Genomic DNA, 72,089 nt, shown 5'->3' on the forward strand with positions numbered 1-72,089 from the left:
TTTAATGTGTATTTATTTTTGAGAGAGAGAGAAAGAGACAGAGTGAGAGTGGGGTAGGGGCAGAGAAAGAGAGGGAGACACAGAATTCGAAATAGGCTCCAGGCTCTGAGCTGTCAGCACAGAGCCCAACACGGGGCTCAAACCCATGGACCATGAGATCATGACATGAGCCAAAGTCAGATGCTTAACCGAATGAGCCACCCAGGTGCCCCATGAGTCTCTTCATCATTAACAACAAGTCTTATCCTTTTAAAGAGTAATAGATGTAGGAGTTAAGATGGCAAAGCAGCTCGGGGACCCTGAATTTGTCTTGTCACTGAAACACAGCTAGATCAGCATCAAACCATTTGGAACACCTAGGAAACTGATCTGAGGATTAATGAAACATTCTGCATAACTTAAGCCACAGAACTTGGCAGGTACATGGTGTGGAGAGGTGAATTGGGGGAGAGAAAAGCCACAGAGCTCTGAGGGTAGGGAGCCCTTTTTGTGGAGGGAGAACAGAGAGAAAGAGAACAGGGCAGGTGGTACATCAAGGTCATGAAAGAAAAGCAGTTCCCCCAAAAGTAGCTAGAAAAAAAGAGAGAAAGAGTGAAAACATTTGCAGGGGACTGGACAAGAAATCTGTTTCCCAAAACCATTGTGGGGGAGAAAGGAGAGGGTTTCAATAGCATCAGTATATAAACAGTAGGGTGCAGAGTCTGAAGGTTCAGAGCTCAGGTGCTTTGGTGAGGAAGTAGGGCGAAACCCCAGCAGCAGGCATCATGGTCTCAGGAGTCCATGTGCGACATTGGAATAAGTGGTTCTCCTGCCTGGAGTGCATTTGGTAGAGGCCATATGGCTTCCCTGGGGGCAAAGGTGTCAGTAGACCCCAGAGAGTAGCCATGTTTGCTGGTATCAGGACAAAGATGCAAGAATCCAGTGAGACCTGGCACCAAGTATGTGTTGTGATTGCCATAAACTCTGAACCTTTGCCACTGCACAATTGTGCAAACATTTCTGGGGCAGGCTGGTACCTGGCCATTGCTCAGCAAGAACCTCCCCCAGGGAATCAGCACAGGACCAAGCTGTGGGGGTCCCAGAAGTGTGGGGTTTTGAAGACACACCTATCTGAGATAAAACTCTGGAGAGAGGTACCATCTGGCAGGTGGACAGCTTGGAATGGACGGAGGCCTGAGACAGAGGAGGGGTGCTTGATCACAGGTCTATGAGAGTGCAAAGTTCCTATGCTAGAGACTAGGGAGCTGGGTGGGGGCATTTTCATCCCTGCACACACCCTGCCTGTACACCCACTTGCACTCAAACACACGGATCCACTCCAGTAAGCTAAGCAGCACCACCAAGTGGAGAACAGAACCATTACACCAAGCCCTGCCCAACTGCAACCTCCAGGCACATCCTCCAGAAGACCAGCACAAATCCTTCCACCTGCTTCATCGATGGACTATACTGTACTTTAAAGATTCAGTTCTAGGGAAAACTGGATATAACCTCATTTGGGTTTCATTGTATTTGCTGGTTCCTTCATTTGTTCATTTTCTTTGTTTATGTTTTTGCTTAAATTGTTTTCTTTGTTTTTTTCTTTCTTTCTTCCTTTCTTTTCCCTTTCTTGGATACAGAATGAGCAAATTCTTTTTTATTTTTTTAATTTTTTAAAAACTTTAATTCGATTTTCTTTATTTTATTCTACTTTACTATTTAATTTTTTTAAACTTCTATTTCTTTCCTTTCTCTTTTTTCTCTATTCTATCAAGCTTCTTTCAACAAGCAGACTGAAACACACCAGGGATATAGCTTCCTTTATTTGATTTTATTTTGTTTTGTTTGTAATTTTTAAATTTTTATTTCTTCTTTTATTAATTTTTTTCTTCCTCCAAAGTGACAAGATGGAAGAATTCACCCTAAAAGAAAGAACAGGAAGAAAATGATGGCCAGGGACTTAATCAACACAGATATATGTAAGATGTCTGAACTAGAATTTAAAACCATGATTATAATAATACTAGCTAGGGTTGAAAAAAGCATGGAAGACAACAGAGAATCCCTTTCTGTGGAGATAAAAGAACGAAAGTCTAGTCAGGCCAAAATTAAAAATGTTATAACTGAGATGCAATATCAAATCAATGCCTTGACAGCAAGGATGGATGAAGCAGAGCAGCAAATCAGCGAGATAGAAGATAAAATTATGGAAAATAATGAAGCAGAAAAAAGATGGAAACAAAGGCAAAAGATCATGATACAAGACTTAGAGAACTCAGTGACTTATTAAAAAGGAATAACATTCGAATCATAGGATGATGAAGAGAGAGAAATGGGGCAGAAGGTTTATGTGAGCAAATTATAGCAGAAAGCTTTTTTTTTTTAATTTTTTTTCAACGTTTATTTATTTTGGGGACAGAGAGAGACAGAGCATGAACGGGGGAGGGGCAGAGAGAGAGGGAGACACAGAATCGGAAACAGGCTCCAGGCTCCGAGCCATCAGCCCAGAGCCTGACGCGGGGCTCGAACTCACGGACCGCGAGATCGTGACCTGGCTGAAGTCAGATGCTTAACCGACTGCACCACCCAGGCGCCCCCAGAAAGCTTTCTTAATCAGGGGTAGCACACAGACATCAAAATCCAAGAAGCATAGAGAAGACCTATTAAATTCAACAAAAACCTACCTCACCAAGACATATCATAGTCAAATTTACAAATTACATTGACAAGGAATGAATTAAGAAAGCAGCAAGGCGGGGGTGGGGGGCGGGGTAGTCCTTAACCTACAAGGGAAGACAGATCAGGTTCGTAGCAGACCTGTCCACAGAAACTCGGCAGGCCAGGAGGGATTGGCAGGATATATTCAACGTGCTGAATTGGCAAAATATGCAGCCAAGAATTCTTTATCCACCAAGGCTGTCATTCAAAATAGGAAGATAAAGACTTTCCCCAACACACAAAAACTGAAGGTGTTTGTTGTGACCACTAAACCAGCCCTGCAAGAAATTCTAAGGGGGACTCTTTGGAGAAAAGATAAAGCAAAAAAGATCAGAAGCAATAAAGACTAGAAAGGACCAGAGACCATCATCAGAAACACCAACTCTACAGATAACACAATGGCACTAAATTCATATCTTTAAATAATCACTCTGAATGTAAATAGAACAAATGCTCCAATCAAAAGACATCAGGTATCAGAATGGATAAGAAAACAAGATCCATCTATATGCTACCTACAAGAGACTCATTTCAGACCTAAAGACACCTGCAGATTGAAAGTAAGGGTATGGAGAACCATCTACCATGCTAATGGACATCAAAAGAAAGCCAGAATACCCATACTTATATCAGACAAACTAGATTTTAACACAAAGACTGTAACAAGAGATGAAGAAAGGCATCATATTATAACTAATGTGTCTATCCACCAAGAACATCTAACTTATAAATATTTATGCTCCCAACTTGAAAGCACCCAAATATATAAATCAATTAATCACAAACATAAGGAAACTCATTGATAGCAATGCCATAATAGTAGGGGACTTCAACACCCCACTTACAACAATGGGGAGATCATCTAAGCAGAAAATCAACAAGGAAACAATGGCTTTAAATGACACACTGGACCAGATAGACTTAAAGATATGTTCAGTACATTTCATCCGAAAACAGCATTCTTCTCAAGTGCACATGGAATATTTACCAGAGTAGATCACATACTGGGTCACAAGTCAGCCCTCAACAAGTACAAAAAGATTGAGATCATACCATGTATATTTTCAGACCATAACACTATGAAACTTTAAATCAACCACAAGAAAAAAACTTGGAAAGACCATGAATACTTGGAAATTAAAGAACATCCTACTAAAGAATGAATGGGTTAACTAAGAAATTAAAGAGGAAATTTAAAAAGTACATGGAAGCAAGTGAAAATGAAAACACAACAGTCCAAAACCTCTGGGATGCAGCAAAGACAGTCATTAGACGGAAGTATATAGCAATCCAGGCCTTCCTAAAGAAGGAAGAAAGGTCTCAAATACACAACCTAACCTTTCACCTAGAGGAACTAGGAATAGAACAGCAAATAAAGCCCAAAACCAGCAGATGAAGGGAAATCATAAAGATTAGAGCAGAAACCAATGATTAAAAAAACAAAAAAAACAGATCTACAAAACCAGGATCTGGTTCTTTGAAAGAATTAACAAAATTGATAAACTTCTAGCCATATTTATCAAAAAGAAAAATGAAAGGACCCAAATAAAATCATGAATGAAAGAGAGGTCACAACCAACACCACAGAAATACAAACGATAATAAAATATTATGAGCAATTAGATATTCTACACACATAGAGTCAGATACATCTCACAAGCACCACTCATATACACACATATATCACACCCACACACCACCATACACAACACAAATACCACAGATATACACCACACCCACACCAATTCATACCACACATACACCACACACACACAACACACCTGCCACACACACACAAATTGCACACTGAAAAACTACAGATACAGCACACACATTCCACACACACAACTCACATATACCACAGAGAAAAACATTGCATGCACAGGCCAAACACACACTACACATACACAGCATATAAACCTCACATAACCTCACATACACACAATACACAATACCACTCACATATTAGAGATATACCTCCCACATCCCACAAATATATGACAAACACTACACATATACCACAAATACACTATATACACACCACACATACAAGATGTATATTACACAAACATACATAACATACACAGAAGAGGTACACAACACAGACACCACACACCACACATACAACATACACAAACACACATACGACACATAGGTCACAAAACATGCACACATATACCACAAACACAACACATATACCACACACATGATATGCAAACCAAACACAACACAAATAGCACACATACACTGCACAGCATACATATCACAATAACCAGACATAAAATACACATATACCACACAATCACCACACATAATGCATAGATATCTCACATACACTATACATATGACAAGCATATATTACTTAGATATACCGCTCTCTCAACACACACAAACACATAAGCTACACACTTATGCCACACATAATATATATACCTCACATACACATCACACACACACACACACACTTCAAACCACGTATACACCACACAAAAAACACTTTCGACAAACACCAACCACACATACCAAACACACACCATACATATCACACACACACCACATATATCCCACAAACACCACAAATAACCATACAAGAACATCACATATATACCACACACCAAAGATACATCATAAACACACGACACAATACCAAACACACAACACACAAAGAACACACTTGTAACAGACTTATACCACACATACAGCTCAGGCATGTCACATGCAACAAATGTACACCACACACACCTATGTATACACCACAATTTCACCACACTCACACACATGTCACACACTGCACATAAATCACACCTACACCACACATGCACAACACTTATACTATACACATCACACACCAGACACACATCACACACATTAGCACACATATGCCACACAAACACAAACCTCACAGGCATCAAAAAAATCTATAGATACAGCACACGTTTTCCCCATATACACCACAAACATACCAAACACAGACACTCTACACTCACACCATAAGCACACCATACATACACAACATATACACCACACATTAACCACACATATACCACACACACACCACTTAAATATCAAACACACATCATACATACCATATATACCACATACACACACCACACATACACTACAAAATGTGCACATATATGCCACACAAACCACACATATACATGAGAAGACACACAAACCAAACATGCTACTCATAGCACACATATGCCACATGCACAATTCATATGACACACACCACACATGTACCACACACAAACTACAGAAACAATGCACATACAACAATAAGCCACACATGCATCATAATTACACCACAAACACACCACACATATATAAAACCATATGCCAAAATATACTACACATCCTACATATACAACACACTTCAACCACAATTAAACACACACACCACACACATCACACATACACCCAGACATATACCTCACACATACACACCACATATGCCACATACACAAACCACACACACGCAAACACCATAAACTAGAGATGCAGCACACATGCCACACACATATACCACACATGCAGCACACATGCCATACACATACACATACAGCACACACATACCACACAGGAAAACACTCTACACATGCCATATACACACTAAATATACACAATACCTACACTACATGAGACATATATGCCACACATACAAAACACACATCACACACACCTCATATACCATATAAGCACACAACACAGAAGCTATAAAACTTACAGCCATATACCACCATCACATTCAGATACATGACACATATACCACACATGCCACACAGACACCACACAGATACCATAGACAGAAACCATAGAACTCCTCACATACATCATACACACTGTACACATACCACAACACATACCACACATACACTGCACACATCACAGACACAACACACATATACACACATATACATATACACAGATAACCCAAATGAACCATACACACAAAACATTTATACCACACAAAAACACACGACCTGTATACCACTCATACCACAAAGATACTACACAACCCACACATACACAACTTAAAGACCATACATATGCTGCAGAAACTCAACACATATATTATACACACATCACAAATAAAACACAGAAACACAACATGCAGATCACACATATACAACACACACCGCACATACACTACACATACACCACATATACACAACATCCATACCACTTGTACAGTGCACTTAAACCACACATGAATGTCACTTATACTACACAGACACCATATACATGCCAAACACACACAACACACACATTATACAAACCAAAAACACACACCACACACACAACACACATGTACCACATGTTCACCACTCAAATACTGCACATATATTACACAAAACCCATACATGTATATCACTAACAGCATACATACATGGCACATACCACAGTCACTTCACACAACACGTACACCATGCATATATTACCTACATACACACCACACAAACAAAACCCATCCACTACATGGTAATCACACACTCACAACACACCACCAGCATACTAGGCACACCACACATGCACAAGCACTAACCACACGTATAACACATATACATCAAACTCCACACTCACACATCACATAACACACATACTTTACATACACCACACAGAAACACACATACACCTCACATACACACTGAACATACAGCACAAACACCAAACATACACAACACACACGTAATAAATATACCACCAAAACATACAACATGGATACCCTGCAGACACCACACATATGACACTTGCACAAACACCACATGTGTACCAAAGGAAAGCAACACACATGCACACATGCACACACACACACACACACACACCATACATAAACCCTATACACACCACACATACCACACACACATACATACAAAACATTCAACACACACTGCACACATACAACACAGAGAAAACCCACAAACCCCACACATGCAGCACACTCAGCACACATTCATCAGATACATCACACACTGACCATATACACACTATACGTAACAAACTATGCCACACAAATGCACACTAACCTCAGATATACCAACACACAATAAGCATATACAACACATAGATATCAAACATACACTGTACACACACCACACATATGCCAAAACACAGCACAGATACAAAACACAAAACTACCATGCACAACATGCAACTACCACACACACACACACACACCACAGATAACACAAACTAACAGAACTATCAAACATGCAGCACATACAACCACACGTACAACATACTCATCACACATTTAACACATGCACCCCATACAAAACTCACATATCACAAACCACAGTTGCCACACAAGTGCCACATACACATTCATACCACACATTCACCATATACATCATACATACATTACACACACACCATATATACAATACTCATTCACCATGTTTATACCACAAACATATCCAACATAGATCATATGTGCACCACACACTCACACTTATACTTCCTCACACAAAATGACCACATACAACACAAGTATACCAAAAAACCAACACATTCATACCACAGACACTCCACAAAGGTACCACAGGCACCAAACGTACACATACAACACATATACACAATACACACACCAACATACTCTACAAACATGCCACACATATACCACACACAAACACATCACATGCACAGCACACACTATACATATATACATGAACATCACACATATACCATACAAAATCACCACACATATACCACACAGGACAGATATGCCACACACACACCACACATCACACAAATACCACACCAACACAACACACACACCACATGCACCACACACACATTTATTATTATGCACACACACATCACTTTTACACCACATACACACCACACATTTATTCCACACACATACAAACAACACACATACAACACGTGTATACTAACCATACACACCACACAATACACATGCACGGAATATATATCACATACACACAATATGTGTACCACACATACACTACATATGCAACGAACACACGCAATGATAATTCACACTTATACCACATACAGACACAACACACGTCACACAAACACCACACATACAACACACAACGCACATGCCACACAAATACCACACAAACACAGTAAACAAGGAGCACATACACACCGTGCACATACCACAAACAACACATACACTATACATACAGCACACATAACAACATATATACAGTACTTATGCCACACAATAATCACACAACACACAATAATTATACCACATACACACCATTTACACCAAACAGACATCACACATATACTTCACACACCAAATACATTACATATATGTCACATAGAAAACATACATATGCTACACACATACACACTCAACACACTCAAAGACCACACATATACCAAATACACATGCTGCTCGTAAACCACACATACATCACACACACAACACACATCATACACTCACCACATGTATCCATGGATATGCCACACACCTCATACATTTGCTGCATACATTTCACACACCTCAAATACAGCACACCTATACACCATACACATATATACTACACAAACACACACACCACATATACACCACACAATAACCACATATTTGTAATATTCATACACACTACACATATAACATACACTCATACACATCACATCTACATCACACACACAAACCAAAAATACACCACAAACATGACAAACCTCCACACACACTCCACAGATATACCACACACTCAACATACATACAATACACACCCCATACACATACCACACACACATACACACATACACCACATATACCACACACATAATATATATATGTATATATGTAATATACATAATATATACATAATACACATATATATCATACATTAGCACTCATTCCAAACACAAGTACACACCCCACATACACATTAAACACAGACCACACATGTTACAAACACTCCAAACATACACCATACTTCACAAACATATACCACAAACACACACCGACACCACACAAGAACCATGCACACAATACATACAACACACAAAATCATACATACCACACATCCAGGAGATAAGTACACCACACACTCCATACATATACCACACACACCTACCACACAAAATATAAGCAGATAACACACACTTCACCCACACAACTCATATACCACCCAAACCAAACATATAACATTCATAGACTACACATATACTACACACACACAGAACATATCTATGACACATACACCACACAACCACCACACATATAATAGCAACCCACAGCACACATCACAACCTACACTCAAGACATACACCACACACACACATAATACACGATCTTAGCCAAAAGGCCGAGAAGCGATCACACACACACATAATAAACACAACACATACACCACACACACCACAGAGAATCCACACACACATAACAAAAATATTACATACAAACACATACCACAGATACAGGAAACATCATCACACATACACCATGCTCATGTGCACAAGCCCTACACACAATATACATACACCAAACATAGATCATAGGTATACCACACACAACACATATATACCACACTCTACACATACACTTCATAATAACCACACATATACACACACACAAACCACACATACACCACACACAAACTACACATATGCTACAAAACAGACTACCATAAAAATAGCCCCTACACACACACACACACACACACACATATTGGGGAATAAGCTTAGGAATTCCCTGAGCTTACACTGATGGGTTAACAAGGCATAAAGAAATAAAAAGCCATAGGATATACACACCCAAGTTTGGATAGACAAGATTAGGTAAATAAGATTGGGTAAACAAGGCAAAAGCTCCCAGAATAGGTAAAGTGGGGCAAAGGTCCCAGTATAAGACAAAGGTATAGGAATCAGGAATCTCAGGATGAAAACATCCAAGATGAGGTAAAGAAGATTAGGTATTCAGGTTGGAAAAACCCCCCCAACTTAGTACAAAGCACAAAGCTGCTTTCACTGGAAGGAGGCACCAAATTAGGTGAACAGGTAAATAGGGATGTAGACTGCTATAGAACGTCCCAGAGCAGAGCTAATTAGCAGAAGAAAGGTGCCTTATTGACCCTGAGGTAGCATGCTCTTTCTTGTCTCCTAGACCAGTTTAGGTAAACGGGTGGTGCCTCACATCTGCTGTACACAACCTTCTGCCCAGTGCCAGGATTTTGTTTTGTATTAACCCAAACCCCTAACCCCGAATATCTTCAAGACCTCCTTTCCCTCATGCCCTGAGTTATGTTCACAATTTCATTGTCTCTTTGTGCATGCCCATCACCACGTTTGTGAGCCTTCTGATCCTAATAAAAATGGAGTAAGGACCCTTACTAGGGGCTCTTGTCTTCTCTGGGAACTTTGCCTCCCTTTCATTTTTAATCCTGTGTCCTGCTTTCTTTCTGAACACGAGAGAACTCCAGACCCAGAGTCTAACACACACACACACACACACACTACCTATTTCACACACACATACACCACAGAAACACCACTCAAACACTACACATATACCACATTCACACAGATGATACAATTACCAAGTACACTACTCATGCACAACACATGCAACACATACACTACATATGTACCACACACATGCCATAAACAAAATACATGTAACATGCACACATAAGCAAAGCATACACCATGCACAAACTATATACAAACTTTCACCACACAGACACCACACTTCACACATAAAAGACATATTTCAGACACACACCACACACACAAAAGACATGAAACACATATACCATATATACCACATACACCACAATGTCACTAAACACACATTACACATATACCACACATATAACTCAAAATTACCAGTCCTTACCATGACACACCACATATAACTTGTACACACCACATGTATACCATACACAGGACATACAAACCACACATAGCACACATATACCACACAAACATGGACACACTTTCACCACACATACATGACATATATATCACATATGTTACTAACATGCACCACATGCAACACACAAAAAATACATAAGCCACGCACTCACCACACACAGCATATACACAAGACACACAAGACTTAAAAAAACACACAAACATCACATGTACATCACACACACAACATATATACCTCACACAAAACACACATATAACTTCCAAAGAGTTAAGCCTATAGCAATTTTCATTTTCTTCTACACACAGGTTTGCAAATACATATAACTTTTTAAAATAGAAATGAAACATTTATTGAGTAGATATTTATTTAGCATCAGCAATGCAGGTTCTCAAGAAAAAGATGAATTGTGCTCTCACAAAACAGAAGAAAACAATTTTCCATCTCCAGGTTTCCAATCACTTGTAACTTAATGAAAACTGATGTCTGTTAAAGGATGCATTATACATAGTGTAGTTTCAAAGATTTAAGCATATGGACTTTCCCATATGCTTCTCAACATTGCTAACACTTACACCTTAATGAAAGAAATGGTACTTGAACAATGGTTTATACACAGTGCAGTGTTAATGAGTGAAGCATATGTTTGCAAACATTTATGACTTAATAAAAGATGTTACTTGAAAGAAGGTATATACACAGTGTAGTTTCAGAGACTTAAGCATAGAGGTATTCCCATATAATTCTACACATACATTTACAAATACTTGTATCTTAATGAAAGGATATATTACTTTAAGGATGGTTACAGAGTCTAGTTTCAATGACTGAAGGATATGACTATTCCCATATGCTTCTATATATAATGTTACAAACATGTAATTTAATAAAAGTAAATAATACTTGAAGGAAGTATTATATACAGTGTAGTTTCAATTAATTAAGCATGCAGCTATTCCCATATACTTGTCCCATATACTTGTATTTGCTGAGCAAATTGTATTTGCTGATGCAAAATTAAGTTTGCATCTTAATGAAAGAAGATGTTATCTGGAAAACTGTTCATATACCATTTAGTTTCAATGAGTTAAGAATGCAGCTTTTGGGGTGCCTGGGTGGCTCAGTCAGTTGAGCATCCGACTTTGGCCAAGGTCATGATCCTGGGCTTTGTGGGTTCAAGCCCCACATTGGGCTTTTGCTGATGGCTCAGAGCCTGGAGCTTACTGCAGATTCTGTGTCTCCCTCTCTCTCTCCCCTCCCCCACTCCATCTCTCTGTTTCCCAGAAATAAATAAACATTTAAAAAAAATTTTTTAAAAGAATGCAGCTTTTGCCATGGGCTGCTACATGTAAGTTTCCAAATACTTGTCTCTTAAGGAAAGATGTTAATTTTAAGAAGGTTAATACACAGTGTATATTCAGTGAGTTAAGCATACAGTTATTTCCATTTGGTTTACACAGAGGTTTACAAACACTTTTATTTATTTTTTATTTTTTTTATAATTTTTTTCAATGTTTTTTATTTATTTTTGGGACAGAGAGAGACAGAGCATGAACAGGGGAGGGGCAGAGAGAGAGGGAGACACAGAATCGGAAACAGGCTCCAGGCTCCGAGCCATCAGCCCAGAGCCCGACGCGGGGCTCGAACTCCCGGACCGCGAGATCGTGACCTGGCTGAAGTCGGACGCTTAACCGACTGCGCCACCCAGGCACCCCTACAAACACTTTTAATAAAAGTAGGCATTACTTGAAAGATGGCTTATACAAGTATAATTTCAATGAGATAAACACAGGGCTATTCCCAAATAGCCTTTGCAAACACAAATATCTTAATGAAAGAAAATATTACTTGAAGGAAAGTTATAAACAGTGTAGGTTCAATGAGTTAAGCATACAGCTAGTCATATTTACCTCCACAACTTCTTTCACAAATACATATCTTAATGAAAGAACATGTTACATAAAATAAGGATTATACACCATGTATAATCAGTTAAGCATAAGGCTATTTTCATTTGCCTTTACACACAAGTATACATATGCTTATATCATAATGAAAGAAGATATTACTTTTAAGAAGGTTTATACCCAGTGTAAGTTCAATGAGTTAAGCAGAATACTATACCTAAATGCTTTTATACATACATACCTTAAACACTTGTATCTTAAAAAATTTTTTTAATGTTTATTTATTTTTGTGAGAGAGACTGAGTGTGAGAGAGGGAGGGGCAAAGATAGAGGGAGACACAGAATACAAAGCAGGCTCCAGGTTCTGAGCACAGAGCCCAACACAGGGCTTGAACTCACGGACTGTGAGATCATGACCTGAGCTGAAGTCAGATGTTTAACTGACAATGAGCCACCCAGGCACCACCACTTGTATCTTAATGAAAGAAAATTTACTTGAACAATGGTTTACACACAGTGTAGTACAATTGAGCTAAGCATATGGCTGTTCCCACATGTCCCTACACATATGTTTAAAAACATTTATAATTTAATGGAAGATGTTAGTTGAAGGGCATATTATACACAGTGCAGTTTCAATGAGGTAAACATATGGGTGTGCCCATAAGCTTCTACCTGTAGGTTTCCAGACACCTGTATCTTAATGAAAGCAGATGCTAGTTGAAGGATGAAATATATACAGTGTAGTTTCAAAAAGCATATGGCTATTCCCATACGCTTCTACATATGTTTGCAAACACTTATCAAAATGATATTACTTGAATGAAGGTTTATACACAGTGTAGTTTCAATGAAATAAGCACAGGGCTATTCCCATATGCTTCTGCACATACATTTACAAACATTTGTATCTTAATAAATGGAGAAGTTAGTTGAAAGACAGTTTAAATACAATGCAGTTTCAAAGAGTTAATCATAGAGCCATTCCCTTATGCTTCTACACATACCTACACACACACATATCTTAATGAAAGAGTTTACTTGAAGGACAATTTACACACAGTGTAGTTTCAGTGAATGAAGTATACACCCATTCCCACATGTTCATACACATACATTTATAAATGCTTATGTTTAATGAAAGAGGATGTGGCTTCAAAAACCCTTTGTACCCAATGCAGTGTCAATGCATTAAGATATGGTTTTTCCCATATGCTTCTATACACCACTTTACAAACATACCTTAATGAAAGGAGATGTCATTTGACAGCTTATGCACAATGTAGTTTCAAAGAGTGATCACAGGGTTCTTCTACACATGTTTTCAAACATGTATCTTAATGAAAGAAGATGTTAATTGAAAGAAGGTTTATACACAGTATAGTTTCTATGAGATAAGCACAGGGCTATTCTATGCTTCTACACATAACCTTAAAGAACTTGTATCTCAATGAAAGAAAATGTTACTTGAGTATGCATTAACACAGTACAGTTCAATGAGTTAGGCATGTGGCTATTCCCATATGCTTATACCCATATGTCTCCAAAAACTTATATCCTAATGAAAGTGCTGTTATTTGGAAAGCTGTTCATGTACACTGTATGTTCAGTGAGTTAAGTATGCAGCTTTCCCATAGGCAGCTCCGTATAAGTTTCCAAACACTTTTATCTTCATGAAAGAAGCTGTCACTTTTAAGAAGGTTTATACATAGTGTACTTTCAATACGTGAAAATATGGTTTATATACAGAAAAATTTCAATGAGATAAGCACAGGACTATACCCATGTGCTTGTATACATACCTTTACAAAACGTATACCTAAGTGAAAGAAGACATTACTTGAACAGTGGTTTATACACAGTGTAGTGTCAATAGATGAAGAAGGAATACAGAGAGTCCCATGTGATTATAACATAGGTTTACAAACATTTATACTTTAATGAAAGATATTAGTTTAGGATGCATTATATACAGTGTAGTTTCAATAGGTTAGGCATATGGCTACACCCATAGGATTCTACTCATAAGTTTCTAAAAACTTATATGTGGGGGCACCTGAGTGGCTCAGTTAAGCATCCAGCTTTGGCTCAGGTCATGATCTCTCTATTCATGAGTTTGAGCCCCACATTGGGCTCTCTGCTGTCAGCACAGAGCCCGCTTCAGATCCTCTCCCCACCCCTACTCTCTACCCTTTTCCCTCTCACGTGTTTTCTCTCTCTCTCTCAAAATAATAAATAAAAAATTAAAAACTTGTATCTGAATAAAAGATGTTAAATGAAGGATACATTATACACAATGTAGTGACAATGAGTGAAGCATATTCCTGGTCATATATATATCGATACATACTTTTATAAACACATACCTTAATGAAGGAACATGTAACTTGAAATAAGGTTTATACACTGTGTATTTTAATGAGTTAAGCATACGGCTATTTTTTTACTGTAGTTTCAAGTTTTTATTTAAATTCCAGTTAGCTAAAACATACTGTAATATTAATTTCACGAGTAGAATTTACTGATGAATTTACATTAACACCCAGTGCTCATCACAAGTACCCTTCTTCATATCCATCACCGATTTGACCTATGCCCTCACATATCTCTCCTCCAGCAACCCTCACTTCATTCTCTATAAAGAGTTGTTTTATGGTTTGTCTCTCTTTTTTCCCATGTTCATATGTTTCATTTTGTAAATTCCACATATGAGTGAAATCGTATGGTATTTGTCTTTCTCTGACTTATTTCACTTAGCAAACACTCTAGCTCCAAACAAGTCATTGCAAATGGCAAGATTTCATTCTTTTTTATGGCTGAATAATATTCTACGGTGTGTGTGTGTATGTGCCACATCTTCTTTATCCATTTATCAGTCAATGGACATTTGGGTACTTTCCACAATTTGGCTATTGTTGTTAATGCTGCTATAAGCTTATGGCTATTTCCATTTGCTTCTACACTCAAGTTTACATACACTTACATGAAAGAAGATGTTACTTGAAAAAAGGTTTATACCTGATGTAACTTTATTGAGTTAAGCACAAGGCTATTCAAACATGCTTCTACACATACCTTAACAATTGTATCTAAATTAAAGAAGAAGTTAGTTGAAAGATGGTTTACACATAGTGTAGTTTCAATGAGTTAGGCATATAACTATTCCCATATGCTTCCACACACAACTTTACAAGCACTTATATCTTAATGAAAGAATATGTTACTTAAGTGACAGTTTACATACCATATCGTTTCAGAGAATTCAGAATAGGGGTATTCCCATATGCTTCTACACATAACTTTACATACACTTCTATCTTAATGAAAGGAGACATTATTTGACAGTTTTTGGACAGTGTCATTTCAATGAGTTAAGCATACAGCTATTCCCATACACTCATTTCCATATATTTCCCAACACTTATATCTGAATGAAAGATGTTAGTTGAAGGATGCATTATAACCAGTGTAGTTTCAAAGAGTTAAGCAAATGTTTCCATATGCTTCCAAACACTTGTATCTGAATGAAAGCAGCTGTCTTCTAAAGGAGTCTTCATACCCAGTGTAAATTGGGTTAAACATATGGCTACTCCCATAAGCTTCCATGCACAACCTTATAAACACCTGTATCATAATGAAAGAAGAAGCTAGTTGAATGACAATTTACAAACAGTGTAGTTTCAGAGTTCAGCATCGGGGTATTCCCATATGCTTCTGCACATAACTTTACATACACTTACATCTTAATGAAAGGAGATGTTACTTAACGATGGCTTATACAGTTTAGCTGCAATAAGTTAAGCATACTGCTATTCCTATACACTTGTTCCCATGTGTTTCACAACACATATCTAAATGAAAGCAGATGTTAGTTGAAGGACTCAAAATACTCAGCATAGTGTTGAAGAGTTAAACATATGGCTTATACCCATATGCTACTGCCCATAATGATACAAACACATATATGTCTCACTGAAAGATGTTACTTGAAAAATGCTTTATACAGAAATTTCATAAATTAAGAAAATTCTATTCCTATATGCCTCTACATATACATTTACAAATTGTTTGTAAATGAGAGAAGGTATTATTTCGAGGATCCATTATATCCAGTTTCATTGAGTTCAGTACAAAGTTACTCCAATATGCTACTATACACTTACAAACACTTGCAACTTAATGAATGAAGAAGGTAATTGAAAAATGCATTACACACACAGTTTCAGAGTTAAGCACATGGCTATTCCCATATGCTTCCTTGCGTACCTTTATAAACACATATATCTTAAAGACATGTTACTTAAATGACCGTTTATGCATGGTGTAGTGTCAAAGAGTTAAGCATATGACTATTTCCATATGCTTGTACTCATATGTTTGCAAAAATGTATATCTCAATGAAACAAGATGTTACTTGGGAAACAGTTCATTCCCACTGTAGGTTCAATCAATTATGCAAGCAGCTTTTTCCATAGGCTGCTACACATTAAGCTTCCCCACACTTGTGGCTTAATGAAAAATGCTACATATAAGAATGTTTATATACAGTGTACTTCCAGTGAGTTAAGAATACAGCTATTGTCCTTAACGTCTACACAGAAGTATGCAAACACTTCTATGTTATTGAAAGAAATTGTTACTTGAAAGGACACTTCTAACTCACTGAAAAAAAAAAGATGTTAGTTGGAAAATGAATTCTATACAGTATTGTTTCACAGAGTTAAGTATATGGCACTTTCATTAGGCTTCTAATTTACTAATTTACTAATACTTCTAACTCACTGAAAACAGTTTAAAGATGCTTTCCACACAGTGTTTTTTCACACAGTTAAGTATATGTCACTTTTATGCTTCCACACAAATGTATGGATGAAACATGTTAGTTGAAAGATTCTTTCTGGACAGTGTTTTACCACAAGGTAATATATAAGTACTTCCATATGCTTCCACACATATGAAGTTGTGTTGCAAACACTTCTAACTTACTGAAAGAAGGTGTTAGTTGAAAGATGCTTTCTGTACAGTGTTGTTTCAAGGAATTAAGTATATGGCACTTACCAGAGGCTTCGACACACACTTTTGAAAACATTTCCAACTTACTGAAAGAAGGCATTCATTGGAAGATGTTTTCTACATAGTGTTTCAAAGAGTTAAGTACATTGCACTTCCCTTATATTTCCAAACATACATTTGCAAACACTTCTAACTTACTGTGAGGTGTTTGACGATGCTTTCTACACAGTGCTCTTTCACAAAGTGGAGAATATGGTACTTTCCTTATAGTTACACACGTTTTCAAGCCATTCTAACTTAGTGACAAAAGGTGCTGGTTGAAAGATGCTTTCTCCTCAGTGTTGTTCCACAGTGTTGAGTATATGGCACTTTCCTTTCGTTTCCACACATACATTGCAAACACTTCTAACTTGCTAAAGAAGACGTTAGTTGAAAGATCCTAGCTCCACAGTATTGTTTCACATGGCATATTCCATATAGTTCCACACATACTTTTTCAAACACTTCAAATTTAGTGAAAGAAGATATTAGTTTTAAGATGCTTTCTCCACAATGTTTCACAGAGTTGACTACATGGCACTTTCCTTACAGTTCCACACATGTACTTTGAAACATTTTTAATTAGGTGAAAGAAGATGTTAGTTGAAAAGGGCTTTCTCGGGGCGCCTTGGTGGCGCGGTCGGTTAAGCGTCGGACTTCAGCCAGGTCACGATCTCGCGGTCCGTGGGTTCGAGCCCCGCGTCAGGCTCTGGGCTGATGGCTCAGAGCCTGGAGCCTGTTTCCAATTCTGTGTCTCCCTCTCTCTCTACCCCTCCCCCGTTCATGCTCTGTCTCTCTCTGTTTCAAAAATAAATAAACGTTGAAAAAAAAATTTAAAAAAAAAAGAAAAGGGCTTTCTCCACAGTGCAGTTTCACAGAGTTGAGAATATGGCATTTTACTTGTATACTTCCACACAAGTGTTTTCAAACAGTACAAATGTAGTGAGAGAAGGTATTGGTTGAAAGATGCTTTCTCCTCAGTCTTGTTTCAAAGAGTTGAATATATGGTTCCACACATACTTTATTACCAAAGGAAAGATGACCTTTAGGCCCTGAGTGCTTCGTGCTTGGCCTGCTGTGGTATGGAAGGTGAAGGAAAGCCAGTATGACTCACTCACCTGGATGATTGAGGTGCCTTCATTCTGAAAAGCAGACAGTTTGCATATGGGCAGTATGGACAGGAAGGGGTTGCCACAGGAAGAGCGCTGTCCAGGGAGAGGGAATGAACTTGTTCCAGACTCCTGAGCAATAGCCAGTGGAATGCAGTAGCTACAACTCAATTACTGCCGCCTCCATCAACTAATGGAACAAGTGGTAGGGACAGACAAACCCAGAAATTTCTGGCTTTTGAATAAAGAATGCAGGGTTCTTGCCAACAGGGATCCTAGGTGTAGCCCTGTACAGGGCTCCCTTTGCCTAAGCCCACAGGCTTTTCTTATTCCTGATACAATCAGGTTGATAGATTGTGCTGGGTAATTCATTCTCAACGTTATCCAAATCTCATCTCTGCTGAGGAACTCTGGCACTCTGTGTCTCCATTTATACAACTTTGCCCTTTTTTTGAAGAAGAAGAGTTCTGCATGGAATAGCCAGTGTCTAAAAGTAATATCTTCTTTCAGCTTGGTAGTCTGGTGGTGTCCCTGGGATGGTGATATAGGTTTTTCATTGGGCCCTACTCAATTTTGTTTCAGAACTATGTGGCCATCCAAAACACCTAGGGTATCTGAAGGTACCCAGAGAGAATACTTGTGGGTAGGTTAGGCCAGAGGTTAGAGGAGGATCTTGCCTCCTGTGTGGGACAGGAGGAAGGGAAAATAGATATCTCCTTCCTAGATTTGACCCATGCCCATTTGAAAGGCAGGACATTGACTCACCTTGTAGTCATCCCTATCCCATTGCTGCTTTTCTAAATTGGTCTCAGTTCACACACCAAGACCATGGGGCTGTCACATACACAGCCAGAGTCCAAGGATTGCTGGTGAATCTCCAGTCAGTACCTGAGCCGATAGAGGGCTCTCAGAGTCAGATGTACCAGAGGAAAGCTGGCCCTCCTCTCCCTGAGCCCTCGGTGCTTAGTAGGCTACAGTCATCTTAGGAATGGGTAGCCACATTGACTCCAGTCCCTAACTGATGACAAAAGCCTAATTTGGAAGAACATACAGTCTGTGCATGTGCAGTACACTCCAGGACCTGGTCAGCGCACAAAATTCCTTTGAAGAAATAGTGTCCCAAGTCCTCGTTCTCACCACTTGATCATCAGATGGAATCATATACTTCATATTTCAGAATCACTCCTGCTCCACTCTACTGATACGATGGTCAGAAGCACACATAAAGCCAACATTTTCCCTATCTTAAGGTAGAATGTGGGCCTCTTGCTCAAAGAGGCAGCCTGTAGAGGAAGCCCACAAAAGGTTCTTCTGATTCCTGAGCAAGCCAACTTGCTAATACACTGTGCTAGTCATTTCATTCTCAGCATTCAATTCTCATCCCTAATGAAGAACTCTGGCCATCTGTGTATCAATTTTCACCAAATTTGTTTATTACCAACCTAGGTTCCTATTGGGATCCATGCATATTCAATCTTTCAGAGTAATATCTTCTGCTAGTGAATGTCAAAAGTAGTCCAGCCCTTGTGACTGTGGGCCAGGTTGAGCCAAGGGCCCCTGGCATTTTGGTTTCATGACTACATAGGCATGCAGAGCCCTAGGACATTGGAAAAGGTCCAGCAGAAAACTGTTTGTATGGAGGCTGGTCCTGAGGTATTAGAGGGATCTGCCTTTGTTTCTGGGCCTAGGGAAAATTAAGTTAAACATCTCCTTTCCAGATTGATCACATTCCCAATGAATGGAAATGGTGAAAAAAATGTGGTCCAACCTGTAGCCATTCCCATCCCCTTTCTGTATTTCTATGTCTTTTTTCTCCCTTAGGAGCCATGGAGCTGACACTTAGCCAGCACCAAGGGATGGGTGGCAGGTTTTCACACTGTCCCACACTCAGTGACAGCCATCAGCATCTCATATCCCAAAGGAGAATAGCCTTCCTGTCTATGAACTTGGTGCTTGGCTGTTTGTGGAATGTGAGGGGTTGTGAAGTGGAGCTAGATTCCCTCATTGCCCTACCTGATTGAGGTGACCTAATACTGAAAAGCAGTTCACACAGGAGCAGTAGGTTCCACAAGCTGGCGAGCACAGAAAGAGCCCTTTACAAGAAGATGGCACCAAGGCCAGTGTCCACACTTTTGAGCAACAGCTGGTGGCACCTCACAGCTACATCTCAGTACTGCTCACTCCATTTCCTGATGGGAAAAGCAAGAAAAACAGACAAAGCCCCAGGGCTTTCCATGTCCTTCTGAAGGAAGAAGGCAGCCTTCTTGCTGAGTTCTCAAATGGAGACTGTAGAGGGCTCTTTTGCCTAAACCCTCAGGTGTTCTTCTTTGGAGAGCCAGGTTACCAGGAGCTGGTGCTGGGCACTTCCTTCTCCATATAACCCCCTTCCAATCTCTGAAGATATCTGGACCTCCTTCTACACCTTTAAACATCTTTGCTAATTTTTAGAACAAGGTTCTTCCTGGAATCCAATCTCAGTGTCTCAGAGTCATATCCTCTGCCTTCAACCTGGGAGTCTGGTCCAGTCTTGTGTCTGTGGGAGAGATTTTTCCCACAGAGCTCCCTCTTAATTGGGTTTCAGAAGTATGTGACCATCTTGAGGCCCAGAGCATTTGAAGATGTGCAGCAGAGGGTGTTTGAGTGTAAGTTGGACCAGAGATTTGGGGAAGGAGCTGGCCTCCTTCTGACCTGAGGGTAAATGAAGGAAGACATCTCCTTTTTGAATTGATTCCAATCCCCAAGGACTTAGCACCCAAGAACAGTTGAGTCCTTGAATCCCCGAGTCCTTGGTGCTTAGCAGGCTATTAGTGCAATTGTGAATAATTGTACACAAGATTCTCCCCAGATTCCATTCAGATCCAGTGTCTTAGAGTCATAATCTTGCTATTAAGTGGGAATCTGGGAATCTGATGAGTGCATGAGAGGTTTGGGCACAGGGCCCCTTGCAGTTGGGTTTCAGAATTTGTGGACATCACCAGGCCTGGGGCATCTGCAGTAGCCCAGTGGAAGAGATTTGTGTGTAAGTCAATCCAGAAGTTTAGGGAGGAAGCTGGCCTGTCTGGGGTGAGAGGAAATTAATAAATCTATCTCCTTCCCAGATAGATGCCATTACCATTGGAGATGCAGAACTTTGGACCTTCTTTTACTCATCTCCATCCCATTGCTGCATTTCTAGCTAGGTCTCAGTTCACATTCCAGGACCATGGTGCTTTCACTTTCACAGCCATAGTTGTATGACTGGTGGCTGGTTTCTAGTCAGTTCCTGAGCAAATTGAAGGATCACAAGGTCTGATGTCCAGAGGAAAGCTGGCCTTTCTGTCCCTGAGCACACGGTGATGCTTAGCTGGCTAGGGTAGCCAGTTGGCCTTGCTCCACTCACAAATGGAGATGCTTACACTCTAAAGAGCAGCAGGTTTGCATGTGAGAAAGATACCCCAGAGCCTGGTCAGCACAGGAGGTACCTTTGGATGGAATACTCCACCAAGGCATGCTTCCAACCACTTGCCCTTCCTCCGAAGTTTATCCCTGCTACAGCTGTATCACTGCTGCCCTATATACTGATGGCAAGGGCAGGACACATATCCAAAGCCATGACTTCCCTCTGATTCTGAAGGAAGAATCTATGTAGGCTTCTTGCTGACAGGACTCCCAGGTGTCAAAGTCTACAGGTATTTCTTATTCCTGTATCAGCCAGCTAGCTGAAGAAGACTGTGCTATTCCTGTCACTCTCTACATTATCTCATTCTTATACCTGATGCATCACTCTGGCCCTCCCTGTATCTATTTTCAGCCCTTTGCTCTATGTTCACTGTAAGCCCTCCTTGGGGTCCATTCATGTAATTGTTCAGAGTCATCATCGGACCTCAACTGGAGATTCTGGTCCATTCCTTGTGACTGGGGCATATGTTGGCCAAAGAGCCCCTGACTCTTCAGCAGGAGAGTTTTCCCTGTATGATTGTTCATCTCTGCATGAGCCTTGAAGAACTCATATTTCTGGCCCAGTAGGCCTGTGTTTTTGTTTTTGTTTTTCCAGAGACAGAACCTCAGATACCTCAGGTTTTCAAGCACCCAGAAAAGATAAGAAAAACGGTAAATTGGAAGTTGTTACAATATCCGAATATTGTTCAGGACAAGGTCTATTTATTTTAAATGAGTGCAACCTTAATGATATATGACTATACAAGGTAACCCTGCTCTAGTACCTCCCTCTGCATTTCTTCCAGGCATATTGCACACTGGCCAGTATCTTGACTCAGTATATCCTCATTATAGGTTATTCGTGGCTTTTTGTGTGTGTATGACACATCACATCATGCATAACCATTTCATGTGAGGGTACACCTGTGAGGGCACTTTAATCCCCCAAACATGGGCTGGGAGAAGTGAACTGTGTAGGAGGCAAACACCAGGTGCTTCCCTAATGGGTTCTACCCTGTCAATCTCTGCCTTCTGCCACTGTCCTTGGGGGCTGTTATGGACAGCCAGAACTGTCACTGTTGCTACTGCTAGGTATGCTGAAGGAGGACAGTGCTGCACAGGCCAATGCCATGGTTGCCACTCCATGACCACAGAGTGGCATTGCTGGGCCACTGAAGCTGCTATGGCACTGCCTGGTGAACAGGGATGTTTATACCTTGGCACCTGACCCAGAAACCTCCTTGTGGCCATGTTCTGCACTCACCACTGATGCCCATGGTCCCATTGTCCCCTCTGTGTCCCAGCTGGAAGGTAAATCCAAGTCTAAGTGCAAGTGCTTCCATTAGCAGGGGCTGGGATGCCTTGCATCATGCCCACCTCCAACATGCCTAGGCTTGTGTGAAAATGTATCCCTGGTCATCAGCTGAGTGAGTGACCACTCCATGGCTCCTCAGTCTCAATGGGGGCATAGTTAGACATACAGCCATGGGAAGGGAATGGCCATAAGGAGGGCCAAAGTTCAATATTTCTAATGGGAATGGGATCAAGCTGGAAAAGGACTGTGTAACTTCATGTTCCCTCAGCCCAAGAAAGGAGGCCAGCTCCCTTCCCAGACTTCTGGCCCAGCCTAAGTGCAATGTTCTCTTCTGGGCCCTTCCAATGCCCTAGGTCTCTGGCTGCCTGTATGGTTTTGACACCAACTTGTCAGGGGTCCTGTGGCCAAACCTATCCCACAGTCACAAGGACTGGAATAGGATCCCCAGCTGAATGCTGATATTCATCTGAGAGACTATGTGGATCGAACCCCAGAGAGGACCTAGTTTGAAAATAGAGCAAAGCGGTGAAAATGGATCCATGAAGGGCCAGAGTTCTTCATTAGGAATGAGAATGAGATGTAGAGAATGAAGGGACTAATGCCATCTTCTAGCAAGCTGTGCACTTTTGTGGGCTTTGGTGAAGGGAGCCCCCTACAGGCTACACATGGGAGCCCTGTCAGCAAGGGGCCTGCATTCTTCCTTCAGATAGAGAGGGAAAGCCCTGGCTTTGGGTGTGTCACTTGCGCTTCCTATTAGTAGACGGGCAGCAGTGATTCACCTGCGGCTGTTTGGGGCTCCCGGCTACTGGTCAAGTGGTTAGAACATGGTCTGGGTGCACTCTTCCCTTAAAAGTCTCTTTGTGCCCTGACTAGGACCTGGAGCATGATATGCATGCATGAACCATCTGCTCTGCAGGATGAAGGCTCCTCAGCCAGGGAACGGAGGCCAGCTGGCTACCCTTCCCCTCAATTACCCTAGCTGGCTAAACACAAAGACCCAAGGGACAGAAGGGCCAGCTTTCCTCTGTTATACTAGAAACTGAGAACTGTAAATTGGCTCAGGAACTGACTGTGAACTCCAGACCTATGTTTGAACCTGAGCTGTGTATCAGACACAGCCCCAAGGATCCTAGAATATTCTAGTTTAAACAGAGTATATTCTTCTGAGGCTCTTGCTCTGAATGACTCCTAGTTTGAAAAAAAGCAATAAAGTCCAGATAGGCACCTGGACAAAAGTTCTTCATTAGAGAAGAGAATGGGCTAATTTTAAATTAAGTGCCTACTCATTGCCTGGCAGGCTGGCTGTCTGGAGAGTTAAGAGGGCTGTGAAGGAAATCAGTTAACAGCCTGAGGGCTGTTGTTCAAGGAAACCTCCAGTGGCTACACCTGAGAGTGAAATCTGCAGAGGTGGTCTGTATTCTTCCTTCAGAGAGGGAAAATTGGTTTTGGCTGTTTTTCCTGAGCTTCCCACCAGGAAATAGATGCAGCAGTGATTCAGAGGCAAGGGGTTCCTGCTCCCAGCTGGTGATCAAATGTTTGGAACCTGGACCTGATGCAGTAGCTCTTGAAAGGGCCTTTCTGGGTCCTGAAGCAGAGTGTGCTAACGGGAACCATCTGTGATACAGAATGAAAGCATCTCAATCAGATAAGGGAGCAAAGCCAGCTGGCTACCCTTCACTGCACTTATCAGAGCTGGCCAAGCACCAAGCACTCTGGGACAAGAAGCGCATTCTTTGAGAAAAAGTTACTGTTTACTCTCACAGAACACAGGACCAGAGTGGAAGTTTAGCACCAATCTTTGGTCTCTGCTTGTGAGAGTGAACCAGTCATCCCTGAAAGTGACCCAAGACTTAGTAAATGCCAAATTTGTGGGAATGGCTACAAGGGAGGCCAAGGCTCTACATACAGATGGCAATTGGATAATGCTGCAGGGCACATCTATCTACCTTCATTTCTTCTTACTGCGTGTGTAAGGCCAGTTCCTCCCTAAACCTCTGGGACAGCCTACACACATCCTTACATACATAGCTTGACACCTTCACATGCCATAGGCCTCTCATTGTGCACAGAGTTCTAGTGGGAAATTGCAGGAGGTCCTGTTGCTAATCTATACCAGAGTCACCAGGACTAAGCCAGAGCCCCCAGGTTAAAGTGCAGGATATTGCTCTGAGACACTGACTCTGAATGGACTCCAGTGAGATCCTAGTTTGCAAAAAAAGAGCAAAAGGATGGAAATAAATACACAGAGGGCCAAAGTGCTTCATTACAAAAGAGAGTGGGATGAAGCTGAGAAGGAAGTGCCTAGCACAATCTGCTGCGAAGCTGTTGTCTGTAGTAAGAAACACCTGTGGGATGGTGCAAAGGAAATCTTCATTGTCTACACTTGGGTGCCCAGTTGGCATGAGACCTGAATTTTTCCTTCATAAAGAGAGGGAAAACTTCTGACCTTGGCTCCTTTTAATACTCTACCCCTCAGGGGATAGAAAGAGCAGTGATTCAGTGGTAGCAGGTCAGGGTTCACAATTTGTGTTTCAGTTTTTGTAACCAAGTCATGGTGCAGTATTCCTTGTAAGGGCTTTTTTTTGTGCTGAATAGTCCTGGAGTATACTGTGCATGCTTGATCCATCTGCCTTAGAGAATGAAGACATGACAATCAGCCACAGGAGGGAGACAAGCTGGCTACACACCAGATACATTACCAGTGCCAGTCAAGAAACAGGCACTCATGGATAGGAGGGTCATCCTTCTTTTGGGAAAAAGTCTGCAAAATGTCTACATATTTCCTTCTGAAAGGGGAAAATCTTCTGGCTTTGGGTTTTTTCCTGCCCTTCCCATAAGAGGATCAATGCCACAGTGATTCAGAGATAGTGAGTCCATAACCCAGGCTCAAGAGTTTGAAACTGCTCCTGTGGTGCATTAGTGCATTAGAATGGCCACTTTCCACACTGACTAGGTCCTGGAACATACCTTGTATGTGTGGATTGTAGGTTTTACAGAATGAAGTCATTTAAATTGCCTGGTGAGAAAGGAAACCTGTCTCACCATCACTGCTCTTACACCAGCCAGCCAAGCACTAAGTGCTCTCTGTTAGCAGGGCAATCTTTCCTTTGGGTTGTCAGAAACTAATGACTCTTGGTTAGCACAGAACCAGAGTGATAACTAACAACCAATCCCTGGGAGTTCACTGTGTGACTGACAACCTCACTGCCTTAGCCTGCAAGCAAAGTCCAAGTTAGAAATAGCAATGGAATGGGAAGGTCTTTATGAACAGCCAAAGTTTTCATTTTAGATGAGAATGGAATAAAGCTGAGAGTGAAATGTCTCACTTGATCTGTCCTTGCACAGAAATGAGTCCAGCTTCCTCCCAACACCTCTGGCCCTACAAACACACAAATATTCTTTGCTGGGTAATTTCCACTGATCTAATCTAATGTTGTCAATATAGATCTAGAAAGCAAGTTGCCAGGGCTCCTATGGCCCAACCTAGTCTGTTATCACATGAACTAATCCACAATTCCTAATTAAAATAGGAGGGAATTGTTCTGAACAATTGGCCCTGATTGGCCCATGGGAGATTCTAGTGTTTTTTTTTTTTTAATTTTTTAATGTTTGCTTATTTTTGAGAGAGACAAAACATGAGTAGGGGAGGGGCAGAGAAAAGGAGATATAGAATCCAAAGCAGGCTCCAGGCTCTGTGCTGTCAGTACAGAGCCCAGTGCAGGGCCCAAACTCATGAACTGTGAGATCATGGCTTGAAATGAAGTCGGACACTCAAGTGTTTGAGCCACCCAGGGGCCCGGGAGATTCTAGTTTTAAAAATAGTAAAATGATGGAAATAAATATACAGAAGGACAATGTTCTTTACTATAGATGAGAATGGGACAAATCAGAGAATGAAATGCCTAGTACAACCTCTCAGCAAGCTGAATTTCTCATAAATAAGAGTCACATATGAGCTAAGGCAAAGGGAAACTTCCATCGTTTACTGTGGGAGCCCTATTGCCAAGATAACTTTATTTTTACTTCCAAAAGAGAGAGAAAGCTTCTGGAGTTCACTGTTTTCCCTTCCCATCCTGTAAGTGTTTAGAGGCAGCAGTGATTCAAGGATAGCATGTTTACGCTCCAGGCTAATGCTCAAGTGTTTGGAACTGGGCTGTGGTGCAGCAGTTCTTGAGTGGTCTCTTTCTATGCTAAAAAGTCCTTGAGAACACTGCACAGAAGAAAGCCAACTGCTTTTAGAGTGAAAGAACTTTTATTGGCCAGGGAGAAAGACAAGTTGGCTATCATTTCTTATATCAGCCAGCCAAACACGAAATACTCCCAGAAAGGCAATTTTTCCTTTGGGATATCAGAAAATGATTTCTCTTGGTTAACACAGACCAGAGTCAGAGCTCATTAGTAAGGGCTAGGTGTTCACTATGCGAGGGACAGCATCATTGTGCTTTTGTAGGATCCAATACTTAGTTATCAATACAGCAAGGGAATTGGGACGGGTACAAACAGGGCCAAAGTTTTTCATTTCAGCTCACAATGGGAAAATTTTTCATTTATCCTATGTGTGTAACTCCATGTTCCTCTTGTCCCATAAGTGAGGATAGCTCCCTCCCAATATCTCTGACCCTGACTACACATTAGCACTCCTGTTGGGCACCTTGAAATGCCCTGGACTTACCTTTGTCAACATAGGACTGAAAGGCAATTTTTGAAGGACTCTGTGGCCGAATGTATCCAAGACTGACTAGAACTTGTGCAGACTCTCTAGTTAAGAGCAGAGAAAATGGCCCTGTCTCCATCCCTGAACAGACAACAGAAATAGCTTGAGAAAGAGCAACATGATGAAGTATACACAGAAGGCCAAGTTCTTTGTTACAGAAGAGAATGGGATATAGCAAAACCTGAAGTAACTAGCACAATCTCCTGGCAAGATGGTGGTCTCAGGAGTAAGACCAATTTGTGGGCTAGGACAAAGGGAAACCTAGGTACACCTGGGACCCCTGCAGATAAGAAGCTTCCATTGTTTTTTTCTGGCACTGACTGTGTTTTCCCTGTCCTTAGAAGCAGTAATTATTACAAGTTAGCAGGTTCTGACTTGTGACTCTCAGGTTTTTGGGAAATGGCTCTCTGGTGCACTAGTCCTTGAATGGGCTGTTTCTGCACATAGCAGGTCCTGAAGAATACTGCAAATCGTTGAAGTGTCTGCTCCTCAGAATGAAGGCATCTGTAGCAGCCAGTGGTTGGAGTTCTGCCTCTAACCATCACCATGCCATCTACAGCCTTTTTAAGCACCAAGTCATCAGTGACAGGGCATCAATTAATCCTTTTTTATGTTAGAAACTCATTGCTTTCAGTTAGCATGGGAGCAGAGTGGGAGCTCTCCACCAATCTCTGATTTTTTACTGAGTTATTGACAGGTCCACACATAGCTATGCTATGACTGGATTCCTCTCCCACAAAAATTGTGAGCTATAAAATAATTGTAGTTTTAAAAGTCAAGGTATTTAGATAATGCTGTCACAGAGGAATGAACAAGTAACAGTTTACTAGGTCCCAGCATCTGGTTTATGCTTTGGATCCTCCCTGCCTCTCCCTTCCCAGGAACCCACAGCCACATAATACATCTTTCTAATGTTTCTAATGGACAAATTCAATTCTGTCTCCTAGTCTCTGCACCAGCAGTGTCTTCTAGACACATGGCAGACGTGCAGTGTGGTTTCCTCTTATGCTGGCCCCAGCAAATGTCACCTCTGTGAGGCCTCTCATACTCTCCAGTGACTCCCCAGCTTGTCCCCACAGCACACTTGCTCTTTTCACTATTATAGTTCTTGCCTTTTCTTCATATGTCTGTCTTTCATACCATTGTCCATCTCCCCTCCAGACTGTGAAGACCTGGCAGGCAGGGACCACTTTGTCTTTGTAAGCCTTGCACTTAGATCCACCAGATCCCCAAGCACAAGGTGAGTGGTTGGAGCAGTTAGTTAATGAAGAAATAGAAGGACTGTAGAGCCCTCCATCTAGATTTTGACCAGCTTACTCTGTGGAGATAACTGCTAGAAAATGGAGATTCCTGTTGTATCTGAGTTAGGGGAAATTCAGAATGACCTCCACATGACATTTCCCTGATCCACTTCCTCCAGCAAAACTCAGTGGGTACCATTGACACAGGAGGCTGCACTGGAACACCAGAGAACAGGTGTCCAGCACTAGCACTGGAGCCACAGGCATGAAGATCCCCAAGCAAAATCAGCACCTTTGTGCAGCTTACATGAAGGCAGTGGCCCTCAAAAGTCCCAGGGTAAAGCTCTGGAATACAGGCTCCAGGGTTGAACAAGGGATCTCAGGCTTCTGACATTCTCATTTGTCTCTCCATCCCCAGTGTATACTCTTGACTCATGAGTCATCCTCATGTCACCCAGGACAATGACGCCCCCCCCTGCCCATTTCCAAATGAAGACCTGGGGTGCAACAAGGACTGGTACTGTGCTGTGACTCTAGACTCAGTGTACAGTGTTCTTACATGTACTTCTCTATCCCAAGTCCTCACCAACCCAAAGACTTCCAGCAAGTATTTCTCTAGTAAATCAGAACAAGGTGAGTCACTGATGGAGAGCCAAGGCCAATGACCCTTCATGATTATATGGAGCTTTGGAGAAAAAAAACACTCTACAGAACACAGATTTTCTTCTGTAGCTATTGTCTCACCTAACAGAGTTAGCTAATCATATTTCCAGGTTCCCCCAGACTTGGACTTCAGTACCCTAGTCGTTTCCTCTGGAGGCTGGGCCAAGGATGGCCTTGGGTCGAGCAAAACCTATGAACATTAGGAAATCCTTGCCCATCTTTGGGTCTTTGAGCATGTAGCTAAGAAAATGGAGGCTGCTGCCCCATGGCAGAGCTCTCTCTAACCTCTTCTTTTTGTCTTGTCTCTTCCCCAGTGTCTGCTCTTTCTTGAACACACCATCATTATGTGTGTGCCAGTGCACATGTAGGGATTTGGATAGTAAAATGACCCCAAATGGAGAGAAATTGGGCATGATTCCTTCCAGAAGAGTCTCTCATTTCTAAAGCACACAGGATTGGAGGGATTTGAGCCATGGACTAAGAGAGTTCATCCTTCTCTGGACTCTTCCCACTTCCTATGATCTGGGCCAGTCCTAGGTCTCTTGATGATTTCTGCCACCTCATTGTATCATGAGAGCTTGGGTGTATAACCAAAAAAACAAAACAAAACAAAACAAAAAACCCCAGTTCTCCAGAGGATGTGATATCAGGCTCCATTAACATTGGATAGGATGTCAGGTCGGGAGTTTTCAGCCACACCTGTATAGTAATTATGCTGGCTTCCTTTAGACAGGCTTAAAATCCCGCATAAAACAGGCCAGGTTTTGGAGCCAATGAGAAAAAATCAGTTCTGTGTCCACCATCAGATATGCAGGGCATCACTCTCCCAATAGTGCAGGTGTGTTCCCTGCATTACAAGGCATGGTAATGCAGCAAGGCCTCTGCTCAAGAAGTAGGTCTAAAGCAACCACCTCACCCCACTGCCACCTACTGTTCTCAGTAGAGAAGTCATGGATATCAACCAAGAAGGAGCACTATATCTCAGAATCAGTGTACTTCCACTCCTGCCTCTGCTGCTAGGCATACAAAGATATGTCCTTAGACAAAGATTCCAAAAGTCATAGAGTGCTCCAATGGTAAAGTTATGCTTGATGAAGTGTGAGATTTGGGCACCTGCAGTAGATGTCAAAGTAACATGGCACAAACAGAATAAAGATGTGTTTCTTTTTCATATAAATGGACCCTGGATGTGTCTAGTCTAGAACTGATTGTGGATTACCCACCATGGGAGATCACATATTATTGATCTCTTTGCTGAAACATTTCAGTATATATCCTTTCTTAAAATTTAAAAATCTTAATGCATTATGGTGTGCCTAGAAGATACAGAAATTTACATAAAAATGAACTGGACCAGGGGGAAAGTGGGTAAAGGGCATTGAGGGCACCCGTTGGGATGAACACTGGGTGTTGTATGGAAATCAATTTGACAATAAATTTAATATTAAAAAATGAATTGGACTTGAACAAAATTCCATTAATTATAAAATAAGTTCAGATAAAACTGGAACGTTGAGCTATACTTTTTTAAATTGATCAAGTGATTGAAATTACTTATTATTTTACCCTGACCAGCACTTTATCTACAACCCTCCTATGTGTGTGAGCTAAGTTCTTCAAGATAAAATGTCTGAATCAGGATAGAAGGGTCAAAATAGAGTTGTAAAAATAACAAGACCAAATCATCTGCTCATTATGTTCCTAGTTTTGTCCCCACTTATTTAATTCTCATTAGTTAACATACAGTGCAATATTGGTTTCAGGATCAGTGATTTCTCACTTATAGAAAACACCCAAGACTCATAACAAGTGTCCTCCTCAATACTCACCACTCATCCAGCCCTTTCCCCACCCACCCAGAAAAAGAAGTCAATGAATGGATTCCATTGACAATTGCCCCAACGATACTTTGTAAGATACACAGAAATCAATCTAACCAAAGAGGTATAAGATGTGTACTCTGAAAACTTATGAAGGAAATGGAAGAGGACACAAAGAAACGGGAAAACTTTCCATGTCCATGGTTTGGAAGTAAAAACATGTTTAAAATGTCTATACTACCCAAAACATGTTTAAAATGTCTATACATTTAAGGCAATCCCTAAATACCATCAGCATCTTTCACACAGGTAAAACAAACCTAAAATTTGTATGGAATCACAAAAGACCCCGAGGCGCAAAAATAACCCTGAAAAGAAAAGGAAAGCTGGAGATATCATTGTTTAACATATTCCAAAGATCACTTAAGAAAAGAAAAAAAAGAAAAAAAATTCTAATGATTTATTGTGACGGATTCAGTCCAAGAATGCTTGTTTTTATTTTGTCTTTATTCTTATACTTCAGCAGTAATATAAAACCAAATGTTTGACACTAAAATATTTACAATAAATGAAGAATTAATGAAAGCAGAATGTGTTGTCATGAAGTTTCAATGTTTCTTTATGGCATTTCCTAATCAGAAGAGTTTCAAAATATTCAAACTCCTCTTTTCTTAGGTGATAGTAGAATTTGACCAAGTTCAGAAGCCACAAATGACAGACTGTCTTTTAAGTGAATTTAGGTATTTATTTTTGTCAGGTATCATTTACCTGTTTGGAGATGACAAAGAATTACTCAAAGCTCAACCTCTGGAAGGCTTCCCACTTTAGTCAAATTTGTTATTATAATGTCTATGTAGCCAAAGAAAAAACAAAGAGTGATGAGTTCCTGTGTGTAATGCAATCCAAAGAGAGTTATCATACTGCAAAGTTGTCGGGTTAGATGTTAAATGGAGTAGAGAATATAAAACCCGAAAGCACTTCAATGCAGGTGGTGCCAGAAAGAGCCCACTTCTCTTCAGGGCAAGAAGAAACTGAGATTAGGGGTCAGAGTCAGGGGCAACTGGTCTGTCCTCAGTGACAAGAAATGCTAGGCAAACTCCCACTCTGGTGGTGTGCTACCACACAGCAATTCATTTTTGATGTTGGGGAAGAAAAGTTGTCTTTCTGTTACAGAGAACTCAGTGCTTGGCAATATGTTGGCCCAGATGGTCACTCCCTGCTGTCTACCCACCTCCTGGAATTACTGAACTTCCTTCATTCTGAGACACCAAAGGTTTGTCCATGCTATGCCCATGCCTTGAAGATGTAAGGATAGAAAAAATAAACACCATAACTGAAAGACCAGAGCCCATTTTCACAGACTTGGATGTGAGCCAGGAGCCATACAAGAGCCCCCAAATCACCATTGTTATATTACTGAAGAAAAGGAAGGGAAAATAGTGAGAGCCTTTTTGTGCACAACGCTCCTAAGTGTAGCTCAAAGATGTTCCCTTAAATCTGGTCCATTCATGCTGGTGAGGACACAACCCTTGCAAGGGAAAAGTGCTAGTGACTTCTTGTGAAGCTTTATACCATTTTCATGTGAGATGCAGACATTTGCCCCTCAGTGCATCCTTTCAGATTCCCTTGCTCTTTCAATGAGGACTTTATTACTAGACATTCACGGACATAATCTGGGGACATTTTCTGATTTTAATCATGGAGTTTTGACTAGTTCTCAGTAATGTGGGATGGCCTGGGCAACAGGAGTCCATGGAATTCTGCAAGCTCTACCTTTGCAAAAAGAGGCATAAGGCACTAGAAACTGTTCAGCAGAGGAGGTTTGCATGTGCACAGGGGCAAGTGATATTGGGAAGGATCCAATCTCGTTTCTGAAGCAAAGGCCCTAGGGTCAAATACAGGAGCTACAGACTAAAATTCAGACAGCACTCAGTAACTGTCGGGGATCTTGCACTCACACCGTGTGTCATCATATAGCAATTAACTTCTGATACCATAAAGGAAAATTGACCATTTGCCAGTAAGAACTCTGTTTGGTAGGATTCTGTTGGTATGGGACCATTGCCCTACCCTCTGTCCACCCCTTTCAGGAAAGCCTGAGCTACCTACCTCCTGAGACACTAAGGTTAATGCATGTAAAGTCCATTCACCAAGGACATTAGGGCACCAAAGTACTCAAAGACTAAAATATCAGAACTGAATCTGCAGACTTGGCAGTAGCAAGATCCTACACAATGTCTGTCAACAGAAAGCAAGGGCTGGAAATCTGGTGAGAGCTTGACACATTCCTTACCTTATTGAAGTTGGGGTGCATGACTTTTGCCCACAGAACTCCCTGGTATAGCTAGTGGATGCACCATTTCTCTGCAGGCCACAGGTCTTTCTAACTCCTTGGACACCAAACTTGCCCAGGGAATGGTGCTGGTGACATTATCTATAGCTTCAATCTTTTCTCATCTGAAATGAAGAACTTTAGCTCTCAGTGTATCCTCTTCAATTCTCTTACTCTTATCCTAACCATGTGTTCATTAGGAGACATTCAATGCCAGAGTCTGGCAGCATTTTTCTCCAATTTTAAATTTGGAGTCATGGCAAGTTCCCATACATTTGGAATCACTTGAGGAACAGGGGCCCTTGGAGTGTCTGCTAGATATACCTTGGGAACAGGAGGTTTTGGGGACTTGAATGTGTTAAGCTCACACATTGTGTTTGTGGGTAGGGGCAGGTGACATTGGGAGAGAGTTGGCTTTACTTCTGTGGCAATTGCTGATGGGGATGTAGCTTTTAGGGCCACAGCAAGAAGTAAAAAATAAAATAAAAGTCACACTAAGACTGCTTAACTCAGTGAACATATATTAAGGTTGTTTCCTACCTTTTCAACAATTTCCGATATCAAGGGAATAATATGGCCCTCCTAAAACTTGGGGCATTGAAATGTTTGTGTAGTGACTACTACTGTGCTCTGTGCCCCTGCCATAGACTGCCTGAACTTACTGCTTTAAGAGTCTAAGTGTTGCCACATGCTCAGTCCATTTCCACAGGTCGTTAATGTGAAAGAAACTACTCAAAACCTAAAAAATCAGAACCCAGTCCCACAGACTTGGGTACCAGTCCATAACGGAGACTCTGCCCTCCAAATCAGTGCTTTCACCCCTTGGCAAGAAAAGTTGCAAAGTTGGCAAGTGCCTCAAGCCCTCCTACACTGAAGTCAATTGTAGAGTTTTTATGCTACTTTAGGATTCCCAGATGTAGCTAAAATATGTTCCATTTCTTTATAGCCCACAGTTTTTCCAAAATCATAGGGCACCAAGCTTCCCTGGGGATTTGTGCCAGTCACTTCATTCACAGCTCTATTCCATTATCACCTGAGACAAAGAATTTGGACCCAAATGCATCCCTTCTGACTCCCTTGCTCTTTTTCTAAACAACTTTTCTTGTGAGGCATTGAGAGTCTGAGACTGGAATTATTTTTCCCTGATTTTAATTGTGGAGTCCTTCCAAGTTCCCCTAAATCCAGGATAACATGGCAACGTGATCTCCATGGGCTCACCTGTGAGACCTATCTTGGCAACAGAAAGCAAAAAGCCTTGGAAAGGGGAATGTGTTACTGGGAGAGAGCCATATCCAGCAAGAGATGATGGAGATCAGAGGTCAGAGTCAGAAACCGTGTGACTGTTACAGAGTGCCCAGTATTCACAACCAGCTAAAACATGGTGATTACTAAGGGCATATTGCACTCCTTTATGGAGACCTATGTGCTTGGCAAGCTTCTGTTGGCTTGTGCGGGGTTGGTTACTCTGATCCCCTGGCCCCTGTTCAGATCCTGCATTCTGAGAATGTTAAAAAACCAGGCTGGAACACTGGCGGAAAAACCAAGTGGCCAAGGAGATCTTGATGGACCAGAGATTTAACACCGACGTGTTCAGAAGAGACCATTTCTCCAAAGATATGAGCACCAAATGCAAGTGGGGAGGGTAATTTATAGTCATCAGCTTCCATATTTGTGGGGGTTTTCTCACGCATAGCAAAGGAATAAGAACACAAAGGAGGGGTCTCTAAGCTGGAGACCAGAGTTAGTTTTAGCCCCATCGGCCATCTTTGGTGTACTTTATTCGCTTCTCCAAGAAGAAAATCAAAGTTTGAGCATGAGCATTGTTCTTACCCAGATGTCAGGGCAGAGAGTTCATTCAAGGATTCTAGTGAGGGGAGGGAGGCCACCTGGATACCCATGCTCATGCTGACACTAGCCAGCTAAGCAACACCTTGAGTTCAGGGAGAGAAGGGCCAGGTTTCATCCGGGATAATAGACCCATATACCTTCAATTTCCTCAGGAGCTGACTGGGAAAGTGGCGCCATTCATACGGCCATGGCTCCTGGAACTTGAGCGGAGACCTAGCTAGGAAAGCAGCCTTGGGATGTGCATGAGTACAAGCAGTGCCATGTTCTGCATCTCCAAGGGGCTGGCATCCATCAACAAAAAAGATAAGGTTCCTAACTCTATCCAGACAGGAAGCCAGCTCCATTATTAAAACGTCTGGCTTAGCCTACACATGAGCATTCTCCACCACTCACCTACAGATTCTCTAAGCCTGGTGATGTCCACAAATTCTAAAACCCAGTCACAGGATTCATGTGACCAAACCTATTGCCCACTCTCCATGATTGCACCAGACTCCCAGTTTAAAATTATACGACTCTGAGGCAAGGACTCTGAAAAAATTCGAGAGCGACTCTTGTTTCCAAAGAGAGGAAATTGCTACCCCTATACAAGCTTACTAAGCAAAAAGAGCTCAAGACATGAGGATCAATTGTCCTCTGGGACATCAGACACTCAGAACCCTCCACTGGTCCAGGAACTGACTGGAAACTCCCTTACAAAGCTTGTAACTTAGTTGTGTATGGGAGAGTCACATGGTTCCAGTATGTGAAGTGAGAAACCAAATTAGAAAATCAGAAATGGGAGAGGGATGGCTACAACGTGAGTCAAATCTATCCATTCAAATGGGCATGAGAGAAATCCAGGAAGGAGACCTCTAATTTTCCTTCCTTTTGTCCCACAAAGGAGGCGGGATTCACCACTAACCTCTGGCTTAGCCTACCCACAAGCATTCTCCCTCGGCACCTTCACACATTTTAGGTTTGGAGAAGGCCACATTATTCTGAAAGCAAATTGAGAAGGACCCAATGAAATATCTTTGTTACCAATCATAAGGACACCACGAAAAGTTCAACCAGAAAAAAGCGGCTATTACTCTAAGACTCTGTTTGGAATAGTCTCCTCGCAAACCCACTATCATCAAAAGGGCTAAGGGGTGGCAGTGGAGACACCCACTGCCAGAGTTGTTTATCACGCATGAGATTTGGAAAATGTTGAGAATGAAGTACCCAGCGCAGTCTCCTGTCAATTGGGTTGTATGTGGAATAAGAAAGACCTGTGGGACTAGCCATGGGACCCCCCTGAACTACTACATCTGAGAGTCCTGTCAGCAAGAAACCTGCATTCTTTCCTTGGAAGCCAGTGATTTCTGGACTTTTTTATTCCTGCTGTGTTTCCCATTAGTTGAGGGAGGTAGCAGTGCTTGAGCTGTAGCTATTGGGTTCTGAGGGCTCTTGGTCAGGACTATGCAACAAGAACTTGGTTTCCTAATTCCTGGCAAGGGCTCATCCAATGCTGATTCTTCCTCTTTCATACTGCCTGTGTGGAAACTGCTTCTCAAAATGAAGGCAAGTCAATCATCAGGTCAGTGGGGCAAGCTGGTTCCCCTTCACCCACCATAGCACAGAAGGCCAAGCACCAAACACCTAAGGATGGAAGTCTTTCTTTTCTTTGGTAGAACAGGGCCTGATAGCTCTCACTGAGCACAGGAGACTGAGAGTTTGCAGCCAACCCAGGGGTGCCAGCTGAGAGTGATGGCTCCATGTCCTAGAAAAGGAGAAAAAAATTGGTCAGAAATATAGCAAGGGGAAGGCACTCAGCGCCAGATAGGGCAATTCTCGACATTTCGGATGTTTTTGCTTCACTTGCCCTTGGCCCAGAAGCCAGCTACCTGCCCAAATCTCTGGCCCAGCTTACACATCAAACATTCTCTACAGTGCCACTTCAAATGCCCTGGGGCTCTGAATGTCCACATACTTTTGAAACCCAATGAATTAATGAAGATGGAGCCCTGTGGCAAAACCTCTCCTCCAGTCACATGGACTGGACTGTCTTCCCATGTGGAAGACAGAAGATAAGACTCTTGAGACCCTGACTCTGAACAGATTCTGAGAAGTACATTGTTTCCACAAGACAGCAAAGATGTGTCAAGTTGGAGAAGGAGGGCCAGGGTTCTGCAAACATTACATGGGGAATTGTATGGAGAAAGGAGTGTTCAGCACCAGCTCCTGGCAATCTGGCCCAGAAAAGAAACACCAGAGAGTTTAAGCAAAGTCGCCCTCTAGTGTCTCCATCTGGGAGCCCTGTCAATTAAGTTTCTGTCTTCTTCATTCAAAGGGACCTAGAGAGCCTTGGAACTAGGTCTGCTTTTCTTATTTTCCCACCATTGAATGGAGTATGAAGTGAAAGTGCTGTATAGCCGGGAACTTCCCTCATCTGTGGCCCCAAAGAGTGGAAAGGAGGTATGGGTGCTTATCACCTTCTGAAGCCAACAGCTTCTGTGGGACCTGTCTGCTTTTAAGGAAAACACCTCAGTCAGGCAGAGCAAGGAAGCGATTTTTTTCCACATCCTCCACCCCTTGCAACAAACAACGAAGCACCAAGATCAGGAGTAGGTGGACTATTCTGCTTTGGGATATCTTAAGCTCATACTTGTTACTGAGCAAGGGACCCAGTTGGAAGCCAATGCACATCTCTGGATACCTGCTGACTGTTATCTTCATGGTTCCTAAGCTTAAATGAAGAGGCTGTCAGAAACACAAGGATGGCTTAGCCAGGACCAAAGGGTGTTCAATATTTTCATCCAAAGGGGAATCGAATAAAGCATGGAAGGGAGATGGTTACCTTCAATTCCCCTAGGCCCAGCAAGGAAGCCAGCTCCCTCTAATACGTCTGACCCGACTTCCCACGAACAGTTCTTAACAGGTCCCCTTATGATGCTCATGATTCTTGATGTCCATGGAGCCTAAACCAAAACTCCTGGGCTCCTTGGGCTCCAACACTCCCAAAATCTTTAAGGTTGGTCACTATTGGACATGTCCAAGATGGAGAGGTACTCTGAAAGACTGATTCTGTATAGAAGTTAAGACGAACCATGTGGGATGACAAAGCAATGTCATGAATCCGGAAACAAAGAGGGACAGAGTTCTTCATGTTTAGAAGAACCTGACTGGCACAATTGATCAGAAACTTGGATGCTCAGTACTCAGAAGAATCTTTGTAGGCATTCGCTACAGAAAACATCGAAAGGATGTTTACTGGGGCTCTAAGAACCAAAGGCCACTTTCACCATGAAGAAACAGAGAGGATCATTGGTCTCTCATGTGTTTCTGCCCATCGTACCCATTAACAAGGGGAACATCACTATATGACATTTTTCAGTATAGGCATCCCATGTTCAACACCTTTCTAAGAAAAAAGAGATGCCATTTGAAAGACGCTTTCTCCACAGTGTTGTTTCCCACGCTTGACTAGGCAGCACTTACCTGATACGTCCTCATGTTTTTAAACTCTTCTAACTTAGTCAAACAACATGTTCGTTGAGAGATGGTTTCTCCGCAGTATTCTTTCAGAGTTTCGAAATCATGCCACTTTCCTCATTGTTCCCCTCATAGGTTTTCAAACAATTTTAACTGGAACATGTTAGTTGAAAGATGGTTGGCCCCGAAGTGCAGTTTCACAAGGTTGAGTATATGGCACTTTCGGCATAGGCCCGCGGGGGCGGAAGGGTCGGGGGGTGGGGTGGAGGGGTGGGTTCCGACACTTCCAACTCAGTGAAACGATGTTCATTGAAAGATGATTTCTCCACAGGATTCTTTCCCAGTGCCTGCTGCGCGTCACCTTCCGTATGTTTCTCTGCAAAGGTTTTCAAACACTTCTCACTGAGGGATACAAGATGTTAGCTGAAAGATGGTTTCCCCAACGTGCCGCCTGACAGAGTGGAGCACATGGAAATTTCTTCATCGTCCCCGCATACGATTTCAAAGACTCCGAACTCAGTGAGACGGGATGTTAGTCGAAAGTTGGTTTCTCCGAAGTGCAGTTTGACCAAGTTGAGAATACGGAACGTTATGCATAGTCCCCGCATTTGGTTTCAAACATGTCTAGGTTCGTGACACGAGATGATAATCAAAAGATGGCTTACCCGGAGTGTTCTTTCACACTGTTGATTCAATGGCGCTTGCCTTGTAAGGCGCCTCAGAGGTTTCCAAACAGGTCTCGGGGAAACAAGATATTCTTAGAAAGAGAGGTTCATCACGGTGTTTTTTCACAGAATTCAGCATATGGCCCTTTTTCCACTTGGTGCACCGCATAGGTTTCGAAACCTTGAGTACTTAGAGAAAGCCAATGTGAGTGGAAACCCACGGAGTCTGGTAGAGTTGAGCGTGTGGCACTCCCGGTGTAGTGCTCGCTGGTTTTCCAAAAATTCTCACTTTGTAACACAACACGTTAGTTGGGAGATGGGTTCCCCGCTTTTGTGGTATCACAAAGTTGAGTGTATGGCACCCTCCGTGTAGACTCCGAACAGCTTTCAAACAAGTTTAGTGTAGCGAAACCCAATGTCAGTTGAAAGTTCGCTTCTCCACCCCACTGTTTCTCACAGTTGGTTTTATGGCGCTTTCCCGTTAGGCTTCTCTTAGGGTTTCAAACACTTCTAACTTCGAGAAACCGGCTGGTAGTTGAAAGGCCGTTTCCCCACCGTGGTGTGTCACAGAGTTGAAGGTATGGCCCTCTACGCGCAGGTCCCGCTTGTGTTTTCACACCCTTGTCACTGAGGGACACCAGATGGGAGGAGAAAGATTGTTTCCTGGCAGCTGTTGTTTCCCAACTTGATTTTGCGGCACGTTCGGTGTAAGCCCCCCGTGGCTTTCTCACATCTCTAACTTGGTGAAGCAAGAGATTAGTTGGAGGATGGACTCCCCACAGTGTTCTGTCACAGAGTTGGCTGAGGGGGTGTCCTCATACATAGGTCCCGCAGAGAGAGTATTCACGCGAGTTTCACTCTGTGAAACCTTAGATGTGAGTCGGAACATCGTTTCACCACACTCTTCACAGAGTTCAGTTTATGGCACTTCCCGTGTAGGCCCGGCTGACGTTTTCAAATGCTTTTCACTTAGTGAAACCCTGGGGTAGTTCAACGGCCGTTTCCCCACAGTGTTGATTTACAGAGTCCAGCGTCCGGCACCATCCCCATAGACCCCACTTGTGTTTTCAAACACTTGTTTAGCGAAACCATATGTTAAGTGAAATAGTCTTTGCCCAAGTGTGGCTCCACTGAGTACAGGACACTCTCCCTGTAGTCCCCGCATTGGTTTCCAGCTCTTCTACCTGTGAACCATGTGTTTAGGGAAGGAATGTTTCACCACACTCTTTTCACAGATTTGAGTAGATGGCATTTTCCGCATAAGCCCTGCGTGGGTTTTACAACACTTCTAACGTAGTGAAACAAGATGTGAGTGGAAAGAGGGTCCTTTCCAAACACAGGGTTGTGTCAGAGACAGTGTGCCACTATCCACTTAGGCCCCGCAAGGGTTGCAAACACTTTAACTTTTGTGAAACAAGATGTGAGTGGAAAATGATCTCACTTCATTGTTGTTTCCCAAAGTGGTGTAAAAGGCACTTGTTGCTGAGGCCTCACGCAGGTTTTCCGGCATTTCTAACTTCCTTAGACAAGACGACACTCGAAAGACTGCTTCCCCACTGTGTTTTCTGCTGTTGGGTAATATGGCACTCTTCAGGTAGGACCCACGTCGGTTTTCAAATCCTTTCAGTGAGTGACCAGGTGTTACTTGAAAGACGGTCTCCTCACCGTGTACTTTCAGAGTGGACTCATGGGCCCCTTCCGCCTACGCCCAGCATGGGTTTCTAGCACTTCTAAATTTGTGAAACCAGACGGTAGTTCAAAGATGGTTTCACCACGTTGTTTCACAGAGTTGAGCGCATGGCATTTCCCTCGTAGCTCCCTGCGCCGGTTGGTAAAACGCTGACTTAGTGAAACATGATGTCAGTTCAAAGATGGATTCCCCACATTTTCTCTCGACAGAGTTGAGTTTAGGGAACGTTCTGCATAAGCCTTACATAGGCTTTCAAACACGTCTCACAAGTGAAGCCAGGTGATATTTGAAAGGTGGATTCACCACAGTGTTTTTCCACTGAGTTGAGCAGGTGGCACTTTCTGCATAGAGCCCGCCAATGTTTTCAAACACTTTGAAAGAACTAAGTGAAACGGGAGGTTAGTTGAAAGGTGGATTCCCCGTGGAGAATCTTGTTTCACATAGTTGGACATACGGCACTTTCGACGCAGGCCCTGCATGCGTTTCCAAAGACTTGTAACTTTGGGAAACGAGACGGGAGTAGAAAGAGGGTTTCCCCACAGTGTCTCATAGGGTTGAGCAGATGGAACTTTTGGTGTCGTCTCCGGCTGCTTTTCACACACGTCTAGCTTAGTGAAACCACATGATAGAAGAGGCTTTTCCCACTGCCTTGTGTCACCGAGTTGCGTAGGCGGCCCTTCTGCAGAGACACTGAATAGCTTCCAAACCCTTTAAAATCAGTGAGGCCACATGACAGTTGAAGATGGTTCTACGACACACACCTTTCTTTCTCACAGTTGAGTACGGGGTACTTCAACATTAGGCTTCCCCTGGGGTATCAAACACTTCTAACAGGGGAAACCAGATGGTAGTTTCAAGGGGGTTTCCCCACCGTGGTGTTTCGCAGAGTTGAGTATAGACCTTGCAGGCCCTGCTTAGGGGTTTCAAACCTTTGTACCTATGCACAAAGAAAAGCTAGTTGAAGGATGGTTTCCCTTCAGTGTTGTCTCACAGAGTTCAGGGTGTGACACGATCTGCATGGGACGTGAATAGATTTTCAAACCCTTCCAACTCCGTGAACTAAGATGCCAATAGAGAGAATTCCCCCAGAGTTTTTCATAGTTTCGAGTACAATGCACGTTCGGTGTAGGTACCGCATTTTTTCTCCAGTTTTAACTTGGTGAAACAAGATGTCAGTCGAAAGATGTTTTCCCCACAGTTTGGTTTCACAGAGGTGAGTGCACGGCACTTTCCTTGTAGGACACACTTAGGCTATCTTTTTTTTTTTTCTGTTATCCCATTTGATGTTTATTTTTATTTTTTTTATAGCTTTATTTGTTTTTATTTATTTTTTTATATATGAAATTTATTGACAAATTGTTTTCCATACAACACTCAGTGCTCATCCCAAAAGGTGCCCTCCTCAATACCCATCACCCACCCTCGCCTCCCTCCCACCCCCCATCAACCCTCAGTTTGCTCTCAGTTTTTAAGTCTCTTATGCTTTGGCTCTCTCCCACTCTAACCTCTTTTTTTTTTTTCTTCTTCCCCTCCTTCATGGGTTCCTGTTAAGTTTCTCAGGATCCACATAAGAGTGAAACCATATGGAATCTGTCTTTCTCTGTATGGCTTATTTCACTTAGCATCACACTCTCCAGTTCCATCCACGTTGCTACAAAAGGCCATATTTCATTTTTGCTCATTGCCACGTAATATTCCATTGTGTATATAAACCACAATTTCTTTATCCATTCATCAGTTGATGGATATTTAGGCTCTTTCCATAATTTGGCTATTGTTGAGAGTGCTGCTATGAACATTGGGGTACAAGTGGCTCTATGCATCAGTACTCCTGTATCCCTTGGATAAATCCCTAGCAGTGCTATTGCTGGGTCATAGGGTAGGTCTATTTTTAATTTTCTGAGGAACCTCCACACTGCTTTCCAGAGCGGCTGTACCAATTTGCATTCCCACCAATAGTGCAAGAGGGTTTTCTTTTCTCCACATCCTCTTCCAGCATCTATAGTCTCCTGATTTGTTCATTTTGGCCACTCTGACTGGCGTGAGGTGATACCTGAGTGTGGTTTTGATTTGTATTTCCCTGATAAGGAGCGACGCTGAACATCTTTTCATGTGCCTGTTGGCCATCCGGATGTCTTCTTTAGCGAAGTGTCTATTCATGTTTTCTGCCCATTTCTTCACTGGATTATTTGTTTTTCGGGTGTGGGGTTTGGTGAGCTCTTTATAGATTTGGATACTAGCCCTTTGTCCGATATGTCATTTGCGAATATCTTTTCCCATTCCGTTGGTTGCCTTTTAGTTTTGTTGGTTGTTTCCTTTGCTGTGCAGAAGCTTTTTATCTTCATAAGGTCCCAGTAATTCACTTTTGCTTTTAATTCCCTTGCCTTTGGGGATGTGTCAAGAGATTGCTACAGCTGAGGTCAGAGAGGTCTTTTCCTGCTTTCTCCTCTAGGGTTTTGATGGTTTTCTGTCTCACATTCAGGTCCTTGATCCATTTTGAGTTTATTTTTGTGAATGGTGTGAGAAAGTGGTCTAGTTTCAACCTTCTGCATGTTGCTGTCCAGTTCTTCCAGCACCATTTGTTAAAGAGGCTGACTTTTTCCCATTGGATGTTCTTTCCTGCTTTGTCAAAGATGAGTTGGCCATACGTTTGTGGGTCTAGTTTTGGGGTTTCTATTCTATTCCATTGGTCTATGTGTCTGTTTTTGTGCCAATACCATGCTGTCTTGATGATGACAGCTTTGTAGTAGAGGCTAAAGTCTGGGATTGTGATGTCTCCTGCTTTGGTCCTCTTCAAAATTCCTTTGGCTATTCGGGGCCTTCTGTGGTTCCATATGAATTTTAGGATTGCTTGTTCTAGTTTCGAGAAGAATGCTGGTGCAATTTTGTTTGGGATTGCATTGAATGTGTAGATAGCTTTGGGTAGTATTGACATTTTGACAATATTTATTTTTCCAATCCATGAGCAGGGAATGTCTTTCCATTTCTTTAAATCTTCTTCAATTTCCTTCATAAGCTTTCTATAGTTTTCAGCATACAGATCCTTTACATCTTTGGTTAGATTTATTCCTAGGTATTTTATGCTTCTTGGTGCAATTGTGAATGGGATCAGTTTCTTTATTGTCTTTCTGTTGCTTCATTGTTAGTGTATAAGAATGCAAATGATTTCTGTACATTTTGTATACTGCAAATTTGCTGAATTACTGTATCAGTTCTAGCAGACTTTTGGTGGAGTCTATCGGATTTTCCATGTATAATATGTCATCTGCAAAAAGCATGACTTCATCTTTGCCAATTTTGATGTCTTTGATTTCCTTTTGTTGTCTGATTGCTGATGCTAGAACTTCCAGCACTATGTTAAACAGCAGCGTTGAGAGTGGGCATCCTTGTCGTGTTCCTGATCTCAGGGAAAAAGCTCTGAGTTTTTCCCCGTTGAGGATGATGTTAGCTGTGGGCTTTTCATAAATGGCTTTTATGATCTTTAAGTATGTTCCTTCTATCCCGACTTTCTCTACGGTTTTTATTAAGAAAGGGTGCTGGATTTTGTCAAAGGCCTTTTCTGCATCGATTGACAAGATCTTATGGTTCTCTTTTTTTTTGTTAATGTGATGTATCATGTTGATTTATTTGCGAATGTTGAACTAGCCCTGCATCCCAGGAATGAATCCCACTTGATCATGGTGAATCATTCTTTTTATATGCCGTTGAATTCGATTTGCTAGTATCTTATTGAGAATTTTTGCATCCATATTCAATAGGGATATTGGCCTGTAGTTCTCTTTTTTTACTGGGTCTCTGTCTGGTTTAGGAATCAGAGTAATAGTGGCTTCATAGAATGAGTCTCGAAGTTTTCCTTCCCTTTCTATTACTTGGAATAGCTTGAGAAGGATCGGTATTATCTCTGCTTTAAACGTCTGGTAGAACTCCCCTGGGAAGCCATCTGGTCCTGGACTCTTGTTTGTTGGGAGATTTTTGATAACCGATTCAATTTCTTCGCTGGTTATGGGTCTGTTCAAGCTTTCTATTTCCTCCTGATTTTTTGGAAGAGTGTAGGTGTTCAGGAATTTGTCCATTTCTTCCAGGTTGTCCATTTTGTTGACATATAATTTTTCATAGTATTCCCTGATAATTGTTTGTATCTCTGAGGGATTGGTTGTAATAATTCCATTTTCATTCATGATTTTATCTATTTGGGTCATTTCCCTTTTCTGAAAAGCCTGGCTAGAGGTTTGTCAATTTTGTTTATTTTTCAAAAAACCAACTCTTGGTTTCGTTTATCTCCTCTACAGTTTTTTTAGATTCTATATTGTTTATTTCTGCTCTGATCTTTATTTCTCTTCTTCTGCTGGGTTTAGGCTGCCTTTGCTGTTCTGCTTCTAGTTACTTTAGGTGTGCTGTTAGATTTTGTATTTGGGATTTTTCTTGTTTCTTGAGATAGGCCTGGTTTCCAATGTATTTTCCTCTCAGGACTGCCTTCGCTGCGTCCCAAAGCGTTTGGATTGTTGTATTTTCATTTTCATTTGTTTGCATATATTTTTAAATTTCTTCTCTAATTGCCTGGTTGACCCACTCATTCGTTAGTAGGGTGTTCTTTAACCTCCATGCTTTTGGAGGTTTTCCAGACTTTTTTCTGTGGTGGTTTTCAAGCTTCATCGCATTGTGGTCTGAAATTATGCATGGTATAATTTCAATTCTGGTAAACTTATGAAGGGCTGTTTTGTGACCCAGTATATGATCTATCTTGGAGAATGTTCCATGTGCACTCGAGAAGAAAGTATATTCTGTTGCTTTGGGATGTAGAGTTCTAAATATATCTGTCAAGTCCATCTGATCCAATGTCTCATTCAGGGCCCTTGTTTCTTTATTGACCGTGTGTCTAGATGATCTATGCATTTCTGTAAGTGGGGTGTTAAAGTCCCCTGCAATTACCACATTCTTCTCAATAAGTTTCCTTATGTTTATGAGTAATTGTTTTATATATTTGGGGGCTTCGGTATTCGGCGCATAGACATTTATAATTGTTAGCTCTTCCTGATGGATAGACCCTGTAACTATTATATAATGTCCTTCTTCATCTCTTGTTACAGCCTTTAATTTAAAGTCTAGTTTGTCTGATATAAGTATGGCTACTCCAGCTTTCTTTTGGCTTCCAGTCGCATGATAAATAGTTCTCCATCCCCTCACTCTCAATCTGAAAGTGTCCTCAGGTCTAAAATGAGTCTCTTGTAGACACCAAATAGATGGGTCTTGTTTTTTTATCCATTCTGATACCCTATGTCTTTTGGTTGGCGCATTTAATCCATTTACATTCAGTGTTATTATAGAAAGATACGCGTTTAGAGTAATTGTGATGTCTGTAGGTTTTATGCTTGTAGTGATGTCTCTGGGACTTTGTCTCACAGGGTCCCCCTTAGGATCTCTTGTAGGGCTGGTTTAGCGGTGACAAATTCCTTCAGTTTTTGTTTGGGAAGACCTTTATCTCTCCTTCTATTCTAAATGACAGACTTGCTGGATAAAGGATTCTTGGCTGCATATTTTTTCTGTCTAACACCCTGAAAATCTCTTGCCAATTCTTTCTGACCTGCCAAGTTTCAAAAGAGAGATCAGTCACGAGTCTTATAGGTCTCACTTTATATTTGAGGGCACGTTTAGCCCTTGCTGCTTTAAGAATTTTCTCTTTATCCTTGTATTTTGCCAGTTTCACTATGATATGTCGTGCAGAAGATCGATTCAAGTTACGTCTGAAGGGTGTTCTCTGTGCCTCTTGGATTTCAATGCCTTTTTCCTTCCCCAGTTCAGGGAAGTTCTCAGCTATGATTTCTTCAAGTACCCCTTCAGCACCTTTCCCTCTCTCTTCCTCCTCTGGGATACCAATTATGCGTATATTATTTCTTTTTAGTGTATCACTTAGTTCTCTAATTTTCCCCTCATACTCCTGGATTTTTTTTATTTCTCTTTTTCTCAGCTTCCTCTTTTTCCATAACTTTATCCTCTAGTTCACCTATTCTCTCCTCTGCCTCTTCAAGCCGAGCTGTGGTGGTTTCCATTTTGTTATGCATTTCGTTTAAAGCGTTTTTCAGCTCCTCCTGGCTGTTCCTTAGTCCCTTGATCTCTGTAGCAAGAGATTCTCTGCTGTCCTGTATACTGCTTTCAAGCCCAGCGATTAATTTTATGACTATTATTCTAAATTCACTTTCTGTTATATTATTTAAATCCTTTTTGATCAGCTCATTAGCTGTTGTTATTTCCTGGAGATTCTTCTGAGGGGAATTCTTCCGCTTGGTCATTTTGGATAGTCCCTGGCGTGGTGAGGACCTGCAGGGCACTTCCCCTGTGCTGTGGTTTATAACTGGAGTTGGTGGGCGGGGCCGCAGTCAGACCTGATGTCTGCCCCCAGCCCACCGCTGGGGCCACAGTCCGACTAGTGTGTGCCTTCTCTTCCCCTCTCCTAGGGGCGGGATTCACTGTGGGGTGGTGTGGCCCGTCTGGGCTACTTGCACACTGCCAGGCTTGGGATGCTGGGGATCTGGCGTATTAGCTGGGGTGGGTAGGCAAGGTGCACAGGGGCAGGAGGGGTAGGCTTAGCTCTCTTCTCCTTAGGTGATCCACTTCAGGAGGGGCCCTGTGGCAGCGGGAGGGAGTCAGATCCGCTGCCGGAGGTTTGGCTCCGCAGAAGCACAGAGTTGGGTGTTTGCGCGGAGCGAGCAAGTTCCCTGGCAGGAAGTGGTTCTCTTTGGGATTTTGGCTGGGGGATGGGCGGGGGAGATGGCGCTGGCGAGCGCCTTTGTTCCCCACCAAACTGAGCTCTGTCGTCCGGGGGCTCAGCAGCTCTCCCTCCCTTTGTCCTCCAGCCTTCCCACTTTCCGAGCAGAGCTGTTAACTTATGACCTCCCAGACGCTGAGTCGCGCTTGCTGTCGGAACACAGTCCATCAGGCCCCTCTGCTTTTGCCAGCCGGACTCGGGGGCTCTGCTTGGCCAGCGAGCCGCTCCTCCGCCCCGGCTCCCTTCCGCCGGTCCGTGGAGCGCGCACCGCCTCGCCGCCCTTCCTACCCTCTTCCGTGGGCCTGTCGTCTGCTTTTGGCTCCGGCGACTCCGTTCTGCTAATCCTCTGGCGGTTTTCTGGGTTATTTAGGCAGGTGTAGGTGGAATCTAAGTGATCAGCAGGACGCGCGGTGAGCCCAGCGTCCTCCTAAGCTATCTTGCCGGGATTTCCAGTTAGGCTTTCAACTTACACTTAGTGAAAGAAGGTGTTAAGGGGAAGACGGCTGTTTCCCCCACACTGCTGTTTGACAGACATGAATATATCGCCCCTTTCACCCAGGCCCGGCATGGGTTTCCAAACCCTTCTCCATTTGTGAAATTAGAGAGATGTTAGTCGAAAGACGGTTTCCCTAGAGTGCTGTTTCTCAGATTTGATCATACGGCACTTTCCGCCTAGGCCCCGCATATGTTTTCCAACACTTCTTAGAGAACCTAGATTTTCGTTAAAAGATGGTTGACTCAACGTGCTCTTTCACACTCTTGACGATACGGTACTTACCTTGTAGGAGCCCGGTGGGGGAGGGGTGTTTCCAACTGTGTTCCGTCGGTGAAACAAGATACTAGTTGAAAGACCATTTCATCACCAGAGGGTTTTTTTGGATTGGGGGTGTTTGGTTCCCCCTCCCCCACCCCTCCGCCCACACAACTGAGCGCATGGCACTTTCTACCTAAGCCCCACAGGTTTGCAATCACTTGTAACTTAGTGAAACGATATGTCACTTGAGAGATGACTTCCCCGCAGCGTGGTTTCACAGAATTATGTGGCGCTTTCCGCATAGGCCCCCACATAGGGTTTCAGGCTGTTCTTCCTTTGTGAGACAAGATGTTAATGAAAGATGGTTTACCCAAAGCGCAGTTTGACCGAGGTGAGGATAGGGCACTTTTCATTATAGGCCTTCCATAATTGTTCACCTCCGCCCCTTTTAGATAAAGGAGATATTAGTTGAAAGACATTTTCCCCAGTGTGGTTTCCCACGGTTGACTACACAGCACTTGATACGTCCGCATACGTTTTCAAACTCTTAGTCAAACATGTTTGTTGAGAGATTGTTTCTCCACAGTATTTTTTCAGAGTTTCGAAATCATGGCACTTTCCACATCGTTCCCGCATAGGTTTTCAACCACTTTAACTTGGTGATGCAACATTTTAGTTCAAAAATGGTTGGCCCCAAAGTGCAGTTTCACGGGGTTGAGTGTAAAGCACTTTCGTCATAGGCCCCGCGGGGGCGGGGTGGTGGGTGGGTTCCGACAATTCCAACTTAGAGAAACATCATGCTCATTGAAAGGTGATTTCTCCACAGGATTCATTCCCAGTGGCTGGTGCCCGTCACCTTCCGTATGTTTCTCCGCATAGGTTTTCAAACACTTCTCACTGAGGGGTGCAAGATGTTAGTTGAAAGATGGTTTCCCCAACGTGCCGCCTGACAGAGTAGAACACATGGAACTTGCTGCATCGTTCCCGCATACGATTTCAAACACTCCGAACTCAGTGGGACGGGTTGTTAGTCGAAAGTTGGTTTCCCCCAAATGCACTTCTTTCTGAGGCCTCCACGTTTTCAGACACTTCTAACTTCCTGAGTCAAGGCGACACGTGAATGATGGTTTCACTTCAATTTTATTTTGTAATGTGGTGTCTAAAGAACTTTTTCTTAGGACTCACAGAGTTTTTCTATCCCTTCTAACAAAGAAACAAGTTGATAGTTGAATATTACCTCTCGGGTTTTTTTTCACAGAATTGAGTGTACGTACTATTCTCTTAGGCTCCACATGGTTTTTCTTTTTTTTTTAATTTTTTTTTCAACTTTTTTATTTATTTTTGGGACAGAGACAGAGCATGAACGGGGGAGGGGCAGAGAGAGAGGGAGACACAGAATCAGAAACAGGCTCCAGGCTCCGAGCCATCAGCCCAGAGCCTGACGCGGGGCTCGAACTCACGGACCGCGAGATCGTGACCTGGCTGAAGTCGCACGCTTAACCGACTGCGCCACCCAGGCGCCCCACCACATGGTTTTTCAAGCACACCTTTGTGAAACCCGATGTTACTTGAAAGTCGGCTTCCTCACATTGTTGTTTCAGTTTTGAGTGTATGTTACTACGCTTTTACTCTTGCGGGTGTCTTTTCATAGACTTGTAATTTTTGAAAGCAGTTTTTAAGACATTTATTGTTTCTCCATAGTGTCTCTTGACAGAGTTGAGTATATCGCTCTTTTGTTTTAGTTCCCGCATACTTTTCAAAAACATCTTAGTGAAATAAGTTGTTTGAAGGGCTTTCCTAAAGTGTTTCTTGATAGAGTTGAGTGTAAGATACTTTCCGTTCAAGCTCAAGATAGGTTTTCAAACACTTGTAACTTGTGATCCCAGATGATATTTGAACGATTGTTTCACCATAGTGTTATTTTACAGAGTCGAGCCTATGACGCTTTCTGTGCAGTACCCGCTTAGGCTTGACAAAGTTGCTTGACAAAGTGAGTGCAAGATACTTTCCATGTAGGCTCCGCATAGGTTTTCAAGTACTAACCAGGGAACCCAGATATATTTGAAAGATGGTTTCAGCACAGTGTTGTTTTACATATTTGAGTTTTTGTCACTCTCAACCACAGTGACAACCATTTTAGTTGGAATATGGATTTCCCACAGTCTTCTATCACTGTGCTTTTCTCACATGTCCACAAAGTTTTCAATTTTAACTCAGTGAACCCAGATGTTAGTTGAAAATTTGTTTCACCACTCTGTTTTCACAGAGGTCAGTATATGGCACTTTCTGTGTAGGCCCTGAGTGTGTTTACTAACATTTCTAATATTGTGAAATGAGCTGTTAGTGGAAAGATGGGATGCCCATGGTATTTCCTAGAGTTAAGGATATGGCACTTTTTTGTATGAGTGGTTTTCAAATAATTGTAACAGTAAAACATAAGGTTAATTAAAACATAGTTTTGTTAAAGTTCTGCCTGATAGATTTGAGTATAATGAACTTTCCACCTAGGCTCCACGTGGGTTTTCAAATGCTTCTTAGAGAAACCAGATTTTATTTGAAAGATGGTTTCCCCACAGTGTTGTTTCATGGACTTGAGTATTGGGCACTCTCCATGTAGGCTCCACTTAGGTTTGCAAACGTTTGTAACTCTATGCAATGAGAAGTTAGTTGAGAGTGGTTTTCACGACAGTGTTGTTTCATTGAGTGTATGGCACTATCCACCTAGGACCAGCATGTGTTTTCAAACAGTTGTAACTGAGTAAACCAGATATTAGTTGAAACATCATTTCACCACACTTCTGTTTACACAGTTTATGGCACATGGCGGTTAGAACTTTCATAGGATTTCAACCACTTTCAATTTAGAGAAACAAAACGTGAGTTGAAAGATGGTTGCTCCATGGTATATTTTCACAGAGTCGGGAATTTGTCACTCTCCTCATCACTCTTAGTAAAGTTTTTCAAACTTTTCTACATTGGTGAAACCAGAAGATGGTTTCCTCAAAAGCTGTTTGACCAAGTTTAAAATATGTCATTTTCCGCGTAATCCCCCTTTGTTACGAAACATTTCCCACAATTGAACCCAGATGTTATTTGAAAGACGGTTTCACCACAGTGTTATTTTACAGAGTTGAGCATGTGGCACTTTCTGTGTAGAAGCTCCATAAGTTTTCAAACACTTCTCAGTAAAACAAGGTGTTAATTGAAAGATGGCTACCTCAGAGTGTTTCAGATTTGAGGATACTGTCCTTTCCACTTAGGCCCTGCATAGGTTTTCAAGCACTTCTCATTTTCTGAAATAAGATAAATGTTATTTGCAAGATGTTCTCACCATAGAGTGATTTCACATATAGCCCTAACTCTGTAGGCCCCACATAGGTTTTCCAACAGTTTTCACTTCCTGAAACCAGATGTTAGGTTAAAGACTCTTTCCCCACATTTTTATTTGGCAGATTTGAGTTTATGGCACTTTTTTGTGTAAAACCAGCATAGTTTTTCAAACTCTTCTCAGTGAAACAAGGTGTTAATTGAATGATGGTTACCTCACAGTGTTGTTTCAGAGTTGAGGATATGGCTCCTTCTACCTAGGCCCAGCATGTGTTTTCAAACACCTCTCAATTTTTGAAATCAGTGGTTCAAAAATAGTCTCACCCCGTTTTTGTTTCACAGAGTTGAGTGTATGGCACTTCCCTCATGGTTCCCCACATAGATTTGGTTTTTTTTTAATCTTTTTTTTTCAACGTGTATTTATTTTTGGGACAGAGAGAGCATGAACGGGGGAGGGGCAGAGAGAGAGGGAGACACAGAATCGGAAACAGGCTCCAGGCTCTGAGCCATCAACCCAGAGCCCGACTCGGGGCTCGAACTCACCGACCGTGAGATCGTGACCTGGCTGAAGTCGGACGCATAACCGACTGCGCCACCCAGGCGCCCCCTCACATAGGTTTTAAAGCACTATTAACCAATGAAACACAATGTTAGTTCAAAGATGGATATCCCAGTGTTGTCTGACAGAGTTGAGTATATAGCACTTTATGCATAGGCCCTACATTGGTTTTCAAACAAGTGTAACTTCCTAAAATGAGATTTTAGTTGAAAGATGGCTTCCTCATAGTGTTGTTTCACAGAGCTGAGTATGTGGCACTATCCTCATAGGCTCCGCATAGTGTTTCAAACACTTCATAGTGAAACCAGTTTTAAGTTGAAAGACTTTCCCCACTGTGTTGTTTCACAGAGTTGAATATAGGTCCCCATTCCTCCCCGACCCTGCATGGATTTTGAAACACTTCTCATTTTCTGAAATCAGATAGATGTAACTTGAAAGACGATTTCACCACAGTATGGTCTCACAGAGTTGAGTATATGGCCCTTACCCTTTAGGCTTCCCATAGATTTTCAAGCAGTTCTCATTTCCTGAAACCAGATGTTAGGTGAAAGACTTTCCCCACCATTTTGTTTCAGAGTTGGGTATATGGCACTTTTCCTGTAGGTTCTGCAGAGATTTTAAAACTATTCTTTGTGAAATGAGACATTAGTTGAAAGATGCTATCACCACACTATTGTTTCACAAAGTTGCGTTCAAGCATTTCTGACTAAGCCCTGCATGGGTTTTCAAACACTTCTAACTTATTGAAACAAGATTTTAGTGGAAATGTGGCTTACCCACAGTGTGCCATACACTTTAGTGTATCGCACTTTTGGTTCAGTCCCCACATGGGTTTTCAAAAAATTTACAGTAAAACCGAATGTTTGATAAAAGCCATCATCACACTGGTGTTTCGCAGCATTGAGTACTTGGCAGTATCTGTGTGGCTCCGCAAGCATTTTCACACTTGCAACTTAGTTGAACCAGATATTTGAAAAGTGGTTTGTTTACAATGATATTTGGCAAAGTGAGAAAAGGGTGACTTTGTTTATATTTATATGTTTAGGATTTCAACATTTCTAACTTTGTGAAACAAGTCTTTACTTGAATGATTTTTCTGCACAGTCATTTTACACAGCATTGAATATATGGCACTTTCTTTAAGGCTTTTTTCAGCTAACATCCCGTTTCACTGAAAGAGAAGTTGTTGAAAATTTATGAGGAAAATGATACTCGACGCTGAAAAATTACTGTGGAGAAATCATCTTTCAGTTGAAAGATGATTTCAACTGAAAGGTTTCACTGTTAGAAGAAAAACTATGAAAAATGTGTCATATACTCTGAAAAATAACAATTTGGAAATACTTTCAACCAAAATTCTAATCACCGCATTAGAAGTGTTTGAAAACCCCTGTGGGGCTTACACTGAAAGTGCCACGAACTAAACCAAGTGAAACAACTGTGTGGTGAAACCATTTATCAACTGATATCTGGATTCACTGTTAGAAGGATGAAGACCCTTGAGGGGTGAATACTGAAAGCTCCATATGCACAGCTGTATGAAACACTGTGGGGAAATATCTTTCAGCTAACATCTTGTTTCACTAAGATAAAAATATTTGAAACTTATGCAGAGCTTATGATGAAAGCAACATACATTCAACTTTGTGAAAGAGCAGTCTGCTGAAACCATCTTTCTACTTTCTCGTTTCACAAAGCTAGAAGAGTTTGAAAACCTTTGCCGGGCCTACAGGGAAGTTGCCTTGTACTCAACTCTATGAAACAGCACTGTGGGGAAACAATTTTTTTTACCTAACATCTGGTTTCACTAAGAAAGAATTGTTTGAAAACCAAGTCGGGGCCTATGCAGAAAGTGCCTTATACCGAAATCTGTGAAACAACACTATGGAGAACCATTTTTCATCAGAGGGTTTCACTAATTTAGAATGATGGAAAACTTATGTAGGTAACTATGAGGGAAGTGCCATATACTTAACTGTGAAACAATGAAGTGAAACCATTTACCTACTGCCATGTTATTTCAGAAATTTAGAAGAGTTTAGAAACTCATGAAGGACCTATTGGGAAGTTCTGTATACTCAACTCTTTGAAACAACATCTTGGGATAAGCATCTTTCAATTAATTTGTTTCACTAAGAATTGTTTCAAAACCTATGCTGGGAGATATGTGGAAAATGACATACACTCGATTGTGAAAAAATTACAGTGCAGAAACCGTCATTCAACTACCATCTTGTTTCCTATATTATGAGTTGGGAAAACTGCAACGCCTATGTCAAAAGTGCCTTACACTCAACTGTTTCAAAATGTACTTTGCGGAAACAATCTTTCCATTAATATTTTTCACTTAGAACTGTGTGAAAACTTATGTGGGGGACGATGTGGAGAGTAATATGTACAAGTCACTGTGACAGAATCCTGTGGAGAAACAATCTTTCAACTAAAATCTTTTTTAACTTAGAAGTGTTGGAAAACCTATGCAGGGCCTATGAGTAAAGTGCTACAAACTGTGAAAAAACACTGTGGTAAAGCCATCTTTCAACTGACATCAGTTTTCTCTTAATTAGAAGTGGTTGAAAACCCAGGCAGGCTTGGCAGGGAAAGTGCCATATACTTAACTCACTGAAACAACACTGTGGAGAGAGATCTGTCAAATAAAATCATGTCTCCTTGAGATAGAAATGTTGAAATCTTAGAGGTGTAATGAAAGAGCCATATACTCATCTTTGTGAAAAATTGTAGAGAAACAGTCTTTCAACTAAGGACGGGATCAACTAAGTTGGAAGTGTCTGAAAATCCATACAGGACCTACAAAGAAAGTGCCATATAAACAAATGTAACAGTGTGGTGAAACATCTTTCAAATAAATCTTGTTTCACTAAGACATAATTGTTGGGAAATCCATACAGGGCTTATGAGGAAACTGCCACATACTTATCTCTGAAAAAGTGTGGTGAGAGGATCTTTGACTAACAAGTCATTTCACAAAGAGTTTGAGAACCTATGTGGGGCCTACAGAGAAAAGGTCATATACTCAACTCAGTGAAGCAACACTCAGGAAAACAATTTTTCACGTAACATATAGTTTCACTAAATTACAAGGGTCGAATACACATGCGAGGCCTAGGAAGATAGTGCCACCACTCAACTGTAACAACATGTGGGGAAACCATGGTTCAACTATGCCACAGTTTCACCTAATTAAGTTTTTGAAAACCTATGTCAGGTCTAGACGGAAATTGCCATATGCTATGAAAAAAAGTTTGGGAAAATATTTCCACAACTGGTTCCACTAAGTGAAAATTGTTTGAAAACTACGCGGGTCTATGTGGAAAGCACCATATAGTCATTCTTGTAATAGAATACATGTAGGGACTCCATCTTCCAACTAATTTCTTGCTTCACCATGTTGAAGGTTTTTGGAAACCATGCGGGGCTTAGGTCGATAATGCCAAACTCAACTTTGTGAAACAACCCTGTCAGGAAACAATCTTTCTCCTAACATCTGCTTTCACCATTAAAAGTGATTGAAAACACATGAAGGGCCTATGTGGAGAGTGCCATGTACTCAACTCTGAAAAAACACTGTGGGGAAACCGACTTTCAGCTACCATCTGGTTTTTCTAAGTTAGAATGGTTTGAAAACGTAAGAGAAGCCTAACTGGTAAATAGCATATACTCAACTGTGAGAAACAATGATGTGGCAAAATGGTCTTTCAAATAACATCTATTCGGAGTCTATGCAGAAAGTGCCACATTCTCAATTCTGTGACAAAACAGTGTGGGTAAATCATCGTACAACTAACATGTTTCACTATGTTAGAAGTGTTTGAAAACAATTGGGGGCTTATTTAGAAAGTGCCATATACTCAACTATTTGAAAAAAACTGTGGTGAAATGGTCTTTCAACAAGTATCTTGTTTCACTGAGAAAACTGAAAACTATGCAGCGCCTACAAGATAAGTGCCCTATATTCAACAGTGTGAAAAGACACTCTGGGTAAAACACCTTTTAACTAGTAAAACACCTGTTAACTAACATCTAGTTTCCATGTTAGAATTTTTGAAAAACTGTACAGGGACTATGCGTGAAGTTCCGTATACTCTGTCAACTGCACTTTAGGGAGACCATCTTTCCAATATCCAGTTCTACTAGGAAATGTTTGAAACCCATTGAGGGCTACAAGGAAAATGCCATACACTCAAATCTGTGACACCATACTGTGGAGAAACCAACCATATTTAATTCACTGAGAACAGTTTGAAAATCTGTAGGGGTGTATGAGGAAAGTGCCATGCACTCAAATTTTTCAAGCATGTTTGGGGAAACCATCTTTCAATTAATATCTCGTTTCACCATGTTAAAAGTTTGGAAAAATTTTGGGAATGATGACAAAAGTGACATATACTTGATTCTGAGAAAATATACTGTGGAGAAACATGTTTCAACTAAAGTCTGTTTTTTTTTTAAGTTATAAGTATTTGAAAACCTCTGTGGGGTCTATGAGGAAAGTGCCGTATACACAACTCTGTCAAACGCCTTTTGGGTAAACCATCTTTTAAGATCTTGTATCACTAGTTTAGAATTGCAGAGAATGATGTTGGAAAGTGTAATTTACTTGACATTGTGAGACAGTAATGTATGGAAACCGTATTTCAACTAACATCTTGTTTCACTAAGAACTGTTTGAAAACCTATGCGCAGCCTACAAGGTCAGTGCCATATACTCAACTCAGTGAAAGAAAACTGAGGGAAAACAATCTTTTAACTAGAATCTTGTTTCACTGAGTTAGAAGTGTTTGAAAACCCATGCAAGGACTAGGCAAAGTGCCTATACTCAACTCTGTCATACTCCGCTGCGGGAAAACCATCTTTCAATCAACATGCACACAAAGAATTACACAAAAACTCACACGTATATCACACATACCACAATACACACACAACACAAAAACATTTATGAAAATACACCACATACAAACACACGTACCTTACACTCAAGACACAAAACACACACGCACATTCTGCAAATACCACACACTTTGCAGACCGCACTGGCCACATTCATACTAGATACACACCTACATCACACATACATACATGACACACACCACACATTCACCACGCATATGCCACAAACATATCCAACACAGATCACACATGCCCCACACACCCACATTTATAACCCTCCCACATTACCACACTGAACACATATACAGCACACAATTTCCAAATAACTTCTCGTACATCACACACATGCCACACCCATCAAACGTACACCACAGAGAAGGCAAATACCACCTCCTCTACACATAAGCTACACAGACACCACACACACTGCACAAATGTGACAGATATAGTACACAGCTACACCACTCCTACAACGAACACAAAGCAACAGATAGTACACATACGTCACATGACACACTAATACATAAAAAAACCTCACCCATTCACCGCATACACACTACATATATAACACAGGTATCTTCCACATACACTTTACTACACATAATACACATAGAATACACACATGCATACACACCCTTCACACATATTCCACACAAAACACTCCATATATACACCATATCCATGCCAAATATACATGACACAAACACATTTATACTAAACAGACACCACATATACAATAAACACACCAAGGTAACCCATACATATATGACATAGAGAAACCAAACACAACACACTTATACAAACTCCAGCTGTTATGCCACACCACAAAACCACACATGCACCAAATAGAAAACACACGCCAAAGACCACACACGAACATCCATTACATGTGGAGCATACACACATGACATATATGGTACAATCACGGCACATATACCACACTTACAGCACACAGAAAGACACAAACATCACCTACAAACCGCCGACACACCATAAACACACCACGCTCACCACAAAAATGCGATACATTGCATATACAAGACTCGTACCATCCATAGAGAACAGGATCTTTTTGTCACTTTCTGCATAGAACAGGATCATACTCTCAACCACAGCCACTCCAATCCTATACCACACACACAACACATGTACCCATGTTCCAATGCCCTAGACCTCCATAACCATGGCTGCATGGTTATTACATCAACTTGCCAGGGTCCTGTGGCCAAACCTATTACACAGTCACAAGGTTGAGACGAGGGTGTCCAGCTGAACACCAACGATATTCCTCTGAGAGACTACATGGAATGCATCTCAGAGAGGACCGAGTGTGAAAATAGAGCAATAGGGTGAAAATGGATCCACAGAGGGCCAGAGTTCCTCACTAGGAATGAGAATGGGATCATGTGGGGAATGAAGTGACCAATGTCGTCTCCTCGCAAGCTGGCTCTCTCAGGAATAGCGGGACATGTGGACTTTGGTGAAGAGAGTACTTTACAGGCTACACCCAGCAGTCCTATCGGCAAAAGGTCGGCATTATTCCTTCAGAAAAAGAGGAAAAGCCTTGGATTTGGGTCTGTTTCTTGCCCTTTACCATCAGAGGAAATGGGCAGCAGTGATAAAGCAGTGGCTGTTTGGAGCTCCTGGCTGACGGTCAAGGGGTTAGAACCCGGCCTGGATCTGATACTCACTTCAAAGTCCCTATGGGCACTAATCACGGCCTGAATCAGACTGAACATGCATGAACCATGCACTCTGCAGGATGAAGGCACCTCTGTCAGCCAGGGGAGGGAGGCCAGCTGGCTTCACATCCCTGAAAGTACTCTAGCTAAGCATCAAGCACCCAGGGACAGAGGGGCCTGTTTTCCTCTGGGATACCAGACACTGAGAGCTGTCAATTTGGCTCAGGAACTGACTGGGAACTCACCACTAATGTTTGAACCTGGGCTGTATAACCCGACACAAACCCTTGGATCCTGGAAGGTTCAAGTGTAAACAGGGTACATTCTTCTGAGTCTCTTTCTCTGAATGGCTCCCAGGTAGAACCTGGTTTGAAAAAAAGAGCCACACAATGCAAATAGGCAACCTGAAGACCAAAGGTCTCCATTACGGAAGAAAATGGGCTAAAGTTAGAATTAAGTGCCCACTTCTATCTTCTGTCAGGCTGGCCGGCTGGGGAGTAAGAAAGACCTGAGGGCTAGTGTAAAAGGAAAACTCCATTGGCTACACCAAAGAGTAAAATTCTGCAGATCTGCATTGTTCATTAACAAACAGGAAAAGCTGGATTTGGTGGTTTTTCCTGTCCTTCCCATCAGGAAAGAGAAGCACCATTGATTTTGAGGTAAGGAGTTTCTCCATCTAGCTGGTGATAAAGTGTTTGGAGCCTGGACCTGATGCAGTGTTCTTGAAAGGGCCCTTTTGGTTCTGACTAGGTCCTGAGGCATAGTGTGCATATATAAATCATGTTTGACACAGAACGAAGGCATGTCTATCCTTCACTGCACTTACAGAGCTTACCAAGAACCAAGCACTCAGGGACAAGAAGGCCATCCTTCCTTTGATTTGAAGTTACTGTTTGCTCTCACATAGCAAAGGACAAGCGTGGGAGTTTAGCACCAGTCTTTGGTCTCTGCTTGTGCAAAGTGAGTGGAAACCCAGTTTTCCCTGAATGTGACCAAGGATTTATAAAATAGCAAATTGGTGGGAATGGCTACAAAGGAAACCAGGACATACATTACATATGGGAATGGGGTAATGCTGGGCATGTATATCTACCGTCATTTCTCTTTCCTGCATGTGTAAGACCAGTTCCCCCCCCAAACCTCTGGGATCTTCTACACACATCCACCCATACCCAACTTGGCACCTTCGTATGCCCTAGGCCTCTCATTGTGAACAGAGTTCTCATGGGAATTTACAAGAGGTCTTGTTGCCAATCTATGCCAGAATCACCAGGACACAGCCAGAGTCCCCAGTTTAAAGTAAAGGATATTGCTCAGAGACACTGATTCTGAATGGACTCCAGCAAGATCCTCGTTTGAAAAAAAGAGCAAAAGGAGGGAAATAAATCGACAGAGGGCCAAAGTACTTCATTACAAAAGAGAGCAGAATGAAGCTGACAAGGATGTGCACAACACAATCTCTGGAGAAGCTGTTGTCTATAGTAAGAAGCGCCTGTGGGTAGGGGCAAAGGGAAACACCCATTGCATGCTCTTGAGTGCCCATGTGGCAAAAGGCTTGCACCTTTCTTTCAGAAAGAGAAGGAAGGCTCCTGACCTTGGCTCCTTTGTATTCCCTAAACCTCAGGGAGGTGATTCATTGGTAACCGACCAGTTCTGATAAAGTCCTCACCCCAATGCACATTAAGTACATTAAGGAAGCCCATAAATCTGGTAAAGTCCAGCCTTTTCCTGTTGTCAGGCAAAATGGGCAATAGGTCCATGAAGGTCTGCTTTTTCCAACAGTAAACAGTAAAAGAATTGCAAAAATCAGTTCAGCTCTATGTCCATCACAGCCCTTTTACAATGGGGCACTTTAAAAAATACTTGTGGTACTTTTTCCATGTGTACCTGGGACTGGGGCTCTCTGACGAACATCCTTTTGACCCCAGCCCAATATGCTGTCTGTGCCCAAGAGTTTCATGCTGCTTGCGTGTTTTCTGCTATGCAGAACTTTGATGCTGCTATTGCAGCATCTTTTGAACCACTGTCCACTACAGGGCCGTATTCCCAACCAAGGCAGCAAGCCCAGCTTCCAATCATTGTGAGTAAAACAATGCACTGAAATAGTGTGGTGTATTTTACACAGGCCATCCCTAATATAGGGGACTCTAACTCTCTCTCACTGTTCCTCCCTATACACTCCAGTTAGTCTATATGTGGTGGCTTCTCCTTTTTTCATTTCCTGGATTAAGAACTGTGATGATTAGAGCCAATTCTCTCTAGCTAGCCTACCTCGGAATGGAGATTTTAAGGAATATTCCCAAGAAGCTGCTGAAACTTCTTTTGTTTCAGGGAACTTCCCTGTCTTCTTTGGCCTGACATGGACTGCCTAATTCCACTAGTGGAAAACCAAACCAAACCAACTAGTACAAAGCAAAGCAAAACAAAACAAAACAAAAAGCGGTCTCTGCTCATCTAGCTGAGCTGACAGGCTTTAGGACCACATGAACTCTTTTCTCTGCCCTCTGTGCCTCTGTCTGCCTTCAGGCCCTTTGGCCCCACCTCACTTTTTCTGCCTTCTCTTCCCCCTCCTCTTGTTTCTGTACCTCCTGGGTTTTGGCTTGCCTCTCTCTGGCTCTTCAATTCCTCAGGTACTATCAGCTACTCCTCCCCACATTGTCCAAAACAAAAATACCCACTTAAACTTCAGATTTCCTCACTGGTTCCCTGGGGGAAAATTGCCAAGGGTAAACTTTTAGGGGGACACAGATAAAGTATTAAGATAGTCATGCCTTTTAATTATAAAACTTTATTCGAGTAAGGTTTACTAAAGGTCAAATAAGCTCGTGTTATCTCAGTTCCAATTTGTAAGCAAAAGGATGAATTAAAGTAATGGTGAACTTTGTCTCATAGTTTTCATGGGGAATTGTTAAAATAACTTTCAGGGTCTTTGGCAACCTGAAACTTGAACATTTTGATTAAATGCTTAATTGAATTAAGTTCATCGGACATTTAGGCCACTTCCAAATCAAATGGAATGCTGAAACATTGCTTACTAAATATAGGTTGATGCTTCTGACTCCTTACGGCAACAAAACAAAACAAAACAAAAACACTAAAACAATTTCAATCCATTAAAAACATGCTTTATGATTAATGGATTCATAAGTCTACCACCTAAAAAATATTCTGGTGTAACAGGTCACAATTGGTTACTACTTAGTTTTCACTGGAGACTAAGGTTTCTAAGAGTTAAAATTCTGCTAAATGCAATTAAGGCTAATGGAAAGAAGTAACTTCATATATTAAAAATTAAGAGATATGTAAAAAAGATATAAAAAGGAAAAATGCATTTTTGGTAAAGGTAATGAATAAACAACTAAGTAAATTAATGAATAGATAACTATTTATAAATGTTTTATACATAAATAAAATTTTGACAAAAGGGTAAAACAGGACAGCATGTCTTTTTCAGTTGTTTACAATCCACAAGACCAAGCAATTGTAAACTGAGACCATAATAAGCTCAAAAACATGTAAAAAAAAAGGGGGGGGGAGGAGATACGCCTGGCTATCTGCATTACAACCTCAGCTCCTTCTTGATCGTGCTTGGATTACTCTTAACTTTTTAAATCTTAATCCTCAAGGACTAACTGCAGCTGAGTTATTCAAAAGAAGATAAACCCTCTCACCCTAGGGTGCTATGCAAAACACCTGGAAGGGGTCCACAACGGACTGAGCCCACTCAACTTCTCACCTGGGGTCGAGGATATGCTTGTGTTCTTTCAGATTCCCAACCTCTGTGGATTCCCTCTCAGTTGGTGAAGCCTTACCATGGCATGGTGGAGACCCCATGATATTTTCCAATGAACCAAGACTTCCAGAGAATGACTCTGAGTGATCAGGCCACTGCCCCCCCCCTTTTCAAGATGAAAGAAGCCTCTTCATGGACCCTTCATCCTGAAGACACTCTACAAATGCAAGCCCTTGTCCCCTGATAGAACATGGGGAAGCCTTAAATGCCTGTCTAACCGGGCAGGCATCCTCTTACAACACAATGATGTTGCATATACCCCTAACTCACATCTGATGGCCATGATTTCTGTCATGAGCAAAAATTCCATATGTGGAGCCCTGATTCTTCTTGCCCTCATTTGTCCAGACCAGGCTCAGTATTCATATTGGGCTCATTTCCTTAATCAACCTCTATTTGATAGCTTAACACTCTTAGATGGGGACATTCTTATTAACAGTAATGACAGACTTCATGGAAGGAGCCAATCTTAACCCACCCTTCTGAATGGAACAAGAGCATTGGCTTTATATGCCAAGACCTCAATGGTGGCTTCCTCCAGCACCTCCTGTGTGTGTTACTAAACTTAGCCACTTATCTGTTTGTCTCCAACTAAAACTCAACTGGTTTTGCACGTACAGCCCCAAACCTCTACAAGGCCAGACAATCTTACCTTTTTTTCAGCCACAGGTTTTTATATACCTCAAAAAACAAACATATCTCATGCTCCTAATGTTATAGCTTTCTCTAATCTCAAATATTCAGACCACCCCTGGAATAATATTCCTGGACAACCTGTTACGGAGAGACTGAGCATCATCTTCACTGGGGTAACTGGACTATTATTGACAGGGGTCCTAGAGGACATTGTGAAACAAAATATTCAAATAAGACCAGTCAAGTAGGAAGAATATTTTCTGGAAAGATGAAGGCTTGTCTGTCCCTCTAACTTCTGCACATAAAGGGAAATGAAAAGGGCATTGGCTTGTTAATCTTTGGAAGCTAGGCCTTCCCTTTTTCACTCTTACTGTTGGCCACACTGAAATGTATGCAAATTGACATATCAACATCACTTGGGCCTCCCTCCACAAGGATCAACGTGCATAGACCACTACTGGTGCTCCTTCTCCCTATGTTTTTTTGCCACCTCCACCTTACCGATCAAACCACTAGAAAATAATTATAGTATCTCCACCTCCCAGTGCTGGTTTATGTCCTGCGTAAGTAATAATAACATCACCCAATTAAATAATTCCTCTTTATTAATGCTTAGCCAGTGCGGGTTCCTGTTAATGGCTCTGAGCCCTATAGGCATACTTCAGGACAGGGTGCACTTTCCAAGCTTATTCACCTCAGTGAGGTCTCTCATACCCTCCAGTGACTCCCCAGCCTGTGCTCACAGCACAGTTCCTTTCACTGTTACAGTTCTTGCTCCCCCCTTTTATTTTCACATGTCTTGTCTTTCATATCTTTGTTCATCTCCCCACCAGACTGTGGAGTCAGGGCAGGGCAGTCAGGGACCACTTTGTCATTGTAATCCTTGCACTTAGTCCCACCAGATCCCCTAGCACAAGGTGAGTGCTTGGAGAAGTTACTGAATGAAGAAGAAATAGAAGGACCCTGGACCCCTCCATCTGGATTTTGTTTGGCTTCCTCTGTGGAGATATATGCTAGTAATCGGAGATTCCTGTTGTATCTGAGGCAGGGGAAATCCAGAATGACCTCTGCATGACCTTTCCCTTGTTCCATTCCTCCAGAAAATCTCAGTGGGTGCCACTGACACAGGAGGCTGCCTGTCAAGTTCTTTACATAGAAATTAATTGGTGCTGAAAAACATTTCATTATTAATTATAAAATAAATTCAGATGAACTATAATCTGTACACTGAGCTACAGTGTTTTAAATTGACTGAGTAATTGAAATGTTTTATTTTTCCCTGAAAAGCACTTTATCCACAAGCATCCTATGTTGGTATATTTCTTTGATGTTTATGAAGCACCTCACAAAATGTTTTGTGTGTGAGCAAAGTCCTCCAAGATAAAATGTCTGAGTCGTGGTAGCAGGTTCAAAATAGAGGTGTAAAATTATCAAGACCAAATCATCTGCTCATGTTTTTCCCATTTTTTTCCCAAACATGTATTTAAATTCTCATTAGTTAACATACAGTGCAACACTGGTGTCAGGATTAGAATTCAGTGATTCCTCACTTACAGACAACACCCAGTGCTCATGATAACAAGTGCCTTCTTCAATGCCCATCTCCCATAGCCCATCTTCCACCCACCCAGAAAAAGAAATCAATGAATCGATCCCTTTGACAGTTGCACCAAAGATACTTTTTAAGATACTTAGAAATCACTTTAACCAAAGAGGTATAAGATGTGGAGTCTGAAATCTTATGAAGGAAATGGAAGAGGACAAAAAGAAATGGGAAAACTTTCCAGGCCCATGGTTTGGAAGTACAAACATGGTTGAAGTGTCTATCCTACCCTACGCAATCTACAAATTAATGCAATCCCTATCAAAATACCACCAGCATCTCTGCATCTCTCACAGAATGGATTCTAAAATTTGTTTGCAATGAAAAAAGTCCTCAGATAACCAAAGCAATCCTGAAAAAGCAAAGCAAAGCTGGAGGCATCATTTTGAACATATTGCTAAGAGCAGTTAAAAGAAAAAAAAAAGGAAAAAGAAAAAAAAAAGCCTAATGATTTATTGTGACTGATTCACTTATTCCAAGAATGCTTGCATTTATTTTGTCTTTATGCTTATACTTCAGCAGTAATCAAATAAAATCAAATGTTTGCCACTGATATTTAGAATGAATGATGAAAAACATGAAATCATTATGCATTATCCTGAAGATTCAATGTTTATTTATGACATTTTCTAATCAGAAGTGTTTCAAAATATTCAAACTCCTCATTTCTATGTGATAGTAGAATTTGAAAAAAATGCAGGAACCACAAATGACAGACTGTCTTTCAAGTGAATTTAGATATTTCTATATTTGTGTCAGATATCAGTTATCTGGAGAACACACAGAGTTACTCAAAGCTCAAACTCCGGGAGACTTCCCACTTCAGTCAATTATGTTACTATAATGTCCATGTAGCCAAAGGCATAAAAACAAAGACTGATGTGTCCCTGTGTGTTTAATACAATCCGAAGACAGGTATCATGCTGCAAAGCAATCAGGTTAGATGTTAGAATAGAGACAATAAAACGCAAATGCACTTCAATGCAAGTGGTGCAGGAAAAAGCCCACTTCAGGGGCAAGAAGAGACTGAGATCAGGGGTCAGAGTCAGGAATCACTGGTCTGTTCCCAGACAGTGACAAAAAGCTTTAGGTGAGCGCCCGCTGGGGTGGTGTGCCACCACACAGCAATTCGTTTTTGATGGGAAAGAACATCTGATTCTCTATTACTGAGAATTCAGTGCTTGGCAGGATTGTATTGGCACAGATGGTCACTTCTTGCTCTCTACCAACCTTCTGGAATGACTGAGCTTCCTACCCTCTGAGATTAGTATCTCAGAGTTGGTTTGTCCATGCATAGTCCATACCTTGAAGAGGTGAGGTTAGAAAAAATAAACTCCATGACTCCAAAGACCAGAACCCATTTCCATGGACTTGGGTGTCAGCCAAAAGCCAGACAAGAGCCCCCAAATCACCACTGCTTTATCACTGAAGGAAAGGAATGGAAAATAGTGATACCCCTTTTGCACACAGGGCTTATAAGTGTAGCTAATGGATGTTCCCCTTAGACCTGGCCCACAGATGTTGCTGATGACACCAACCTTGCCAGGGAAAAGTGCTAGTGACTTCATTTGAAGTTTTATTCCATTTTCTTCAGTGATGAAGAAATTTGGCCCTCCGTACATCCCTTCAGAGTCCCTTGCTCTTTCATTAATGAGGATTTCATGAGGGGACCTACACAGACATGATCTGGGAGCATTTTCTGATGTTAACAGAAAATGGAGTTGTGACCAGTTCCCAGTAATCTGGGATGGCGTGAGCAACATGAGTCACGGAACTCCTCTGCAAGACCTACCTTGGCAAAAGGTGTCATAGGGCATCAGAAGCTGTTCAGCACAAGAGATTTGCTTGTGCACAGGAACAGATGATGTTCAGAAGGATCTGATCTCCTTTCTGGAGCAAGGGCCTAGGGCTAAATTCAGGAGCTATAGGGCTGTCATTCAGACAGTGCCCAGCCCTTCCCAGGGAGCCTGCACTCACACCATGTGTCATCACATAGCAATTTTCTGATATCGAAAAGGAAAGGTTGACCTCCTGCCAGGAAGAACTCTGTGTTTGACGGGTTTCTGTTACCATGGGACCATTGTCCTGCTCTATGTCCACCCCTTTCAAGAAAGCCTGAGGTACCTAGCTCCTGAGACACTGACGGTTCCTGTGTGTAAAGTCCATTCACCGAGCAGGGTGGGGCATAAAAATACTCAAAGACTAAAATACCAGAGACTGAATCTGCAAATTTGCCAGGAGCAAGAGCGAGCCTTATGAGTCACAAGTACCTCTGTCCTCAGATGGGAAGGGCTTGAAAGCTTGTGATAGCTTGACACTTTACTGACCTTATTGACATTGGGGTGTAGAACATTGCCCGCAGGACTCCTTTGTATAGCTAGTGGGTGTTCTATTTCTCTTCAGGCCGCAGGTCTTTTCTACTCCTTGGACACCGAACTTGCACAGGGAATTGTGATAGTAACATTATCTACAGCTTCATTCTGTTCTCATCTGAGATGAAGAACTTTAGCCCTCAGTATACCTTTTTCAATTTCCTTACACTTATCCTAACTCTGTGTTCACTGGGAGACATTCCGTGCTGGAGTCTGGCAGCCTCTTTTTCCAATTTTATTTGTGGAGACTTGCCAAGTTTCCATCTATTTGGAATCGTTTGAGGAACAGGTGCCCCTGGGGTGTCTGCCAGATCTACCTTGAGAACAGGAGGTACTGGGGACTTGAGTGTGCTAAGCAGAAGAGGATTGCTTGTGGGTAGGGGCGGGTGATATTTGTGACAAAAGTTGATGGAGATGTGGTCACAGTCAGAAGTAAAAAAAAAAAAGTCACAAAGATAGGGCTGATTATTATTTTTTAACATAATTTATTCTTAAATTGGCTTATATACAACACCCAATGCTCATCCCAAGTGCCCTCTTCAATGTCTATCACCCATTTTCCCTCTCCCCCACTCCTCCATCTACCCTCAGTTTGTTCTCTGTATTTAAGAGGTTCTTATATTTTGCCCCCTCTCTCTCTGTAACTAGGTTTTCCCCTTCCCTTCCTCCACGGTCTTATGTTAAGTTTCTCAAGAATTACATGTGAGTGAAAACATATGATATCTGCCCTTCTCTGACTGACTTATGTCGTTCAGCATAATACCTTCCAGTTCTATCCACGTTGTTGCAAATGGCAAGATTTCATTCTTTCTCATTGCAGATAGGGCCGATTAACTCCAAGTGAACATACATGAAAGTTGCTTTCTACCCGCACAACTAATTTCTGGTATCAGTGAAAACATGTTGCCCTCCTCAATCCTTGGGGCATTGAAGTCTTATGTTTGTGCAGTTGCTATTACTATACTCTCGCCCCTGTGGTAGACTGCCAGAAAATCCTGCTTTCTGAGACTCTAAGGGATCCTGCATGCCCAGTCGTTTTTCCAGCAGGTGATGGTAGAATAAAATGACTCAAAAAAATTAAACAAAATCAGAACCCAGTCCCACAGACTTGGGCATCAGCCCGTATTCAAACACCGCCCTCCAAATCACGACTGCTTTGACCCACTGACAGTAAAAGCTGCAAATCTGGCAGGAGCCCCAAACCCTCCTACATTGTTTGAGGTCAAATGTAGGGTTTCTTATGCTACATTAGGGCTCCCAGGTGTAGCTAAAATATGTTCCAGTTTTCTATAGCCCACAGGTTTTCCAAAGTCGTAGGACACCAAACTTCCCTGGGGAATCGTGCCAGTCACTTCATTCACAGCTCTATTCTATTATCTTCTGAGATAATTTGTCTTATTAAATATAATTTACTGTCAAATTGGTTTTCATACAACACCCAGTGCTCATCCCAACAGGTGCCCTCCTCAATGCCCATCACCCACTTTCCCCTCTCCCCACCCCCAATCAACCCTCATTTTTTTCTTAGTATTTAAGAGTCTTTTATGGTTTTCTTCCCTCCCTCTCTGTAACTTTTTTCCCCCTGTCCCTACACCACGGTCTCTGTTAAGTTTCTCAGGCTCTATATAAGAGTGAAAAAGATATGGTATCTGTCTTTGCTTGACTTATTTCACCTAGCGTAATACCCTCAAGTTCCATCCACATTGCTTACAAATGGCCAGATTTCATTCTCATTGCCAAATAGTATTCCATTGTATATACAAACCACATCTTCTTCATCCATTGGTCAGTTGATGGACACTTAGGCTCTTTCCATAATTTGGCTATTGTTGAAAGTGCTGCTGTAAACATTGGGGTACAAGAGCTCCTATGCATCAGCACTCTTGTATCCCTTGGGTAAATTCTTACCAGTGCTACTACTGGGTCATAGGGTAGTTCTATTTTTAATTTGTTGAGGAACCTCCACACTGTTTTGCAGAGTGGCTGCACCAGCTTGCATTCCCACCAACATTACAAGAGGGTTCCCATCTCTCCGAATCCTCTCCAGCATCTACAGTCTCCTGATTTGTTCATTTTAGTCACTATGACTGATGTGAGGTGGTATCTCAGCATGGTTTTGATTTGTATTTCACTGATGAGGAGTGATATTGAGCACCTTTTCATGCAAGACAAAGAATTTGGACAGCTTGATCTCTTTCTAACCGGGTTTTCCTGTGAGGGATTGAGAGTCTGAGCCTGGAAGTATTTTTTTCTGATTTTAATTGTGGAGTCCTGCTAAGTTCCCTTATATCCAGGAGAACATGGGCAATGGGTTCGTCGTGGGCTCACCTGTGAGACCTATCTTGACAACAGAAAGCAAAAGGCCCTGGGAAGGGGCAAGTGTTACTGGGAAGGAGACATCCTCACTTCTGCACAAGGGGAGATGGAGATCAGAGGTCAGAGTCAGGAACCACGTGGATGTTACTCAGAGAGTATCCACCGTTCACAACCAGCTAACACATGGTGTATCCTAAGGACACATTCCCTCCTTTACTGAGACCTATGTGTTTGGCAGGTTTCTGTTGGCCTGAGGGAGGTTGGTTGTGTTGGAGAAGTGGATAAGGTACACCAAAGATGCCTGACTGGACTAAAACAAACGCTGGTCTCTAGCTTAGAGACCCCCTCCTCCGGTTTCTTCTTCGTTTGCTGTGCGCGTGAAAACCCCCACAGATATGGAGGCTGTCGGCTCTAAATTACTCTCCCCACTGGCATTCTGGGCTCAGACCTTTGGAGAAACAGTCTCCTCTGAGCCCGCCGGTGTTAAAATAAATCTCCAATCCACCAAGATCTCCGAGGGCCACTTGGTTTTTCCACCAGTGTTCCAGCCTGGCTCCATAACATACTTGGTTCCCTGACCG

The sequence above is a fragment of the Felis catus genome, chromosome C1, assembly GCF_018350175.1.
Source record: "Felis catus isolate Fca126 chromosome C1, F.catus_Fca126_mat1.0, whole genome shotgun sequence".
Lineage (NCBI taxonomy): Eukaryota > Metazoa > Chordata > Mammalia > Carnivora > Felidae > Felis > Felis catus.